Consider the following 72089-nt stretch of genomic DNA (forward strand, 5'->3'; position numbering starts at 1 on the left):
CGACTTTTGTATGTTAATAATGGTCCAACTTTTGTTGTGAAGCATGATCCGACTTTCTTACATAAACATGGTCCGACTTTCATACATTAAACATGGTCCGACTTTTACAAGGTTATGAGGGGGATCCGAATTTGTGAAGGAGTTAAAGGGGTCCGAGTTTAACAAGGAGTAATGGTCCGACTCTTTATAAGATGTTCATGATCCGAACTTTGTGAATGCTTGTTGGCCTGAATTTGTTAATTCAGTTAAGTGTGTTAACCCTGATTAAGTGTGTTATTTGATGTTTATATTAGAATAAACTGTGAAAGACTCTGATGTGAAGTATGAAAGACATGAAATTGATTAACTGCTTGTACGATACATGAGATTAACTGTCAAGCACTTTGTGACATAGAATGTATGTGAAACTTAACCAACATGAACTGACCGTGTGTCAATGCATTACCTTAGGCCTTGATTGATTGATTGATTGTTTACGAGCACATAGTTTAGCATACCGAGTGTTGGTCCCTGGTTGATTGGGATCTTCCTGTTAATGAATGTCACACTATGATTGCTGTGCGGAATCCAGCAAATCATATACAGATACAGAAAGACATATGATTTCCATGTTCAATAGTCTGCAATTCAATTGAAATATATGACAAGATACAAGTTCCAGTTGATCACAGACTTCAGCTCTCTAGGTTACAGACAGATTCAAAAGTCCTAAATGAGCTGACAGAACTTCTATTTATAGGCAAGTCAGAATAAGCTAAGTGCTGTCCGATCGGTTAGGCTAACCGATCGGTTGGGCCACCCGATCGAACAGCTGTTCGATCGGTTAGGCTGTTCGATCGGCTAGGCCAGCCGATCGGCTTACAAAGCAGCACTTTTACAAAACAAACCCTGTATTCTGACGCCTTATACATTAAACTATACAACTTTAACAAAATAAAGACTTTAAGCTGACGGAAGCTACAGACGTTTATGTACTAACAGACTCCCCCTCGGATGAAGCTGTAGTCCCTTCCAGCAAAGTCTTGATTACCTCCTGTTGCGTCTTCTATCTCGTGCCTTTTGTTTTCTCTTCTCTTCTCGTTCAGCTAACATTTGTCTTCTCTTATGTCTTCCCTCTGTTATCCACCAATTTCTGTACACTGGATCTCCATCTCTTTTTCTGTCCCACTTAGGGATCTTGTTCTCTTCAGACTCTATGGGTGTCTGATCAGTAGGAGGTACAAATCCAAGATTTCGTCTTCCTCTTTCAACAGCTTTTCTCTGAATTTCCTTGGATCTTAAACTTCTCTTGTACATCTTTAGAAACTCATCAACCTCTAGTTCTCTCCATGAGGTTTTCCAGTTCTTACCAGAGTTGATTTCTTTAGCAAAACAGACATCAACTACACTCTGGTACTGCTGAGCAATGGCTTTGTCTTTCTTGTCATAGATTATCTTGTTGACAAACAAGCAATCTATGTCTTTCTTTGAGCAATTTACCAGCCACATCGGGTCTAGAATACAAATTTTCCTAGCTTCACCAGTGTCTTTATCGTACAAAGAGATCACAGCTTCAGCAGTAGAAGGATTATAGAGCCATGCTTGAAATAAATCATAGAAATCCTGCTCAATAGCCCTTAAAGGCATGCTCTTCAAACATTTTGGCGGTTTGACATCAAGAGTAACGTCCTTCTCACCTTTAGCTGTAAACTTCACAATTCTTTTAGGAAACTGTGGTTTCCAATCTGGATAATTGATCGTTGCTTGATACTTGATGTAATTCCACAGCTTCTGGTCTCTCTGTTTTACTTCAGGACCGTAGTAGAGTTGTTTAATATTCTTTGTAACCACCAATTCATCTACGTCCCACCAAGGTAAGGTAGCAAGATCAGAAATGCACCTGAAGTATTGAACACCTTGCTCTCTTCGAATTGCATAAACATTCAAGTCTTCCAGATACCCCCAAGAAAGAATATCACCCCAAGATAAGTCTTTATCATGAGTAAAATACTGTAGGGCTCTAAGAGGCTTTCTTTCCTTTGGCATTGATCTGAACCATTTCTTTCTCTCTTCAGCAGAAATTTCTCTTGGAACTGGTTCAGGCATATCAGCAGATGCAACTCTTTCTTCAATTTTTCTTTTCAATAATTCTGCATTCATGTCTTCAAATAACTCTGTGAATGTAGGAAATGCCATGTCTTCACCTTCATAGTGAAAATCTATTCTTTCTTCTTCCGAATCTGAATCAGTCTCTATGGTCACATTATCATAAAATTCTGCTTCAAGTGGAAATTGTGGTTCAAAGTTTTTAATCGGAGACTCTGGGATTTCATCTTCGATATCAAATTTAAACTTCCCATCTTCTAACCCCAACTCCTCAAGCATTTCAGCTCTTGTTCTAATAATATCTACTTCTCCTTGATGATATTCAGAAAGAGAAATAAAAGTAGATGTGAGTTGATGTACCTGATCACCGGATTGGTTTCCAGAAGATGACCCTTCACACTCTGCATCATCATTCTGTTCATTCACTTCATCATTCATGAGTTCATTTACTTTATCTTGAACAGATGGATCATTGATTAGCAAACCCGATGTGCCTTGATCATCATCATCATCATCAGGCTTATCATCATCATCGGATTTATCGTCTGCTTTATCATCTTTATCATCATCTTCATCTTCTTCCTCCCAAAAATCACTATCAGATTCTTCTTCCACTTCTCCTCTAGCTATCTTCCCTTGATCCTTTAATTCAAAAAATCTTAACAGCTTGGCAGATTCTTCTTCACTATAGGGCACTCTATAGGCTTTTCCAACTAATACAAACTTGTCGGTAGAGTACTCCAGTAGTAATACTTCTTTAGCCTTTTTCTTTCTTTGTATGATTTGAACGTCTCTCAAAACATTCTCCGGAATAATAGGCTCTACAGATTCACCAACCATAATAAACTCTGGTTCATGAACTGCTTCATTTTCTGCTTCCACCATTTCTTCATCATTTACTGTAACATCTTGAGCATCCACCATTTCAATTTCTGGTTGAGAAGATGATCCACCTACCTCAAGTTGATTTTGTGAAGATCCAACAACTTCAACTTCTTCTGCTATGCCTTTATTTTTCAGGTTAGCTTCTTCAGCAAGCTGTCTTTCTCTTTCTTTCCTTCTTTCATTTGCCTTGATAATGTCAACTTGTTCAAAAGCCTCGTGGATGTTCACCTTCAGATGTGCTTCAATCACAGCCGTAAGCATTTCTAGTTGCTTATCTTTCATCACCTTATCTGCTCTCATGGCTTCCATCTCTAGCTTCATTGCCTTCATTTCATTTGTCGAAGCTTCATTCATCTCATTTAAGAGTTGATTCAAAGTCTGATTGATATTCTGCAAGTCTTTGACTTTGGCGTTCAATGCAGCAATTTCATCAGTAAGTGCGCTAATAAGTTCTGCATTATCTTTTATATCTTCCTTCATTTCATTCAATTTCTCATCTTTTGTAAACACTGCATCCATTACGTCTTCGTGCCGTTTCTCCAACTCATCAATCATTTCCTTCAACTTTATTTGTACAGCTTCGTTTTCTTCCTTTTCCTTTTCCAAGGCTTTAACTTTTTCTTCCAATTCTTTCATCTTTTTATCATGAAATAAGTCTCCTTCACTCTCTGGCATATCTTTAAAGAAATCTCCAGTAGCACCACCAAGGCTATCAAAATCTAGGTTGAAATAATCTGTCTTTCGTTGTGATGATTCTGGAATATCATGACGATCAGATGTTTGTTTAGCAGATTTGACTCCGGTGATCTCCACATAATCATCATAAGAAGTTTGTGTTTCTATTGGAATTTCTGTTAAAGGAACTTCTTTTGGTATCTCAACTACAGGACTAGTTTCAGCAGTGTCCTGTTTCTTCTTTCCTTCCTTTTCTTTTTGTGATTTAGCATTCTGTTTCTTTGCTCTAACCACTCTTGGAATATCACCGGTGCGAGTAGCTTTTCTTTTCTTTCTGTTTTTCTGGGAATCCTCAGGATTGTACGGTGAATCTTCATCTTCAGAATTCTTTCTTTTCTTTAAAGGTCTTTTCTTCAGTTGTACCTTTCCTTTTCCCACTGTCTCTTTGACCAGTTCAGATTCAGATAAAGTTTCTTCTGAATCTTCATTACTGGAGTTCTTTTGAGCTTCCTCTTCTTGACCAACTTTCTTTTGAGCTTGTGCTTGTTCAGCCTCTTCATGCTTTTTAAAATAGCTTTCCAAAGTCTCTTCTAAACCAACACTTTGATCAATCACCTCCCTCGGTTCTATGACAGGTTCATCAATTAGCTTTCTTTGAGGTTCTTCAGAAGACCCTGCAAAAACAATTTTTAAAGCAAAATTAGTAACAATTTTCATAACATACTCTAAGAATCATATAGCTCCCCCTATCACTGTACCCTTTGCTGTTTCTTTAATTACTACCACAGGGGTCGACTTTGGTGTCCTCTTTCTCTTTCCATCTTTGATACACCACCATCTGGTTTTCTTTTCAATCAAATCATTCATCTTATTGTCTTCATTGTCTGAATCACTATTATCATGTCTCCATCTATCATTTTCAGGAGCTACGTATGCTTCATCCTTTAATGCACAGATCAACTCTTTTGTTTTAGCATCCTTCTCCTTTGTGATTCTCAGAATAGCAGTCTTATTCACTTCAGCCATTGCCATAATATCATCATTATTCTTTGGCAAATCCTTAACTTTGTCATCCAAGATCATCATAATGAATCTTGGGTACATAATGTATTTGTCTTTCCCGGCTAAGCAATTTTCTTTTAAAAATTCAAAAATCACTTGTGAAATATTGTATTTCCTGTTCAGCACAATACTAACAACAATGTTCATTATGTAGTCAGACACCTCATCATAGGCTCCCTTTCTGTGAGATAGGGAATGCACTAAGCAATGCATTAAGTATCTGTATTGTTTCGAGAAACTCCTTTTGAACATTTTTCCGTTGATGTGTGAAGAAAATCCCAATCTACACCATAGCCCTTTAGCAAGACGTTCTGACATGATCGTTGGATCATTGTCAGAATCTTGTAAATCAAGAACCCTTCTTATGTCCTCTACTCCAAACACTACTTCAACATCAATATCCTTGTTGTTTTCATCTTTCTTCTTGACTACTGCATGAATTTTATTATCCTTTTCTTCAAACCTTGCAGTGTCCCAGAATCTTCTAACATGAGATTCATAAACTATTGTTGTATCAGACAATGCCTTAGCAATTCTGCTTTTTCTTAAGCACTCAGCCATTTTTTCTGCTTCTGTTCCTTTTGTAGAGACCTCATCAATTGCAGATGGAACATTGTGTCCTTTGTTAGTGTCTTTTCCTCGTCCCTGTGAAAAATTTAAACATTAGATATAGAGACTTGAAACACTTGAAACATTTAGAGTGATAGAACAGTGAATCGAATGGCTTGTTCGATCGAATAGTATTTGCTGTTCGATCGAATAGGAATGATGTGTTGAAAGAACCTTTGCTGTTCGATCGATTGGTCTGATCGATCGAGTGGTCTACTCGATCGGCTAGCAAAATACTGTTCGATCGATTAGCAAAAGACTATGCAAGATATCTAAGGTCATCAAACAATGCAACTTGAACGATTAGAACAATGCTATTCGATTGATTAGCAAGTTGCTATTCGATCGGCTAACAAATCTCTGTTCGATCGGTTAGCAATGAAATATGCAAACGGTTAGCAAAATGCTGTTCGATCGGTTAGTAAAGTACTGTTCGATCGGCTAGCAGAATGCTGTTCGATCGGCTAGTAAAATACTGTTCGATCGGCTAGTAAAATGCTGTTCGATCGGTTAGTAAAATACTGTTCGATCGGCTAGCAGAATGCTGTTCGAACGACTAGCATTTTACTACTCGAAAGATTAACCAAGATAGTCATGCATATATGAGATAATGCAATGCTGTTCGATCGGCTAGCATTTGCTGTTCGATCGGCTAGACTAACCGATCGGCTAGCAAATGACTAAACAAGAACAACATACATCAGATTCACTCTAACAATGACAAAATATATCATGGCACACATTTCAAAGCAGAAAAACAAAAAAAATTTAAACATTATTCATAAATGAAAACATGATGCTGTTCGTTCGGCTGGTCTAGCCGATCGGCTAGCAACATCTTCATCATGAAGAACATTCAAATAATCATGAAGAACAAACTAACAGATATCTCAAAATTGAACACAGATTATTATTCTTCCTGATGTCGACATCAAAACCCTGTTTTCATTTTCTCTAAAAACAACCTAAAACCTGTTCAAATCTTCATCTAAAGTTCCGACTGACGTCACTTTCATTCTTAGATCTATCAAGCTTAATAAAGATTTTGCAAAAATTAAACCGGTAAACTTGTAGATCATGCAATTCCGATCAAAACCCTATTCTCAGAATCATCTAACTCTTTCTTAATCTTTCCTAATCTTGATTTTTCTAATCGACTCAATGAAGAACATCAAACAGTTAAGAACATGAATGAAATCACTGATTCAAAGATTGAATGACATACCTTTACCATTTGTGATGATGAGTGAGCCAACAACACAAATTTGAAATGAAAAAGGAATCAAGAATCTTCAAGAACAATGAATCGAGTAGCAGTCTGTTCGATCGGAAATGAAAAAGTTTTCTAGAAGCCTTGACTGCCTATTTATAGGTATGACCTAATCGATTGGCCTAACCGATCGGCTAGCCTAGCCGATCGGCTAGCTGTTCGATTCAAAGATCATGACCTCTTTACTCGAATAACTTTTTGACCCTTTTTCTGATTTTGAACCTTTTCATATTTTATCAGTGAATGAGAAATCCATTTAAGCATCTAGGTCCAAGTTAATGACCCTAGAAACTTAATTCGTCTACCAAGTTCAACTTAATGACCTTGGTTGACCTGAAGCAAAACACACTGATTGTTTTTCAAAGACTTTTCTTGAAAATTTACAAGTTACAAATTAATGAACTTGTATTTTGATATTCCAAAACTCTCTGTTTGTGATTAGCTCCCAACTCGCCTTTTCAGTACAGGATCAACTTTCTGCATTTGTATCAGACTGTGAATCTGATGATACGCTTTCTACCTTGGTTTGTCAAAAATAAAGTAGAAATGTAAAATATATTTTTGTATTTTCAATGCATGAAGTAGATCAAAAGAAGACTGAAATATTAACAGGAATGAAAGTAAATCTTATTTACAAACCTCTTTTTGACGAGCGTGTTAGGGAATCATATTAGTTTATCAGATCAGTTATCAGTACCGTTAAGCTTCATTTCATATTCAGACTTAAACATTTTACTTAGATAGATTTTAAATTTTTCAACACAATTTTCAAAGTATTCAGGATATGACTTAGATGTTTTAAGAACTTAGCAAAATCATGTGTCCCACCTCTTGAATATACTCCCGTATCCAGTATTCCAAAATTCCAATCTACAGATGAATATACTAAGATGATGTCTGTACATAATTTAGGGAATGCGAGAACTGAGGGATCCCAGGTCAGAACTTCCGTTCAGCAGAGAGATATCAGTTTCGACTTAGCAGTATGTCCCCTTTAGAGGATCTTTTTCAGCTACAACAGATGATTATCAATTTTATTGTCTAATCATTGAGGGCTAGAATGCTATGTTTCAAGCATTTACTGCAAAGCATTATCCAGGGACTAGGTCAGAACTACCGTTCAGCAGAAGTCCCGAAATAATACCCCAGACATCATTTTAGTAGAAACTCCTAGTATTCTAGAATATGAAATCTTTCAAACGAGATTTCAGGGGTTACCTATATATCCAAGTAGTGTTCCCCACAAATCTTTGCAAGTTTATATATTTATGTTTATATCCCGAATAAATTTACTAAATGTGTTTAAAATTTATCCTCATATCATCAGTGCTCTGTTTAAATCTTTATACTTTTCAAATCTTTAGCATACGATAACTGTCACACTAATGTACTATCATTTTCCCTTTATACACTAACTCTTTTTTTTTTTTTTTTTTATTTTCTACTGTTTTTGATATTTTTGAAAATTTTATCATGTTTTTGGCTTTTTGAATTTTTTACTGTTTTTGTCTTTTCTAAAACGATATATTTACAATATTTACAAATATTTCTATCTCCCCCTAAAGACCAAAACATGTAAAAAGACGACAAACCATTGCAGATTGTTTATCATCATCATCCACAGTGGTTTCTGCATCAACGCTAACAATTCCATCAACCACTGAAAAGAGCATCATACCATTTAGTTTTAAAAGATATTTAAAACGATTTCTGTCAAAAGCTTTGGTATGCAGATCAGCTTTTTGCTCATCAGTGTGGATTTTCTCAATTCGTATCAACTTTTTCTCGAAGCAGTCGCGAATAAAGTGATGACGAATTTCTATATGTTTTGTTTTAGCGTGATGAACCGGATTTTTAGTTATGTTAATTGCAGCCTCGTTATCAACAAAAATAGGAGTGTTAAGAAACTGCAAACCGTAATCGCGCATTTGTTGCTGTATCCACAGGATTTGAGAACAGCAGCTGCTTGCAGATACATATTCTGCTTCACATGTGGATAGCGCAACAGATGTTTGTTTCTTGCACTGCCAGGTGACCAAGCGAGGTCCAAAGAACTGGCATCCTGCAGTTGTTGATTTCGCATTTTGTTTGCAGCATCCGAAATCCGAGTCGGAATACCCCTCGAGTGTGAAATCGCCTTTTCTAGGATACCATAACCCCAATGATGGAGTTCCTTTCAGGTAGCGTAGTATCCTTTTCACAATGATTAAGTGCGATGCTCTAGGGTTAGATTGAAATCTTGCTGCGAGGCATGTTGGGTACATAATGTCAGGCCGAGAAGCAGTTAGATACATCAAGGAACCAATCATGGATCGATATAGTCGTTCGTCTGCCCTGTCTCCGGTGAGATCTGGGTGAATCCCATGATTTGTTGCTAGTGGGGTTGCAGCAGATGAAGAGTCTGACATTCCGAATTTCTCTAGAATATCATGGACGTACTTCGTCTGGTGTATGAAAATTCCTTCAGGAAGCTGATCAACTTGTAATCCTAAAAAGAATTTCATTTCCCCCATTGACGACATTTCGAATTTCTGCTTCATCACTTGCTCAAAATCTTTGCACAAGTTTTCGTTGGTTGACCCGAAAATTATGTCATCCACATAAATCTGAACTATCAGCAAGTGACCATCAACAATCTTTGTGAAAAGAGTAGCATCAATTGTTCCCCGGATGAAGTTATTGGCTAGCAAGTGCTGAGACAAAGTCTCATACCAGGCTCTCGGGGCCTGGTGCAAGCCATATAAAGCTTTATCCAAAAGATACACTTTGTTTGAGTGATGTGGATCGACAAACCCCGGCGGCTGTCCCACATATACTTCCTCTTTCACTTTGCCATATAGAAAGGCCGACTTTACATCAAGCTGATACACTTTGAAATTCTTCCATGATGCAAATGCTAGAAAGATCCTGATGGCTTCGAGTCTTGCTACAGGAGCGTATACCTCTGTAAAATCAATTCCCTCCTGTTGACTGAAACCTTGAACGACGAGCCGAGCTTTGTTTCTGACTACTACTCCTCTGTCGTCCCTCTTACACTTAAACACCCATTTGGTATTTATTTTCCGATGACCTTCAGGTAGATCCACCAGCTTCCAAACTTTCAACTTTTCAAATTGATTCAATTCTTCCTGCATCGCGTTGACCCAGGAATCCTCAGTAAGTGCCTCTTTGTATGTGCGAGGTTCTATCTGCGAAATAAAACAACACAGTGAGAATTCATCTTGTAAAGACTTTACTGAAGAATAAAAACTTGAAAGGCCCTGATCAAGTTGACGTCTGGTGCGAACTCCTGATTGCAAATCTCCTATAATCTGTTCCTCTGGATGATACGAAAGAGTTCGAGGCATCACTTCATCTGGAACATCTACATTTCCTTCTAGATTTGTAACAATCTGTTCAGCATCCGGCTCACTAACTTGGTTTGTTTGACTTAATACCTGGATTTGCTCCCCCTCAAGGTCTGAATCACTGTCATCAAACATTGGCATATTTTCAGTTTCTTGATTATCATTTACCACTGACTGATTTCCAGGAGCAACTTCATCCTCATGATCACCAGTATTGCTAGGACCTGCTTCATTGTCATTTGATGTTTCACTAGATCTTCTCGTATATTCTGCTGGAAATCTGAGCGATGATTCATATTCTCGAAAAACATCCAGCTCATCAAAGAAATCTTCTTCCTCTTCAGATTCTTTTCTCATGTCAAACGATCCCCAAAGTCTATCATAGTTATAACGCCATGAATCACCAGGATTTTGAGGTGGCATAGTATACCCCTGACATTCAACATTAGATGCTTCAATAATACGCTTCTCACTTGGAACAAAGACTCTCCGTGTAGGACCTGCGTAACCAACAAAGATTCCTTCAAAGCTCTTTGTACCAAACTTCCCATTAGGCTCTATAACCGTGCATGGTGACCCAAACGGTTCTAGATATTTCAAATTCGGCTTGCGTTTATTGATTAGCTCAAAACACGTCTTGTTGAACTTCTTCACAGTAAGAACTCTGTTGAGAGTATAGCATGCAGCAGAAACAGCTTCAGCCCAGAAATTGATTGGTAACTTGGAATCTGCAAGCATTGTTCTGGCTGTCTCGATTAGCGTCCGGTTCTTGCGTTCTGCAACTCCATTTTGCTGAGGAGTATACGGAGCACTAAACTCATGCAGTATACCTCTTTCATCACAGTATTCCTCCATCTTACTGTTTTTGAACTCAGTACCATTGTCACTTCGAATTCTACAAATCGGTCTCTGGTACAGATTCTCAATTTTCTTAAACAAAACCACCAAACTATCAAAGGTTTCGTCTTTCGTTTTCAAGAACATGACCCACGAAAATCTGGAGTAGTCATCAGTCACGACCAAACAGTAAGAATCTCCTGTTATACTTTTAACATTCACTGGACCGAACAAATCCATGTGAAGTCTTTCCAAAGGTCTCGAAACTGAATTGACTTGTTTTGTAGGGTGTGACTTTTTTTTCTGTTTACCTCTGACACAGCTTATGCACTCCCCTTCCAGATGAAAACCTTTAATATTTACTCCGGTGACCAAGTCGTTATGCACTAAGTGATTCATTTTCCTTAGGTGAATATGCCCCATCTTTCTGTGCCATAACCTTGACTCCTTTTCCGTTGCTCTGGACACAAAACAATGAGCCTGACCCGTGGTTGTAGTAGCAACGCTCATGTCCAACACGTACAGATCGTTGACTCTTGGTGCCCTCATGATGATCCACTCTTCAGGTATCACAAATCCCGGTTTCAAGATTAAACATTCTTTGTCGGTGAAATAAGTAGTATACATCCTGTCACAGATCTGGGAGATACTCAGCAAGTTGTTCTCCAGCTCAGCGATGTAGTTAACTCTCTCAAACGTGATAATACCATTTGATAATGTTCCTTCACCTATGATCCTGCCTCCTTGATTACCCGCAAAACCCACATAACCACCATTAATGTCATTCACATCATACAGCAATGCGGTCTTCCCTGTCATATGCCTTGAAGCTCCACTATCCATTATCCACCTGGATACAAGTTTTGGAAGATCCTGCACATAACAAATCATCATTTAAACAACTTTCAAGAAAGATACCGATTCATGCTTCGCAATCCAGGAAGCTCCGGCATTTCAAATTGTTTAGTCGAACATGTTGTCCACCCAGGCCTTATCAGCCTTAGGGACAACCGTGACTTTTGCAACCTGAATTTTGAAATTCTTTGAATTAAGAGGTGGAAAATTTGCATCATAATCAATTGTCATTGATTCTTCAGCATTTTTCACCTCAGGAATTGAGACCTTCTTCTCAATTTTTGTTACAACCTTTGGTTTCCAAACTTGTTGAGTTTCAGCACCCCGCTTATAAAATTTATCTTGTTTAGGTACCAACTTCTTCACGTGTTTAGATTTTTCTTTCAAGTTGTTAGTTTGAACAACTTTCTTCTCAACATACATCGGTGCTTTTCCCTTTTTGTCATCTTTTCTTTGTTGAACCTTCACAATTTCAGTCTTAGGTTTTACAACAGTACACTTTCGTGCAATATGACCCATTTGATTACATTTGAAGCAAGTACGAGTATCAACTACTTGACTTGTGCCTTCAGACTGAATTTGTGAAGCTTTCTTTTCAAAAAATTCTTTGTTAGATTTTGAAAAAATTTTCTGTTCTTCCTCAGCAAGTGAACTTGAGCTGTTCACAAATGTTTTCTTCTTGACATACCTTTTATTTTGATCAAATCTTTTCTGATATGATTTACCCCCCTGATAACCACCTGACCAATTTTTGTTGTTATTATTATAACCACGTGATGGATAGGCAGTTTTCCTGTTATGACCCTTTTCGACCTTTCGAGTGTTTACAGTTGACAACTCGACTTCAATCAATTTAAAAACTTTGGCCAATTTGTTCAGATTCACATTCTCTAATGGAAACTCGGAATCCGAAAACAACTTATCCGATCCTGACATCTTGTACATGACAAGATCAGATTCATCATGTAAGTTGCTTTTGGATTTCTGTTTCGGAATGTATTTGTCTAGAAAACAACCATCCTCCTCAGAAGTGTCACAATCTGGTTTAAGCACATTATCCACCACACTTTTCACCACATCATTTTGGACACCCTCGTTATTGGAAGACGTGAACGTGACATCAATACTCTCAGGGAATGTAACATCATTTTCTTCTTCAATTTCCACCAAACTAGACTGCTTTTTCGTGTAGTTGTCTAAGATTGGCGGTGGAACTTTGTGAAACCCTACACCTGTTCCATCCGAAAACACATCCTCACCAGCTTTGTTTTTCCCTATGGGTTTAGGAACTATGTGCTGCAAAACAAAGCTAGCTGAGCTATAGCTGTTTAATTTTAACTGGATTCTTTCATTTTCAATTTCACTTTCTTGAACCTTCAGTTTTAATTTTGCTATCTCATCCAGTTGTTTGTTGATTGTTTCCTCTTTTATTATCAAAACAGCTCTTAAATGCTCGTTTTCCTTAGTTGTTTTTCCATTTCTATCATCACTCTCTTTAACGACATTTTTCAATTTTTCAAATTTTTCAACAACATTTCTGCTTTCAAGAAGAATTTTGTCATGATCAGCTTTAATTTTCTGGTTTTCAGTTTTTAATTCTTTTATTTGTTCAGCTGATTCTTTTGACTCTTTGTCACAATCAAGAATTTGACTTTCAAGTTTTCTAACATTATTTGTCAGATTCTTGATTTTCTCCCCATTGAGATATGTGACTGTTGTACAAAAGTTGCATTGTTTATTACAACTTTTGCAATCAGCATTGCAATTGTTTTTGTTACCTGACTCAGTTGATGACTTAGTTTGACTGACCTGTTTCTTTGACTCAGAATTGGAAGTAGAATCTACCTCAAGTGCTTTGACAGCAAGCACTTTATCAGCCATTTCTCTCAAGTTTTCAGCTGTCATCTCCTGTGCAGTATTGATCAACCCGGTGTCAATTTTCATAGGTTCTTCTATCTTCTCCTTTTCTCTTCTTTCTTTCTCTCTTTCTTCCTCGATCATTTTCGATGTTGGTGTACCCCACCATTTGTGTTGCCAGTACTCATCCTCTTCTTTGTATTCTTGGATAATGGCTTCAATGTCTATCTTCTTGTAGTCGACAGCAATGTTACCATATTCATCCAAATAACACTCTCTATCTGGATCCCATCGGTTTGCACGTTTTGCTTCCTCATAAACACCTGAGAGTCGGATGATCTTTGCTTCAGCAACCATTTTTCGATATTCGTACTTTTGTTGTTCTGTACGATTATCCTTCCATTGAATTGGTTCATTATGACTCGCCATGAAAGCATAACCAATAGCATCATCTTCAGGTAATACTTCCTTACTCCAATCATATCCTTCATCATCGTAAATCACTGCCAAAGCTCTAGATTTTCCTTTGTTGTCTTCAGATTGCTTTATTCTTGGCGGTTCGGACTTATTCTGATGATAGATAGCTTTCTTGTAGTAGTCATCCTTGAATGGATTCTCAGATTCTTCAACATATGCATTTCGGCATTCTCGTTTGAAGTGGCCTTTCTGTTTGCACTTGAAACACTTCACCTTTGATTTATCAAATCCCAGCTTTGTTGAAGGACCACCGATTGTTTTTCTTCCCGTTATCTCCATAAAGCGTTGTGCACGTCGCACTGCACTCGCCATTGCCCATTGGATATCAATTAATTCCATCTCTTCGGGATCTATCTGATCATAGTCTTCTTTTGTCAGATTAGTATTCCCAATCTTTCCAGCAATCAGCCCCTCATATGATTCTAGCACAGATGCTAGAAACACCATCTGTTGTTTCACAGATTCTTCATCAAAGTTTTGTGCATTCTTCAGATCAACAGCAATATTACATGAGAACTTTGAATCAGAACGATTTGTCGAGGCAGTAGGAATAGAAGTAGACCCACTATGATATCCACTGTGACTTTCTTTGTTTGAGTTGCTTTGATTTTCTTTAGGAGCTGGAGATATGTTTTCGACAGAAAATGCAGTTTTCGGTGATGAGGCCTTGGGCATCAAACTTTTGGGATAGTATAGTTCTGGATTTTGTTGATATGAATGATTGACTTTGTACGTTTTCTTCAATTCTAGCTCATGGCTTTCCAGTCGTTCAATCACTACATCTGGTTTTAGTTCTTCTGGCGGAATGGTGTTTTTCAACATCAAAGCATAGTACCTCCAGTCCATTTCATCTGGTAAAGAATCGAACAGTTTATCAACTATCTCCTCATCAGGATATTTGATATCATGACGTGCAAGTTCCAATTTAAGATGACCAAAACGTTCGATCATCTTGCAGACTGACTCATTTTTGAAACAACTGAACATATCAAACTCCTTTTTTAGTAGTTTAGTTTTGTTCTTTAAGATTTCTTTACTTCCCAGACATTTCTTTCCCAGTTTATCCCACAAATCTTTGGCGTTGGTGTAGCTGATTAGTGAAATAATATCTTCCCTGACAGATTGAAATAGTAGTGCTACACATTTCTGTTCAGCAACGAATAGATCAATCTCTTCATTACTTCTCAATACTTCACCATTGTTTTTACCCGCAGCATACCCATTTTTCATGCTTTTCCAGCTGGGGAAAGCAAACGCCATCAGCCATTCTTCAAATTTTATTGCCCATCTTGTATAATCTTCAATAGCCATTAACTTTGGAGGACGATTAAAAGTTCCAAATGCGCTTTCTGATTCCCATGCTTCCTTCCTTTTCTCTTTGATTTGATTTGTGTTGGTATTGTTTGATGTAGAATCATCATTTTCTGGATTTCCTGATCCTCCTGAGCTTACAGTGAAACCATACATATCACTAAAAGGGTTTGTGAATATGTCATCCATTTTGAATGTTCCTGTAAAATCAGACAAACACTTAGAAAAATTTTGACTTTTTTAAAAACACTTAACACTAACACTTGGATCGAACAGGGTATTCGATCGAGTAGTGTGTTCGATCGAGTAGCTTAGCCGATCGGTTAGACAAATGCTGTTCGATCGATCAGCTGTTCGATCGAATAGGAATCTAGTAAACTTCAAACTTCCTTTTAACAACAATGCAGTCCGATCGATCAGCTGTTCGATCAGATTACCAAGATGATGTCAGCAATATCTTCTAAAATATCTTTGAACGATTATCTCTTTCAAATCGATGACATCAGCAAACGAATGAATATGCTAATCGATTCGACCAGCTGACATCAGCAAGTTCATGCAGTTTTTCATTGAAATTGTTCAATTTTAACACGAATTTGTTTGAATCTGATTATGAAACTTAGTAGGATTGTAAAATTTGAGATTCCGAACCGATTGATAGTAATTTTATCAAGTTTTATCCATTGAATCTGTTTTAATTTTGAGTTTTTCAAGTTTTATGATGAAAAAGATGAAGAACAGTAGAGAAATATGAGAAAGATAGAGTAGATCTGCAAGTTTTCCGGTGAAAACTATATCAGAAACAAATTTCCGATGAAATTTGTTCTTCACAATGCAATCTTCGCTTGAATTCAGTTGAATCTCTCTTCAAATCTACAAGAATTTGACTGAAATCGATGAACTATGTCTTCTGGTATCTTCAATCAACATCCACTGCTCTGATACCACTTGTTGGTCCCTGGTTGATCGGGATCTTCCTGTTAATGAATGTCACACTATGATTGCTGTGCGGAATCCAGCAAATCATATACAGATACAGAAAGACATATGATTTCCATGTTCAATAGTCTGCAATTCAATTGAAATATATGACAAGATACAAGTTCCAGTTGATCACAGACTTCAGCTCTCTAGGTTACAGACAGATTCAAAAGTCCTAAATGAGCTGACAGAACTTCTATTTATAGGCAAGTCAGAATAAGCTAAGTGCTGTCCGATCGGTTAGGCTAACCGATCGGTTGGGCCACCCGATCGAACAGCTGTTCGATCGGTTAGGCTGTTCGATCGGCTAGGCCAGCCGATCGGCTTACAAAGCAGCACTTTTACAAAACAAACCCTGTATTCTGACGCCTTATACATTAAACTATACAACTTTAACAAAATAAAGACTTTAAGCTGACGGAAGCTACAGACGTTTATGTACTAACACCGAGCAAACCAAGGTGAGTTCACACTCTTACCAAGGCATGGGATTCCCGGGGTTTGGGAATGGGATTGAAGGAATGAGATTGAATAGATTTGTACTTACACTGTTACTAGACTATCTACCATCGTCCTCGGTTGTGCAGGACACATACGTAAAACCTACGTATACTTGTACTCATCACTGTCCTCAGGTTGCGAAGGACACTCACGTAAAACCTACGTGAACTTATACTCACTGCTGCCTCGGTTGTGTCAGGCACTTACGTAAAACCTACGTAAACCCCCGCGTACCCCTGTCCTCGGTTGTGAAGGACACTTACTGTAACATTTGTGCTTGTAATCATTGTGAACAGTTCAGTTATCAATAAAACAATGTTATTTTATCCCAATGTTTGTTTGGTTGTGTTTTACATTTTTCATGTTTTGACTTTTGTTCAATTTCAAACTCTACATTGCTTTCTGGAGAGTTATACGCTAACTGGTGCTTAAACATGCTCAGTTTAATGCGACAAATACTCCGGAACATTAACATATACTCAACATACCTTAAATAACCTTACATAACTTAGAAATAAGTTTTGAAGGCTTTGGTATGGCAAAAACAAGTTAATTCGCTTACAGGGACTAAAATTGACAAACTGCGAAAGTATGCCAATTCGAACTATAACGAACATTCCAGAACATGTCCATAAGTTAAACATACCATAAATATCCTTTACATAGCTTAGAAATAGGCTTTGAGGGGTTTGGTATGCTAAAACAAACTTTTGGATCATTCAGGGGCTAAAAGTGTCAAAAAGTGCACAAGTTTGCACTTTCGCGCATAACTTACGTTCTGAATACATCCGGACAACCAAAAATTTATGTAAGCATCCTTATATTATGCCTTAGTGTTTGGCATGAGAAAAATCCATTCGTCGCACAATTTGGATCGTCTTTCGCGCTTATGCGCATTCCGTCGTAATTAACCGAACATCGCGACCGTACGGCCAAACGAACCGACATCCGGGATATTTTTGAGCACATTTTAAGTTCCCTATACTTTAACATCATTTTAGAGCTTTGAAATGGGGTTAACGGGGCTTAAACGTGTCAAAAATGCATCAAATACCAAGTTTTGGAGCTGCAGGGACCAAAACTGTAAATCTGCCAAACTAAGGGCTTACGGACCGTAAGCCAAAACCCATACGGTCCGTAAGTAGTCCCCAGTATAGCAGATTCATTGAATCCACTTGCAGTTGGCCTTTCGTTCGTTCAAGGGGCAATGCCCTTTCACCCAATCAAGAGCCAAGGGCCATTTTCAGTAACCACAACATTTTGACAAGTGGACGCTTAGGATCATGGCACGAAAATCAAGAAACGATCCTAACGGCTCTACTTTTCCTATAAATACCCCCCCTCCTTTTTGCTAAAAACTCACACAGTCTGATCAAAATGCTCTAAGTTGATGCCATTGCTTCATACCTGAGCTCTTTGATCTAGATTAGCATTCGGGGACCCTCCGTAAGTGTTCTTTCGTTCTTTTATTCGCTTTTCGAGTCCGAAAGTCAACGTTTTGTTGACTTTCTGCATTGACCAGCCTATGGTCAACCCGAAGTTCATGGAACTTCATAACGTGAGTGTGATCACGATGGTTATAGTCCGTAGTGACTATACCTACTGATTACCACGTTATCTAGGCTCAGTGACGAGTCGTAGTTTCGGCCAAAATGTGCATTCTTGCATATTTTGTAACCAAACTACTCGTGAGCATCAAAGCATCGCTTATACTTTCGAACCCGACCCATTTGGTCGATCATTAGGATCCGACCAAACACATTAGGTGACCATAGCTATAACCTCCCGAGGTTATGCCTTGTGGTCACGTTGTTAGGCGTTCCAAACGCGTTCTACGCGAACGACGCGTTAAGGTAGCATAAGCTACCTAAACGGGTCGTGATGGGTCGCAAGCACTTAGGTTAGGTTTCATTTTAGTATGTAGGCTTTGTTAAACCATGTTACACGAGTCTCCATGCTCGTTTGGTTTACGAACCCCCATACTATCCGATCCTTCCGATTTGGTCCGGTATATTAACATAGCTACCTATTAGGTGCCGTTTGATATTCCGTGATCTCTAGCATTATTTGGTTATTATACAAGAACTCCAAAGCAATCTCAGGTGAGTACATAGAACCCCCATCTTTTACCTGTTTTCGAGGAGTCAATGTGAGTACATTGAACCCCTCTTTTACTGTTTTCTAAACTGTTTTGGGGTGAAACACATGTGCCTATCTGTTACATTCATGCTTTCCATGTTTTCACATCATATGCCTGCTATGTTGTTAGTACATTATAGTACACGATTTCATTACATTTCATGCTATGTATGCCCATTGTGTGCGTACTTAGTACATTGATTTATATTACATTCCTGTTGCATATGTTTACTCAACATATAGACACATTGATTTACATGAACATTTCTGTTGCATATGTTTACTCAGCATATGGACACATTGATTTACATGAACATTTCTGTTGCATATGTTTACTCAGCATATGGGCACATTGATTTACATGAACATTTCTGTTGCATATGTTTACTCAGCATATGGACACATTGATTTACATGAACATTTCTGTTGCATATGTTTACTCAGCATATGGACACATTGATTTACATGAACATTTCTGTTGCATATGTTTACTCAGCATATGGACACATTGATTTACATAAACATTTCTGCTTCGTATGTTTACTTAGCATACTTAGTACAATTGTTTACATCACATGCCTTCATTTTGTTATGACATTTGGTTTGTTTAACATGGGACAATACATTCATTAACATTGATCACGTTGTTCGTTAGTAGGTAGTGGTACCATAGGAATTGACAACTCCCGTTCCTGAAATCCTGGGTTTGATAGGATTGTAAGGAATGACCGAATTCGATATACATAACTTAGATAAACCTTTAATTTGTTTAAGGGTTTATCGCCACAGTCTCAAGGCTTGGATGTATGCATATTTCACAATACCGCATAAATGTTAATATCAATAGAGCATGCATTTTTCCACAGAACATAACGTTGATTTAAACCACGTTTTACTTCAACGACTTGTTTTGTGCATTTTACATATAGTTTAAGTTGATACATTTCGCTTACCGTACACGATACATTTTGGGATGCACATTACATGATTTACATTGAACATAAACACATTGACATTGACATACACATTTGGTGGTTTACATTGAACATAGACATTTGACATGATTTACACAATAACACTTGACAATTGAGTTATACAAGAACAATCTTACATGGTGGATGGTTTGGGTAAATGGTTTGAGTAACGTGGAGTATGTAATATGATGCAAACATGGTGGATACGCCGCTGGTACTTCCTATATATAAATGTTTGTATAATATTACATATCTTAGCGTTATCTAAATCATTTCTGTTTAGACATATAACATTTTATACAAATAACATACCTTTCATAAAACATTGTCTTACAAAACAACTTATCTTATTCAACTCATTTTACTAGGTTATTCATTTAACCTTACGTTCATCTATACATATCATCTGATATTATCATTTTTCAAATGGTTTACAAAGCGAGACAAATTACAAGGTTCATGACTGACTGTTATTAAACATTTCTTTAAAACTCAAGTCATGAATCCCACTTTCACAAAACCTATGTATCTCACAGGCATTTTTTTATGCTGACGTATCTACTTTCACATGTGTTTTCAGGAGCTGTTCCATAAGATGTTGATCACGATACTAGGGCGGACCTGTGCCTTAGAGACAAAAAAAAATGAAGATAGAACTAGTATAACTATGTTTTGAATTCTGTACTTCCTTTTAAGACAATGTAACACCCGTGTTTGATAAATAAAATGTAACTTTAATTTCCATGGTCGTATAACAATTAATTCTGTCCACAACACTCCCCGGCGTTTTCCGCCGCGGTTGCATGTTACACGCGGTCGGGGTGTGACACTTACGTAAAACCTACGTAAACTTTGTACGTATTACTGTTCTCGGGTTAAGGAGAACACTTATGGTTACAAATAGTCTAGTGTATATGCAACATGGGAAGCCCCCACCAATAGAACATAATATCGGCCCAGTAGAGCCACACGTTACAAACGAACTTACTATTACGCACTTACTTTCTGTGAACTCTCTCAACTAGTTGTTGACTCTCTGTTACATACCTTGCAGGTCGTTAGGTATACATGGAGCTTGCACAGGGAGGCGCGGTCGTTGTGGACAAGGATCGTGAATGCTTGATTTAAACATTATGACATTACATACTTTATTCATAATGGGCTTTCACACATTTGCTTCCGCTATACGTTGAATTTATACTTATGTTTTTAACACCTTTCATATGGAATGGTTTGGTTTAATTACATTTACTTTTACTATTTACATTGTTCAATATGATTGGTGGCTTGATCCTGGTCAGTCACGCTCCCAAGCGGTGATACTCTGCAGGTGGATTTTGGGGGTGTGACATTATACCTTATGGTCACTTCGTTTAAGTAGTCGTATGATAAGTAGTATATATGCCTTAGGAAAACTTTTTACGCATAAATTCATTTTAAGCATATGTAACCTAAATTCCCTGTTTAGTTTTCTTTCTCTGACCAGCATTCTTCATCTATTCTTGCTTCTTTGCAAGGAACTCTCTGTTTGATTGTCTCCAAAATGCTTTCTTTTCTTCTTCTTCTGATGATGTACCTGAAACAAATGTCATTTTTGATTTAAAATTACGAACATATTTTTCATTTTTCTGTTTTTCTGTTGGAGTAAAACCCAACCTTTTCTTTTTGAAATTACCATGGTTAGGTTTCTTTTGAAAACCAGAACCAGAATCATAACCTTTTTTCTTGTTTTGTCTTTGCTTAACTCTTGAGGTGTATTTTTTAGGTTTATCAGTAAGATTTAATTCTTTTATTTCAGAAATATTAATTTCTGTTAGTTTGAAAACCTTGTTTATCATTTCAGTTTTGACACCTCTTATTGGAAATTCCTCATCATAATATAATTTGTCCGAATCATTTAAAGTATATGCAACTTTAAATGTCTCATCATCCAAATAAGATTTTGATAACAAGAATTCATTACTACAAACTCTTTTGCCCTGTTTTTCATTTTGACCCGGAGTGCTGGACTCGGACTTTGACTCCGACATGGACTCCGACTTTGACTCCTCAGTTTAATCATTATCTAACACATGATCCACCACTTTATTCATCAAGTGAGATTGTTGATCAGTGCCAGACGATGTAAACGTGACATCTATGTTTTCTGGCAAATTGACTGTAGACTCAGACTCCCACTGTAAGTTTGTAGCCTTTTGGACTCTTTCAGAATTTGGATTTCTGGGCAAATATCCATTTTCCAGTGAGGGTGGACACTTGTTGTAATTGACACCTTGTTTCTTACCAGAATTTTTCTTGTCAGCCTTTTTCTTAGTGTCTTTCTTCTTCTCAGTCATTTTCTCTGGAGTCTTTTCTTCAGAAACTTTTTCAGCATTCTTTTCTTCAGTTACTTCATCATCTTCAAATGCCTTCATGCCTTCAACAGTAGGATAGATCCTGTCAATGACATAAGAAGTACATGAGTAACTTTTCAACAAACGGTTTACTCTTTCTGTTTCAATTCTTTGTAACTCTAGCTTTTGTTCCAGAGCAGCACACTTCTTGATGTAGTTGTTCACAACTTTCTGTTTGATCATGAACGCTCCTTGAAGTGTCTTCATTGCGGTAGCCTGTTCTTCACTTGTGTTATTGTACATGTTCATTGCTTTGTTCAGCACATCATAAGATTCCTTCAAACGGTTCATATTGTGAATCAAGGAACTGTTTTGTTTCTTCATTTCTTCAGAGTTTTCACACATTACCGGACACTTTTTTTGCAATAGCTTGTTCATCAATTTTAAACTTTGGAACTTCTTTCACTCTTTGTCTCACTACCGGTACAGTCTCATCGTCACTACTCACCGGTGTCTTTGCCTTTTTCTTTTTCTTCTTGGCTTTCTCGTCTTCACTATCACTTTCAGCCATCATCTTCAGATGTTGTGCCATTCTTTTGGCATAATACTCATTTACATCATCATCACTATCTTCTTCTATTCTAGCAACAAACGCTGAGTGAGCTTTTAACACTTCTTTGTCTGGACAATAGTCATCCCAGCTGAAGTTTTCCCAGGTAAAACCTTCAGGCATCTTCTCATCATCTTGATCTATTACCAATGCTTTGCCATCAGCTGAAATATACTTATCCCAATTGAAATTTGTTGATGACTTTTTCTCATCGTGATCCACCAAGCATGCTCTTTTTGAAGAATCTTCAATCACTTTCCTCCCATGAGCAACCTGTGGTTCTTGTTGACTTGATGATTGAGAAACTTGATGATAGATTGCTTTCCGATAGTAATCATTGTCATTGTTGAACGGATTTTGAGCTCCACTTGCTTCGTGGTTCTTGCACTCTCTTTTGAAGTGTCCTTTTTGTCTGCAACGAAAACAAGTAACTTTAGATTTATCAAACCCTAAAGTAGAAACACATGCATCACGGAAATCATCTCGTCCCGTGATCTGCTTGAATTTCTCAGCTCTTCTCAACACCCTAGCGAAACACCATTTTATATCCATTAATTCCATCTCTTCAGCATCGATCTGATCGTAATCCTCTTTAGTCAGCATTGGATTCCCTATCCAACCTGCAACAAAACATCCATATGATTCTAAAACAGCTCCTAACAGAGACATGTGGCTCTTTGCAACTTCTTCAGTATAATCTTGATCATTTTCAAGATTCAGAACAATGTTGCATTGTAGCTTTCTACCACTCTTTGTCACTGTCAAATTTGGATCAAATGAAGAATATGATGAGAAACTTGTTTTGCTGCTTGATCCTGTTGAAGAACTTCCGGATGAATTCTTTGCATTGTAAGCAGTTTCAACCTTTGAAGAAAAATTTGTGGTTTTGACATTTAATCCTGCTTTGTAGTAAAGCCCGATGTCTTGTTCACCATCGAAGTCTTTCATCCTGGAGATCTTTCTCTGTTCCATCTCCTGAGCTTCAATCTTTTCAATAAATTTGCTAAGTGTCAGATTACTGAACCCTTTCTTGTTCTTTAGCATCATGAGATAAGCGCCCCAAGTCTCGTGTGGCAACGCATCAGCAAGTTTTTCAGTCAATTCTTCATTATCTTTTTCAATGCTTAACCTCCTCATGTTGGCTAAAAGATTGCAATATCTTTCAATAATCTGCTTTGTGCTCTCATTTTTCAATCCTCGAAATAAATCAAACTCTTTCTTTAAAAGCGATTTCTTGTTTTTAATCATTTCCTGACTACCAACAAACTTTGATCTTAACGCTTTCCAAATTGAATAAGAACTTCCGTTATGTTGCAATAAGACCAAAATATCTTCCTTCACTGCTTGTTGTAGTAGACTTAGCATCATTTTCTCATCTTTATATTTCTTTCTGTTTTCAGCACTCAGATCTTTAATAGCAATCACCTCTTCATCATCATTTGTCGGTCTCACATACTTTGTCTCCACACATTCCCAAGCATCTAGATAATTTGCTTGTACCCAGTTCTCAAATCAACCTTCTCAACCCTTATACTCCTCGATATTCATTAGCTTAGGCGGCTTTTGCATAGTCCCTGTTTCGTTTTCCAACATCGTGTTCTGTGCAATAGTGATCGGGGTAACCGGGGTAGCGAATGCGTTATAAAAATCTTCGTCCATGTTCAGATTTCAAGAAATTTTCAAGACTGTCTTTCAAGCAAAATAACCACACTTCAAACAATAACTGTTCAAGCAAAATCACTAAACACTGGTTCAAGCGGAATCAGTCAACACTTGTTCAAACGGAAACACAATTTGAAGCGAAATCAAAAGTGTATTTCCAAGCGGAATCACCAAGTAACTTTCAAGCGGAACAACCGATTTGAGCGAAATCAACCCGAACTTTCAAGCAGAACACCCGATTTGAGCGGAATCAAGACAAAATCTCAAGCGGAATCACTATGACGTCATCATTCAATCGAACATTTTCAAGCAGAATTACTAAAAACTCATGTTTTAGATTGAATATTAACTTGAAACTTTTAAGGCTTTGTTAAAAAGCAATTCCGAGTACACTTTGAGAAAATCAGAACTTTTCGACCGTGAAAAGTTGTTCAATTTGAAAAGAAGGTGTAGAAAAACAGAAAATGCAGCTGAATTGGTATGAACTCTTCTTCCTGAGCTATGATACCACTTGTAGAATCGTTTTCAGACCCGAACGAGTCGATCAGAAGAGTTAATCTCAGTTTCAGAGGCGGAAACTAAGAAACTGAGTTCAGTTCAGCACGTATTACACTTTAAACTGTCGTTTGATTGATAATAATAACGTTTACAGCGATTCGACACTTCGGCAGCACTTTGTTGCAAACCGGAACCAAATGATACCTGATTTCGCTCGAGATAACCTATTTATAGCCGTAGTGATTTCGCTTAAACATCACTCAAGCGGAATCCTCATTAACATTCCAAGCGGAATCAGCCGACTACTCAAGCGGAATTAGACAATTTAGTGATTTCGCTTGAACATGACATACTTGTCATTTCAAGCGAAATCTCTCTAAATCACTATTTCTCGATTCTCGTGCCCTGATCTAGCATGTTCTATACAAGACTCGATACAAGACGTAGACGACAGACGGATGCACCAACAATTGGACTAGTTAAGCGGTCCGAACACGTTTTACGCGAACGACGTGTTAAAGTAGCATAAGCTACCTATACGAGTCGTAATGGGTCGTAAGCACTTAGGTTATGTTTCATTTTAGTATGAAGGCTTTGTTAAACCATATCATATGAGTTCCAATACTCATTTGGTTTACGAAACCTCATACTATCCGATCTCCTGATTTAGGTCCAGTTATTTATATAGTTATCTATATAGGGTGCCGTTTGATTTCGTGATCCCTCTAGCTTTGCTTGGTTGTTGTTCAAGACTTCTAAGCACCCTCAAGTGAGTACATAGACCCCTCTTTTACTATTTTTCAAACATTTTGGGGGTGAAACACATGTTACTTTCGTGTTTTCCTGTTTTTCACATCATATACTTGCTATGTTCACTAGTACGCATATAGTACATGATTTCATATATGTTTTGCTATGTATGTTAACTTAGCATGCTAGCACATTGATTTACATTACATTATTTTGCTATATATGTTTACTTGGCATATTAGCACATTGTTTTACATTACATTTTCTGCTATGTATGTTGACTGAGCATGCTAGCACATTGATTTACATGACTTTTCTTCTTTATATGTTAACTTAGCATACTTAGTACATTGTTTCATATAGCATGTTTACATTTGGTATAACATTTGGTTTTTACAAACGAGACTTAAATACATTCATTAACATTAGCTACGCCGCTCGGTAGTAAGTAATGGTACCATAGGACTTGACAAGTCCCGTTCCTGACATCCTAGGTTTGTTTGGATGAAAGGAATGACTGAATCCGAAAACATATCTTTTGATAACCTTTACTTAGGGTTATCCGTCTGTCTCAAGGCTTGAATGTATGCGCTTAACTTACCACATAAGTGTTTGTATCAATAAAACATGCATTTACTATGCAAAACACAACTTTTTGATATATTCAAAATACTTTGTTTTGTACATTCTTACATTTGGTTTAAGTGATTACACTTTACGTGCCATACATAACATTGTTACACATTACATGACTACATTTTAACTTTTAACATTGGACATGGTTTATACATGAACTTTTGACAATTGGTTTAAACATGGACTTTATACATTGGTGGTTTGTTTAAGTGACTTAAGTAACGAGACATGGGTAGTATGATACAAGCATGGTGGATACGCCGCTGGTACTTCCTATATATAAGTGTTTGTATTGTATTACATGTCGTAGCGTTATTTAAATCATTCAATTCGGACTTATACATTTTACACAAAAGACATATTTTTCACAAGACTTTGTTTTACAAAACAGTTTATTTTATACAACTCATTTTACTTGGTTATTCATTTAACCATACATTATTCTTTTATTTATACATATCATCTGATTTTATTGCTTTTCAAATGATTTACAAAACAAAACAATTTACAAGGTTCATGACTGAATTTTATTAAACATTTTCTTAAACTTAAGTCAAGAATCCTATTTTCACAAAACCTATGTATCTCACATGCATTTTTATGCTGACGTATTTATTTTCACATGTGTTTCAGGAGCTGTTGCTTAGGATGATGATCGTGACACTAGGGCGGACCTGTGCCTTAGAGGCTTAAAATAAAGATAGAACTAGTTTAATTATGTTATGTACTCTTTGGTTCTTGTTTTGAGACAATGTATTCCACCTTTGGTTGTTGAATGAAATGAAATTTTAATTATCATGGTTGTTTCTCCATTAAGAACGGATAACATTTATTCATCCCTTTAAGAACGGATAACATTTATTTGCTAAAGTATATACATTTTACCTATTGTATATATCAATTTAGGAAAATGATCATCTCAAGTCAAACAATTTTTTTTTTACTCTTAAATATAGTTTCTCCATTATTAATCTCTCAATATATAACAGGCTAATGACAATTGACATCTGTGGTGGCAGACTTATAAGTTATAACATGTAGATTTATATATGTAAATGATTGCTGATCGATATGTGCTTATACAGAGATGAACGAATCCACTCATATAACTCAAAGATAAACAGTTTAAGCTCTCGCATTTGACAGGTTTAACAAATGATCAAAATTAAGCCATTTATATGAGTCTTATCGGAGAACAAGAAAGAAAGAAAGAAAAAAGGTTCTAACTCATTCTACCATTAGCCAAGATTACTAGACTTCCATCTAGCCACCACAAGCCGCACCGCACCCTGCTACACACGCGCTACCACCACATGCTGAGGTGTTGGCAGCATCATCGGATTTGTCTCTTGGTTCTGCTCCTTGTGCACAAGAAAAGATTATGATCCCAAATACCACGAGTGCAAACATCATTACACTTGCCCAAAAACCAAGTATTGCACCAATCTCGTGGTCTCCATCCATAGCATTCCTAGACATCAATTAGTCTCCCGTGAGTTTGGTTTGCGGGCATGGCGTACAACCTCAGGTACGTGGAAGCTTCTTATAGTTCCAAAAGCCAATTTGTTTACCTCCCTTTTGGATTCCAAGGGCCAAATTGAGTTCAAAAGCCAAATAATCGGTTAGTTTATAAAAGGCTAGTTTGGAAACAATCAGATAACGTTGCTTTTTGAATGTGACATATTTCAAAGGCTACTTGCAACGAAGAAATGGTAGACTTTATTTCGGTAGCACAAAGACTATTGCAAGTAGAAGTTGCATCATTGTGCAACAAAATAGATGGTGGTTAATGAATCATGCCCACCAGTGGCGAAGGTTATTTAGTGCTCGGGGGTGCACCCGCCCACCCCAATGTTTCGGTTAAAAGTGTATAGGTTCCGATTTTTCGTTCGGAAATTTTAAAAATTATATATAGGATCGCCTCCCTCCAATTTTTTTCCTAAATATTTATACATACATATAAATTAAAGTAAAATTTCTTACCACTTTATATCCTAAATATTTATACAATATATAAATTAAAATAAAGTTTGTTATCATTTTGTATATAAGTGATGGGTAGTTTTGTAAATATATTTTAACTCTTATTTGTTTAACCCTAGATTATCCACCACACAATAAACTTAATCGCAAGTTTTTATTTGTAAGAACGATCCTTTGAATGAATGAAATTTCTTTGTTTTATTTGGAACTATTATTATTTGACCTGACTCGAATCGATAGCCGACCCAACCCGAAACATAACAATAGGAAAAAATTTTTTAGGTCCCATCACGCCCCCTCGAAACTTTTTGTCAAGCTCCGCCACTGATGCCCACTAGTTTACTTTTGTATATATGGCTTCTCTCCACGAAAAGGTGACTCGTGTCACACTAAGGCAAGCAATTTGCAGACATGTTTGGTTGACTGATCGTTTTGAGATCAATCATGACAATAATCTCGTTTTAATATCACGCAATCCAGTTTTATTTTCTATCGGGTTTGGTTCGTATTAGTTATTTTAGGTTAATTTCGTCTCATATTTCATGCAACCTACCTTTTCTTTTGTCGTCACATACACGCACAAACACAGGCACCCCCCATATATATATAGGAGAAGGATCCGTTATGAACCACCCTTTATTGCGAGAATCACGAGAACAGTGTGAACACATGGCAATTTTGTAATTATAATATGTTTAGTATAAAACACGTGCATTCCTTTTTTTTGTAACTGTTCTCCATTTTAGGGTTTCAAGGGGTTTCATCAGTTCACAGTTTTCACAAGTGGTAGAGAAGCATTCACGGTGGTTTCATGGCGGAGGAGAGGCGTTCACGGTGGTTTTCACGGCAGAGAGGTAGTCGGCGTTCACATATTTCACACTGGTGGCAGTCGGCACAGTGTTTATGGTGGCATGTAGCGTCTTCTGATTCATCGGGTATCGATCCTTATACATCTAATGATCCTCCTCATACATTGTTCCTCCTGTAACCCTCATCGTGTCATTCCTCCTACCATTGTTCCTCCTGGAACCCTAATTGTGCCACACTCCTCGATGATTCTGATCGTGTTTCATTAATTACGAATAGAATACTCGATTACGGTGTGGAATTGATGGGGGAATTAGGGTTTTGAAGGGTGGATCTTGAAGAAGGTTATAGTGTGGCGATTAAAGAAAGGGGCTCTTGTTCTAATTAGGGTTCATACGAGAAGGGGGAAGATGAATTCAAGATGGAGATATAATAATAAATAACATTTTAGCAACTTATATTCTAGGTCTGTTATATTTACATCAATGCTTTTCATTATTCAAAATCAAATTTAAAGATCATTATTCTTTTTTGTTTTCCTATTCTTTTACTATTCTAATATTGCTATATATTTTGTTATGATCGCAATGTGGACAAGTCAACATGTAGATCCAAGATTTTTGTATTGGTGTCACTATTCGATAACATTTAATGAAACAATGTCATTCAAATGGCGTCGGTACAGTCGTGAACTGGTAGTATTCAAACAGAGTGAACGCAACTATGAGATTTTGGAGAGATAAAAATTAGAGTGGGGGAAATTGGTTTTTTTGGTGAGGATTCATATAGGGGTAAAAGATGAAAAATTGAGAATGGAGGTAACATTGCAAACAACTAAACAGTTTTTAACCAAAGTTAATGCCATCCGTATTTTGTAGCTGATATACAACTCTTGAATCAATACACAATCTTAGCATATTTGTAAGATGCTTTATGGTTAGCCCATAAGATGTATCTGCTGATATAGAACTTGTTATTCGCTTATGTTGCCTTAGTAACTAGTCATATTTTTTATGTGAGACTATTAACCAATATTACGTTACGCTTATGATATTTCTTCAAACTTGTTGATGTGTGAATTCATTTATATAACCTTCAAGCAGTCCATGTTTTTACATGGACTATTCACTTTTCCTTGTAGAGATCCTCCTCATGTATTGTTCCTCATGTAACCCTAATCGTGTCATTCCTCCTACCATTATTCCTCCTGGAACCTAATTGTGCCACACTCCTCGATGATTCTGATCATGTTTCCCTAATTACGAATGGAATACTCGATTACCAATGGATGAAGAATATATGATATATGATTACGTTCTTACTGCAATAATACCGATTATCATACGAATTTTGGAGCACTACCCTCAATTATATGACGAATTTTGAAATGTCTGATGGTAAAATCGATATGACGAACGGGTTATGGTGTATGGTTATCGCTATGACAAAGACGAACTACTGATGTAATCGAGACGAAGACGAACTACAGAGAACTGCTAATGCTTGAGAACTGAGAACTGCTGATGCAATTCGAGTGTCAGACGTGATTTTTGTTTAAATACACCATCCTGCACATGTGCAGCACTTTACCATTACCCTATAACCATCACCAATAATCTATACATCCTGCACATGTGCAGCACGTTACCATTATCCTATAATCATCACCAATAATCTGTTTATCATTTATACAACATTTTTACACATAACATTTACCTTATTAAATATCACTTTTGACCATTTCTTTATTCACTTTTTAACATTCTTTCTATATTTTCAGGAACATTCATACACAATGAGGCTGCTACCATTGCTGCTGGAATTCCGTACCCTCTTAACGATGAAACCAATTCTTATTCCGATGATGATATGATACTGATGACCATACATATGATGATTCTGAAGACCCTGCACATATAAATGTACATGAACAACCCCTTAGACGTTTATCCAGACGTCATAATGCACCCAACCATCAAAAATTTGATTAAGTTCATCGTCAAAATATTGATCACTTTGTTTTATTATTTGTTTTACATTCAAGTTGCTCACCTACGTTGAAGTGTTGTTTACACTTAATTTCAAACGTCTGCGTTCAATTTGATTATGTTGAATTACTGTTTACATTTAATTTACTCTGTTTACATTCAATTTGACCTACACGTTTATGTTGAACTACTCGTTTACTTTGAACTACTCGATTAAACATCATTTACACTATGTATTCCCATATTATGATTACAAATTCCGATGTTTATGATTGCACTTGCACGGATGATACTTTTTTTTGTCACTCACATTGTTATTGTTTCTACCAATGAACATGTGCATACATAAATATTTTAACTACATATAATCCGTTTCCTATACATATACATCAACATATATAATGTGGTACCCCATACATAATAGGGTACCACATACATAATATCATATGAACAAATATACAATATCTTAAAATATACACATATTCATTACTACCATGTTTATTGTTTTTAATTAATACACAGGTGCATTACCAACATTAACACACTATCACACAACTTTTGCATAACAAATAAATATAACACCCTTATCATAAGGAATCACATAATCCGAACAACAATCGTTATTACACATATGCATCACCGGCATATACTATACTAAACAAAATATGACATCCTAAATTAACAAATGTTACCATTCGTAATACATTATACAATACCAATATGTATGTTATATCAAACTTTGTACATGTGCAATACCAACATTACCTCTACCAAACAACATAATACATCATATATTAACAGACATGATCATCCGTATTGCATGTCCACAAACTACCTACACATAACATTCGCTTTAGTTCACAATCTCACACCTTCTGCTCTTCTTTCCAATTTCTACGCATCTTCCAACACTCCTCATGTTTCAATGCCTCTTCGTTTATCTTTTTCTGATAATTTTTCATCCGTCAACCTATTAATCAAATATGTCCTTGTTGTCAATTCATGAGCAGTTTTGAATATTTTTTTCTTACATACATTACATATATTATATCAATTATTTCATGTATGCACATGTGCAGTAAACATATTACATACAATAAGTACAATGCTTATGTTTTAAGGTAATAATGCACGTTTGCATATGTCATAATACATTCATATTAACTTAATCTGACAATATATCCACATGTGCATAACTATGCACGTGTGCATTAACATGACTGACCTTATCAACAGGTTTGTTTCAATAAAAAAAATTAACCCTTACCAAATCAAAATTCGTATTACCACCATCATATTTAAAATCAATTAGTAACAAAACTATTATGACAAACTATGCACATGTGCGTAACTTTTTTTTTTTTTTTTGAAATGCAAATGTTATTCATAGAAGCTAACCTCAAAAACAAAGGCGGTCAAACCAACCACTATAGCAAATCGAAAAACCCCGAAAACGAGCAGCTACTTTATATCGAATCTGTAACACCCCGAAAATATAAATATTATATTGTAAACTAAACATCGGTAATAGTCAAGATAAAATAACTAGGAATAAATAACCTAGTTAGTTAGTGTCTTGACATAATAGAACAAATATGGTTAAAATACCCTTTACAAAACTTGAATAAGTAAAGGGGCTAATGTTGAACAAAAGTTAAAATGGGTTTTATTTATTAAAAACAAAACACCAAAACACACACTAAAGTGTGTGTTCTGGTCGTGTAAATCACAGGAGCCAAAAGAGCTCTCAAAAGCCTAAACCCTAGCTTACAAAATTGATCAAATCAAGAAGGCAAATCAAGTTCAAATCAAAAACCAAGCTCAAACTAGTGATCACTCAAGTGAGGAGATCACAAGGTATGTTGAATTTAGTCTTTTGGTTTCGTTTTGATTTCTTGATGAACACATGAAGTAGAAATCTGAACTTGCATGTTTGATTTTGGAATGAAGTTATGATAAATTCATGATTTAGAACAAACCGTAATCAATAATTTGATGCATTAGTGTCAATATATATGAGATTCATAATCATCCATTTATGTGTTAAATGGGTTTTGTAGAAAGATGATGAACACTAGAATTGTGTATTATTAATCTAGTGTTACTTGAGCTCCATGAAATAAGTCTAGGTGTTGATGTATAACTAGACATTTGAACATACGGACTTTTTAAAACCAAATACACAGTTAACAAAAACGTAGTTAATAAACTAAGATGTACTTCATTATAGCATTTAAGCGTAGTCAACTAACTAGATTAAAATATTCAATGTTTAGAAGTGTTTACAAAACAACATGGTTTAAACTAGATTAGATTATCGCGGAAGCATTCAAAACTTGTGTTCGGTTCTTGATTTCCTTGCTTGATCGACATCCACAACGAAACGAGCATTACCTAAGGTCAAAACCACATCAATTATTAGTTTTGACATCATAATATCAAATAAATTCAAGTTCTATTGCTAAACAACGAAAAACAAACAAAATCAAAATTTTATTTCAAACCGATCGTAGGTTACGGTTTGCCAAGCTCAAAACAGAACTGCTAGACTGTGAGCCATGGTTAAGAACCGTGACCTACGGTTTGCCCAGCTCAAAGCAGAACTGCCAGACTGTGAGCCACGGTTCAGAACCGTGGCCTACGGTTCGCCCAGCTCAGCCTTCTTTATTATTTTTTTCGCTTTATTCCTCATAACTTTTTATTTACATATCCGTTTTAGCCGATTCTTTTTCCTGTATGTCCGTATTAAGATTACGGATCTAACCATATAAATTTCACTTAACGAAACCCAGATTATGAACGAATGGCCCACAAAATCCTTGTTTCGATTATGAACGGATCTAACCATAGAAATTTGAACTTGATTTGCCTTCTTGATTTGATCAATTTTGTAAGCTAGGGTTTGGGTTTTTGAGAGCTCTTTTGGCTCCTGTGATTTACACGACTAGAACACACACTTTAGTGTGTGTTTTGGTGTTTTGTTTTTTTAATAAATAAAACCCATTTTAACTTTTGTTCAACATTAGCCCCTTTACTTATTCAAGTTTTGTAAAGGGATTTTAACCATGTTTGTTCTATTATGTCAAGACACTAACTAACTAGGTTATTTATTCCTAGTTATTTTATCTTGACTATTACCGATGTTTAGTTTACAATATAATATTTATATTTTTGGGGTGTCACAAGTCTCCCCCCTTAAAGAGGTTTCATCCTCGAAACCTTTATCACATAATTCAATGGGTTAAAGTTAATGAACCTGATTTTGGCGATTTACTTTGGGCATTGCTCGCGTTCACTAATCTTACTAGGGAATTATAGTAACGTCTTTTTGGTTTCTAAGCGTATGTGTCTTTTACGTGTAAGGCCTCATGGGTCGTTACCTTCGGCTCTTATCCTTTATCTTTATTGATTGCTCGTCTTGGCGGTTAGACTTATTAGTCACCGGTTACCTTATACCCCATCGCCCGGGTATATCCACTTTACCTTCTTAAGTCTTACAAACTTCTATTATCCCCAATTCATAGTCCACGCTATAACGTGATTATATTCCATATTACTTTTCCTAACCGTGATCGCTTCACGTCATGTTTAAGTTTATATAAAACTTTTCATTATCGAAAATCTTCATTTTTGTCAACCAGACCCTTCATGATCTCTTCATTTAAACTCATTTAATTAACTTAGCGAAACCCATCGCTTCTATACTAACCTTACCTCCCGTTATTATTTTACACGGGGAGTTACAACCAGTTTCCTTGCTTTACATTATTGACTCGTAGGCTCTCTTTTACTTAGCCTCATAGGCTATTTCCTTAGATTTCCACCTTTTTAAGGTGAGACTCAAACAGTTTGTTTCTTTCTATTTGTGACGCAAGGGTCTTTCTGGTCTCGTAGACCTTAACATTACTTATAATTCCTGAAGGTTGTGATGATCCCGTAGATTCATCTTTTACTCATCTCGTTCTAAAATATACTTTCGGTGTCAATGCACCCTTTTTAAGTTTAGAAATCATTCGTTTTTATTCTTGAATTCTATGGACCTTGACAGTAGTCTAAGGCTACATTTGTTTTCTTCCGAACTATCCTTCCAACTCTATGACTTCTAACGTCATTTACACGTCGGTTTGTGCTACGTTTACCGTTACTCAGTTCTTACCTATACTTACTTACGACCCATTACCCGGGTTCTTTATCTTAATGTTTTTAACATTCTTATTTTGCTAGTTTACGTTTTCCTTACTATTTCAAGCATTATTCCTTTCGCGCATCTCCTCAGTCATGAGGAATACCGTATTGTCGCCAACTATGGTTGACATCACTCCATTGTAACAATAACATAAATCAATTCATTTCATTTTATTCCATGTCGTTGTATGGAATTTGCCCACATCGTTTATCAATATAAACGATGTTCCTACACGTTTTATTTGGTTTGGCCAAGTCTATTGTCACACACCAACCGATGGCGGAATCATCGGGGCACGGCTGAGCGAAACAGATTGTTCAGAAGGTTCCACAACAACTAGTTATATAATCCAGTTAAAGATACGTCCCATACCGTATCCCGAATAAACAAACATGTCATTACAGATAATCATCCAAACAAGAAATTCCGTTCCGACAACTCAGATTCAAATATTATTACAGCAATTGTTTATCTGCTTCTAGACCCCTATTCTGTTGACTTTCTGGCTGTAATGCCAGAGGACAAGATCTACAGACAACTATGCCCCAGACGCTTGTTCTTGGCAGACAACTATTTGTTAGGGGCTTCTAGAAACTTATTCTAGCCTCGCTTTCCTATCAAATAAGCATCCTAAATACCTGTTACATACGTTAAAATAAAGTCAATACATAAAATGTAAAGGTGAGCATACAAGTTTGATAATAGCATATAGAGTTTGAATAGTTTACGCATAACCAGCACGTACACAGAGGAAAATGAAGCATGTTAATTATCGACATGGACCTATCGATACCAATGACTGCGGGTTGACCGTCCGAGACGGTTCGCAATACATGATTACCACCGTAATCCATGCAAGTAATTGTCCTTAACAACCCCTGTGTGAACGGGTGCTGAGTCCAAACTATAGTACTACGTCGTTAAGGCAGGTAGACAGCATTCCACGTGTAAACACAATCAACAAGCATTCATTAAGTCACGTAATGCATGCATATTGGTTAGCGTTCAATTAGTTTGAGTAGTGTGATCGTTTGTGTTTTGATATATGCAACGTATGTAACACCCAAAAGTGCTAAAAGCAAAAAGGGATCGAGTATACTCACAGTGATTGATTATGGATTGAAGGGAGCACTGAGAGTAGGGTTAGCCTGAATAGTTCGATAGCACAGCAATGAGTAACGTGGAAAGACATACAAGTGTGAATGGATCGAATAGGCTGGTCGATCGAATGGCAGGTTCGATCGAACAGGCTGTTCCATCGGCTGGTATGTCCGTTTGGATAGTCCTGTTCGATTGGCCGGTAGGCTCGATCGGCTGGGCCATTCAAGTGGATTGTTTCTTCCTCTGGTGTGTTTGTGTTTGAGGATTTGAACTTTTGAAGTTTTCGTTGTAGTATATGAGAACACTAAAATATCCTTACCTTTCAGGTCGATCGATCGAACGGTCCGTTCGATCGGCCGGCTTAACCGATCGGCTGGGAACTTTTGAAGTGATTCTCAACAGGGTGCCGCTCGATCGAACAGACTGTTCGATCTGCTGGCATTCTTTACTACGAACTAGTTGTAAAATCAATCAAGTGTTGAAGCATAGTATCTCATGATCCGAAGAGTAATTTTTACCAATCGAGTAGCATGCTCGATCGAACATCACTTCGTCAATAACATACTTCATAAAGTTTGAAAAGTGAGATGCCATGTGCTAGCATATCAGCTGGTATGTCCGATCGGCGGGGCTGTTCGATCGGCTGGACTGTTCGAACAGCCTAGCCGTTCGGCCAGCATTTCTGACCTGGTCGGCCTTTCGCCTAACACTTGGCTGTTTGATTACTTGTTGTCATATCGAGGTAGCTTGATAACGAGTTGAACTATGATATCCTCCGTTCCTACTCGTTTCTTCGGCTCGAACAGGAATCACCCAAGTCCGGCTGGTGAAAGGTTCGGAACGTCGGTTTAGAGTTTAACCCATCGTCGGTGAACCTTGTATATAGAATCCGAATCTTGAACCTCTTAACTGTTAGAATGATTAGTTAGCCGGTTCAAGCTCCGTTTCTACCGGTTTTAAGGTTTCGAGTGAAAAAGGTTGAAGAAAGTTGGAAATTATTCATAAAAATGTTAAGATTCTTACAAATCTTAGTTTGTTTATGTGGAAACCGGTCAGATCTAAGCTATTCATAGTTGAATGAGGCCAAAGTTTGGTGTTCTTGAAGAACACCATGATGACATCACCCAAGAACACTTAGATCTTGGTGATTTCACGGTTAGAAATCAAGTTTTGAAAGATAGAAAGGTGTAGAATCATGCAATGATCAAGAACGTACAAGAATTAGAGTAAAAACTTACCGGAGTTGAGAGAAATCTGAGAAAAGGTGAAGAAGAAGGCTGGTTCGGTCAGAGCTTTCCAAAAATAGAAAGTGTGACAATGACAGCCCTATTTATAGGCTCTAAAAGAGGAAAGTGGCAGCCGGTCGGCCAGGAGCTCCGATCGAATGGGCTGCTCGATCGGCTAGGAAGATGCTAGCCGATCGGCTGGCCTGTTCGACCAGGATGCCTCCTGTTCGATCCGCAACCCACTTTTGAGCGTTTCGCGACGATTTTCGATGTTTCGATTTCGATGGACGATGATACGAATACGATAGAGTTCCTAGTCAAATTACTTTCAGTCCCAACCACTATATCTAACATACAATCTTCTACAAGTCACGTTTCGATGTCGGTTTCGATTGAGTTTGATTGCTTTTCGAGTTTCAATTCGATTTTCGATTGATTCGCTTGAATACCACACCAAACATATAAGTAAACACGCGCAAGTAACACATAAAGCACACGCAAGTAATACAATACCAGGGTTCACATAATTCGAGTCTCGAGTTTGATTGATGAATCGATTAGCTTGATTATTGATTGATTAACTTTATCGCATTGTTACTTCCTACTATTCACAGTCGTAAATCGGTCGCATTGATTAAACATTCGATCATTCATTTAGACAACACTTACTCCATATAATACAAAAAGTAAAAAGAAACATTAACAATCAAAGAAGTCAAAGTTGACTTGCACGTTGACTTTGACTTTGACATTCGAAAACACGGGGTGTTACAGCCTCCCCTTGTTTAGGGAATTTCGTCCCGAAATCAGGTCGAAGGCTACACAACGCCGTGATTTACCAATTTGATGCTTCAGATCTATTTATTTAAACAACTGCGGGTACTTGGCCTTCATGTCGCTTTCAAGTTCCCAAGTGAACTCTGCGCCTCGTTTGCCTTCCCATCGGACCTTCACGATCGGGATGCGAGAACGCCTGAGTTGCTTGGTTTGGCGATCCATGATTTCGACAGGCTTTTCCACGAAGTGTAACGTTTCATTGACCTGAAGATCGTCGAGTGGTACGATTAGATCATGATCAGCAAGGCATTTTCGGAGGTTAGAGACGTGGAAAGTCGGGTGGACGTTACTGAGTTCCTCCGGTAGTTCGAGTCTGTAGGCGACTTTTCCGATCCTTTCCAGAATCCTAAAAGGTCCAACATATCGAGGCGCTAGTTTCCCTTTCTTGCCGAATCTGACTACACCCTTCCAAGGGGATACCTTTAGGAGTACGTAGTCACCAACTTCAAATTCAAGGGGCTTGCGTCTTTTATCGGCGTAACTTTTCTGTCTGTTCCGAGCTTTCACCAAGTTGTCTCGAATCTGGTGGATTTTGTCAGTCGTTTCTTGCAGAATCTCGGGACCGGTTAGTTGCGAGTGACCGATCTCGTGCCACACAATAGGCGATCGACATCTTCTACCATACAAAGCCTCGAAAGGTGCCATTTGGATGCTGGCATGATAGTTGTTGTTGTATGAGAATTCCACCAATGGCAGGTGTTTGTTCCAACTACCACCAAAATCTATGACACACGCTCGGAGCATGTCTTCAAGAGTACGGATCATTCTTTCAGTCTGTTCGTCGGTTTGAGTGTGAAATGCAGTACTCAGATTAAGCGACGTACCAAGGGCCGCTTGAAACGTTTCCCATAATCGCGAAGTGAACCGAGCGTCACGATCTGAAATGATGTCACGAGGCGTACCATGATTACAAATGATCTCGTCGGTGTAGATTTGGGCTAGTCGCTCCACTTTGTAGTCTTCTCGTATCGGCAAAAAGTGGGTTGATTTCGTTAGACGATCGACTATGACCCAAATACTGTCGTGACCTGATGGCGTGGGCGGGAGTTTTGTTATGAAATCCATAGCTATACTCTCCCACTTCCATATAGGTATCGGCGGTTGTTCGAGTAAGCCAAAAGGTCTTTGATGTTCAGCCTTGACTCTTGCGCAAGTTAGACAACTTCCAACGTAGAGGGCGATATCTCGTTTCATGCCCGGCCACCAGTACTTATAGCGTAGGTCCTGGTACATCTTATCTGCGCCGGGATGAATGGAATACCGGGATTTGTGGGCTTCATTCATGATAATCTTTCGCAATTCGGTCCGCTTAGGGATCTAAATTCGGTCCAGAAAATAGAATATGCCATCGGATTTGCTTACCAACTGAGCTCCATCGTGATAGATCCTCTCTTTCTTCAATGTACGCTCGTTAAAGCAAGCATGTTGAGCTTCACGAATAAGGGTCTCGAGATTGTGCTGGGCTTGGATGTTTCGGATACTGAGCACGTAACTCTTTCTGCTGAGCGCGTCAGCAACCACATTCGCCTTGCCTGGGTGATAACGAATCTCACAGTCGTAATCGTTGAGAAGTTCTACCCATCGGCGTTGACGCATATTAAGCTCTCTCTGATTAAAGATGTGTTGTAAACTCCTGTGATCAGTGTAGATTGTACACCTAGTGCCATACAGGTAGTGTCGCCAAATCTTCAATGCAAAGACAACCGCGCCTAGCTCGAGGTCATGGGTTGTATAGTTCTTCTCGTGGATTTTGAGCTGACGAGATGCGTAGGCTGTAACCTTGTCTCGCTGCATGAGGACACAGCCGAGACCCAGGTTAGAAGCATCACAGTAGACAATGAAGTTGTCGCTTCCGTCGGGCAGCGTAAGAATCGGAGCTTTGCACAGCATATGCTTGAGGGTTTGGAAGGCAGTCTCTTGTGCGTTTCCCCACACAAAAGGCTTGTCCTTATGAGTAAGAGCGGTAAGTGGCACAGCGATCTTGGAGAATCCTTCAATGAATCATTGATGATAGCCCGCTAGTCCGAGAAAAGAACGAACTTCTGACGGGTTCTTAGGCGTAATCCAGCTTTTGACGGCTTCAATCTTCGCGGGGTCGACATGGATGCCCTGACTATTCACGATGTGACCCAAAAACTGAACCTCCTCCAACCAGAATTCGCACTTGGAGAATTTAGCGTAGAGTCGGTTCCCCTTGAGTAACTCGAGAACCAAACGTAGATGCTGCGCGTGTTCGGCTTTCGTTTTGGAGTAAATCAAGACATCGTCGATGAACACGATGATGAAACGGTCAAGATAAGGCTTACACACGCGATTCATTAGATCCATAAAAACCGCGGGTGCGTTGGTTAGACCAAAGGGCATAACAACAAATTCGTAATGGCCATAACGGGTTCGAAAAGCGGTTTTAGGAATGTCTTCCTCCTGAATCCGTAGCTGATGATATCCTGAACGCAGATCGATCTTAGAGAAACATGATGCACCTTGTAGCTGATCAAACAAATCGTCGATTCGGGGCAAGGGGTATCGATTCTTGATGGTTAGCTTATTCAATTCCCGATAGTCTATGCACATCCGGAACGATCCGTCCTTCTTTTTGACGAAAAGGACTGGCGCGCCCCAAGGAGAGGTGCTTGGGCGAATAAAGCCTTTTTCGAGTAATTCCTGGAGTGGATTCGAGAGTTCCCTCATTTCGGATGGTGCGAGTCGGTAAGGGGCTTTGGCAACGGGGTTAGCTCCAGGAATGAGGTCGATGCGGAAGTCGATATCACGACTTGGTGGTAGTCCGGGAAGATCATCAGGGAACACCTGAGGAAATTCACGAACCACTGGGACGTCTTTGACTTCAACTTTCTTTTTCTTTTCCTTCTCCGCTACTACAATGTTGGCCAAGAAGGCTCGGTATTCCTTGCGAAGATACTTGCTAGCTTGGACGCATGACATAAGCTTGAGACCTTTCGACACTGTTTCACCGTACACACACAATAGATCACCATTCGCGAGCGAGAATCGTATCATCTTTTCAAAGCACACAACTTCAGTATGGTTTTCGCAAAGAAAGTCCATGCCTATTATGACATCAAAGCTTCCGAGTTGCATTGGAATAAGGTCGATTGGAAAGATGTGATTGTTGAGTTCAAGAGTACAATCACGGATTACAGAATTAACGGTAATAGTTCTTCCCGTAGCGACTTCGACTTCGAATGACGAGGACAGATAAGAGCGCTTACGACTAAGGTGCTTCTCGAATTCAAACGACACAAAGCAGTTATCAGCTCTAGTATCAAACAAACATGATGCATAAATACCATTCACAAGGAACGTACCATTAACCACGTTGTTATCCGCCTGAGCCTGACGGGCATTGATGTTGAAGGTTCGGGCATGGGCTGCTTGCTGCCGTTGCTGAGGCTGTTGTTGTGGCTGTTGCTGCTGGGGCTCTTGCTTAACCGCCCTGTTCGGGCATCTGTTTGCAAAGTGGTTAGGGTCACCACATGCAAAGCAGACTCGAGCATTGGCTGCTGGTGCTTGAGCTGCTTGTTGGCCTGGTGGGGCAGGGAGTAGAGCTTGGTTGACAGTGGCTTGAACTGGGGCTTGACGGGGACCATAGCGACAGTTCATAGTGAAATGACCGTAAAGGTTGCAGTGAGCGCAAAAACGATAGGCTAGACCCACCGGGTGATGATACGAACACGTTGGGCAGAGTGGGTGAGGGCCTGTGTATGCACGCTTTGCTGGCGGTGCATTGATCACTAGAGCTGAGCGGTGTTGTTGCTGCTGTTGAGCTGGTACAGCTTGTAGAGGAGCAGCAGTGGTTGCGGCAGCACAGCTCTTGTTGCTGGAGCTGTTGTTCTTCTTCCTTCTTCTTGAAGACTTGGAGGCTTGAGCAGTGGTGTTGTCGGTGGATGTTGTTGTAGCTTGGTGCAGAGACTTGGTTTGCTTATCCCAGAAACCGGCCTTTACCCGCTTGTCGTTAATCTCAGCGGCTAGCAGGTAGGTTTCCTCGATCGTTGCTGGCTTGGAGGCGTGTACAAAATCTGCTACACAGTCTGGCAGAGCTCGAATATACTTCTTGATGGTCATTTCTGGAGTCTTGACCTGATCGGGACATATGATACTGAGCTGCTTGAAGCGAGCGGTGAGAGCAGCGTTGTCTCCGTCCTTCTGCTTAATGACCCAAAATTCATCCTCCAGCTTTTGGCGTTCATGAGGAGAGCAGAATTCGTCGATCATGATTGCCTTCAGTTCCTCCCATGTCAGCTCGTAAGCTGCATCATTCCCACGCTTGTTTCGTTCAGCAGTCCACCAGTCTAGAGCACGGGACTGGAACACACCAGTAGCATTGAGAGTGCGGAGATTTTCGGGGCATCCGCTTTGTCGCAGGGTGACTTCGACCGAGTCAAACCAATGAAACATTGCAGTAGGGCCATCCTCACCGGTGAACTCCTTCGGTCGGCATGCTTTAAACTGCTTGAAGCTAAAAGCAGTCTTGCTGGAATCTTTAGGGGTATCAGCATGAGATCCTTCAAACGACTTGCTAGCATTTTCATACACCTCACTCACAGCTTTCGTCACGGATTTGGAGATGATAGCAGCGAGACGCCTGTCTCTCTTTTCTTGGCGAGTTAGATGGTGTCGGGATCCGGACGACGACATGGTCTGCAATAGACATCGTCACAGGACTCAACACAACGTAATCGAATCTCACCTCACACGTCTAGATTGCTAAAGCTTAGGAACACGTCGAAACACATATCACGTAATCTTATAGAGACAAAAGCACAGAATCCACATAACCACAGAAGCACATAAGCAAGTAGAGCATAGAAGCACATAGTCACGAAAGGCACATACGCACTTAATCACAGAGGCAGTCAGAAAACAGAAACCTATCCTTCAAAGCTCGCGTGTCGTTCGTATAGCATATCGAATAACATCGTATAGTATAGCCTAACTTAGTCGTATAGCATAACTGGATGTCGAATTGAGATAGAATAGCAAATGCGAGTCGTGTGTGTTGATCGAAATGGCAGCAAAATCGAATAATATCCAAAATATAAACACGTAAACAGATAAAGCACACAAAAACACATAAAATCAACGAGTCATCAGAGTACGCGGCTGCGGTTCTCAGAATTGAAACACATAAAAATCGAGAGGTAGATTGTCTACGGCTACTAAACATCGACTACCCAAGGCAACTCGACTATTTACAGTAGACTTGTCATCATTTTCGACTCTAGAGGTCGTGTTTCTGCCTCGATTCTTGGGCATTCCACACGTGTTCCCTAGGTCATACTTGTGAGTTCAGGTCGTTGGAGTCCATCGAGGCCTTGGTGAGATAAATAAAGTCCAGAACAAATTGCCAAGGTCAGGGTTTCACCCCTTGGCTTAGCAATTTCTTCCTTGTTTTAAGAAAAATTAAGGAGAATTTTCATCAAAATGGGGATTTCACTCCTGATTTGGTATAATTCTCCTCGTATGTTATTGAAAACATCAGGATAAGCATGAGGAAAGGATAAAACCACCATAAGTCAGTCAATTTAGTCGGGAGTTTGCGGTTTTCACACCTATTCCTGACTGAATCGCCTGACTTTAATTGAAAATTTCGAGTGCAGTGATAGTGAAGAATTGCAGAATAAGGCACATAAAATGGGTCTGTTGGTTCCTAACTATAGTCTAGGTCTCTAAGACAGCGACCCGGACTAGGTCGTGTCTAACCTAATTCCCTATAGTTATGGCTCTGATACCAATCTGTCACACCCCAACCGATGGCGGAATCATCGGGGTGCGGCACTGAGCGAAACAGATTGTTCAGAAGTTTTCATAACAACTATTTATATAATCCAGTTAAAGATACGTCCCATACCGTATCCCGAATAAACAAACATGTCATTACAGATAATCATCCAAACAAGAAATTCCGTTCCGACAACTCAGATTCAAATATTAGTACAGCAATTGTTTATCTGCTTCTAGACCCCTATTCTGTTGACTTTCTGGCTGTAATGCCAGAGGACAAGATCTGCAGACAACTATGCCCCAGATGCTTGTTCTTGGCAGACAACTATTTGTTGGGGGCTTCTAGAAACTTATTCTAGCCTCGCTTTCCTAGCAAATAAGCATCCTAAATACATGTCACATACGTTAAAATAAAGTCAATACATAATATGTAAAGGTGAGCATACAAGTTTGATAATAGCATATAGAGTTTGAATAGTTTACGCATAACCAGCACGTACACAGAGGAAAACGAAGCATGTTAATTATCAACATGGACTTATCGATACCAATGACTGCGGGTTGATCGTCCGAGACGGTTCGCAATACATGATTACCACCATAATCGATGCAAGTAATTGTCCTTAACAACCCCCGTGTGAACGGGTGCTGAGTCCAAACTATAGTACTACGTCGTTAAGGCAGGTAGACAGCATTCCACGTGTAAACACAATCAACAAGCATTCTTTAAGTCACGTAACACATGCATATTGATTAGCGTTCAATTAGTTTGAGTAGTGTGATCGTTTGTGTTTTGATATAAGCAACGTATGTAACACCCAAAAGTGCTAAAAGCAAAAAGGGATCGAGTATACTCACAGTGATTGATTATGGATTGAAGGGAGCGCTGAGAGTAGGGTTAGCCTGAATAGTTCGATAGCACAACAATGAGTAACGTGGAAAGACAGACAAGTGTGAATGGATCGAATAGGCTGGTCGATCGAACGACAGGTTCGATCGAACAGGGTGTTCGATCGGCTGGTATGTCCGTTTGGATAGTCCTGTTCGATCGGTCGGTAGGCTCGATCGGCTGGGCCATTCGAGTGGATTGTTTCTTCCTTTGGCGTGTTTGTGTTTGAGGATTTGAAGTTTTGAAGTTTTCGTTGTAGTATATGAGAACCCTAAAATGTCCTTACCTTTCAGGTCGATCGATCGAACGGTCCGTTCGATCGGCCGGATTAACCGATCGACTGGGAACTTTTGAAGTGATTCTCAACAGGGTGTCGCTCGATTGAACAGACTGTTCGATCGGCTGGCATTCTTTACTACGAACGAGTTGTAAAATCAATCAGGTGTTGAAGCATAGTATCTCATGATCTGAAGAGTAATGTTTACCAATCGAGTAGCATGCTCGATCGAACATCACTTCGTCAATAACATACTTCATAAAGTTTGAAAAGTGAGACGCCATGTGCTAGCCGATCGGCTGGTATGTCCGATCGGCTGGGCTGTTCGATCAGCTGGGCTGTTCGAACAGCCTAGCCGTTCGGCCAACATTTCTGACCTGGTCGGCCTTTCGTCTAACACTTGGCTGTTTGATTACTTGTTGTCATATCGAGGTAGCTTGATAACGAGTTGAACTATGATATCCTCCGTTCCTACTCGTTTCTTCGGCTCGGACAGGAATCACCCAAGTCCGGCTGGTGAAAGGTTCGGAACGTCGGTTTAGAGTTTAACCCATCGTCGGTGAACCTTGTATATAGAATCCGAATCTTGAACCTCTTAACTGTTAGAATGATTAGTTAGCCGGTTCAAGCTCCGTTTCTACCGGTTTTAAGGTTTCGAGTGAAAAAGGTTGAAGAAAGTTGGAAATTATTCATAAAAATGTTAAGATTCTTACAAATCTTAGTTTGTTTATGTGGAAACCGGTCAGATCTAAGCTATTCATAGTTGAATGAGGCCAAAGTTTGGTGTTCTTGAAGAACACCATGATGACATCACCCAAGAACACTTAGATCTTGGTGATTTCACGGTTAGAAATCAAGTTTTGAAAGATAGAAAGGTGTAGAATCATGCAATGATCAAGAACGTACAAGAATTAGAGTAAAAACTTACCGGAGTTGAGAGAAATCTGAGAAAAGGTGAAGAAGAAGGCTGGTTCGGTCAGAGCTTTCCAAAAATAGAAAGTGTGACAATGACAGCCCTATTTATAGGCTCCAAAAGAGGAAAGTGGCAGCCGGTCGGCCAGGAGCTCCGATCGAATGGGCTGCTCGATCGGCTAGGAAGATGCTAGCCGATCGGCTGGCCTGTTCGACCAGGATGCCTCCTGTTTGATCCGCGACCCACTTTTGAGCGTTTCGCGACGAGTTTCGATGTTTCGATTTCGATGGACGATGATACGAATACGATAGAGTTCCTAGTCAAATTACTTTCAGTCCCAACCACTATATCTAACATACAATCTTCTACAAGTCACGTTTCGATGTCGGTTTCGATTGAGTTTGATTGCTTTTCGAGTTTCGATTCGATTTTCGATTGATTCGCTTGAATACCACACCAAACATATAAGTAAACACGCGCAAGTAACACATAAGGCACACACACGTAATACAATACCAGGGTTCACATAATTCGAGTCTCGAGTTTGATTGATGAATCGATTAGCTTGATTATTGATTGATTAACTTTATCGCATTGTTATTTCCTACTATTCACAGTCGTAAATCGGTCGCATTGATTAAACATTCGATCATTCATTTAGACAACACTTACTCCACATAATACAAAAAGTAAAAAGAAACATTAACAGTCAAAGAAGTCAAAGTTGACTTGGACTTTGACTTTGACTTTGACATTCGAAAACACGGGGTGTTACATCTATAACCTTGTCTTCGCCATTTACTACTATTACAAATTCCGGGTTCGGGTGTAATTACACTACTTCCCAACACAACATTTATTCACTTCATTAAGTTCCCGGGTTCGAGTGTACATGCACTCCTTCCCATTGCAATATTTATCGAGATTACTTTTACCTCGGTTTCACATACTCGTCATTATTTATTTATTTATTTATTTATTTATATATACTTATGTATATATATATATATATATATATATATATATATATTTTTACATAATTCATTCATTTGAATAATTATATATGCTCATATGCAACTATCGTTCATTATGTGAATTATTGCATACGTGTATCTGATTGATATTCGCCCTGATGTACTCTGTTGTCTCAAGTCATCGCTTGATTTGAGTTCTTTGCTAGCATGTTCTTTGTCATGCTTCCGAACCTTCCTTCATTTAGATTATTTATCTACCGTCATCTTCAGTTGCGGTTATCATATCATTCATTCGAACATTTCCAATTTATTATTAATCTTTCTATTCAGTGTTGCCCGTCTTATTATACGAGGCATTTAAATATACTTATTTCATAAGTACTTATTTCATAGTCAATCTATGGTTAGGGTTTATACTACCTAATCATCTTTTATCAACACTAGACATCTCGAATCCGTAATGTTTATGTCACTATTAAACATTTTGTTTTATAACATATGCATCATTCGCTTTGGTTTAGCCAAGTTTACCACTTGCTTAAACCATTCATGTTTACTGCACTTTCCGGGTTTGTGTGTGTTAACACGCTCCTCCCGTGCATGTCAAATCAATTTCCTTTTTCTAATATTCAAATAAAATTTACTAAATGACTAATTCTTACCGAATGTTTGATCAAGCTTGAACCAAACACACTTTGTTGACAACCTGGAGCTCTCATACCAACTTGTAACACTCTTCATATAATTCTATTGTTTAATGATAAAATACGGACTTTTTAAAACCAAATACATAGTTAACAAAAACTTAGTTAATAAACTAAGATGTACTTCATTATAGCATTTGAACATAGTCAACTAACTAGATTAAAATATTCAACGTTTAGAAGTGTTTACAAAACAACATGGTTTGAACTAGATTAGATTATCGCGGAAGCATTCAAAACTTGTGTTCAGTTCTTGATTTCCTTGCTTGATCGACATCCACAATGAAACGAGCATTACCTAAGGTCAAAACCACATCAATTATTAGTTTTGACATCATAATATCAAATAAATTCAAGTTCTATTGCTAAACAACGAAAAACAAACAAAATCAAAATTTTATTTCAAACCGACCGTAGGTTACGGTTTGCCAAGCTCAAAACAGAACTGACAGGCTGTGAGCCATGGTTCAGAACCGTGACCTACGGTTCGCCCAGCTCAAAGCAGAACTGCCAGACTGTGAGCCACGGTTCAGAACCGTGGCCTACGGTTCGCCCAGCTCAGCCTTCTTTATTATTTTTTTCGCTTTATTCCTCATAACTTTTTATTTACATATCCGTTTTAGCCGATTCTTTTTCCTATATGTCCGTATTAAGATTACGGATCTAACCATATAAATTTCACTTAACAAACCCGGATTATGAACGAATGGCCCACAAAATTCTTGTTTCGATTATTCGACCCGTTAACTATGTGTGCAAATTGTTCGCCAATTTATTCTTTGGCATTCTAATCTTATTTACCCATTCCCCGGGCTTGAAATTCTTGGCGTATCCGTACCATTACATGGCTTAATGCTCGTATTCGAATTTCATGCTTGTTTTCTATAAATTCAAGCATTGCCACTTTATGCAATTCTTACAACTAGTTTCTACCATTCGACCCGATAACACGGATTCATAACCTTAACTTAGTATAACCATTCATTACTAAAACTGCTATCTAACACCAGCGCAATATGAGGCTTTCAAATCTTTACGCGCAAGAATCAATATATGGACATAGTTTTTGACCTGTTTGGTTGACGAGTGAAAATCCTCACTTTAATGTCAAGCCAAACTATTTCTAACCAATATTTGACCCGTTCTCTATGATACACCGAACGATTCTAACCGTTCATTTCAACCCGTATGGTTTATTCCCACCATACTTTAACCATTTACTTTGACCCATTTGGTTTGCCAAGTGAACTTCGTCACTTCCACCGCTTACCAAATATACTCTAATCATTAAATTTGACCCGTTTGATCTATCGAGTGAACTTCGTCACTTCAATGACACATCAAACGTGCATATCACACCATGATACTATTAACAAGCTATAACTAAATATTCTTGCATAACGTAACGAAACTAATAGTTATGTACCTTTAGTGCTTTTCCTTCAAGCGCGCATCAACTCCGGCTCGTCCGCTTGAAGATTCAATTCCTTTGCCTATAGAGTTCAATCAATGACTTGTTTAGAACTCTTATTATTTCATATAACGCATAATTCACCATAACATTCAAAATGCGTTTTTACTCAATATTTCAACATCTATTTTTCTTTTATGCATTTCAACAAACACCTAAAGGGCATAATTTTGCTAAATCAATAACCAAGTTTCATGACTAGTTATTTAGCCAATTTTGAGCATTTTTTCACAAATTCAAATGTCTAGTTATACATCAACACCTAGACTTATTTCATGGAGCTCAAGTAACACTAGATTAATAATCATAATTCTAGTGTTCATCATCTTTCTACAAAACCCATTTAACACATAAATGGATGATTATGAATCTCATATCTATTGACACTAATGCATCAAATTATTGACTAGGGTTTGTTCTAAATCATGAATTTATCATAACTTCATTCCAAAATCAAACATGCAAGTTCAGATTTCTACTTCATGTGTTCATCAAGAAATCAAAACGAAACCAAAAGACTAAATTCAACATACCTTGTGATCCCCTCACTTGAGTGATCACTAGTTTGAACTTGGTTTTTTATTTGAACTTGATTTGCCTTCTTGATTTAATCAATTTTGTAAGCTAGGTTTTGGGTTTTTGAGAGCTCTTTTGGCTCCTGTGATTTACACGACCAGAACACACACTATAGTGTGTCTTTTGGTGTTTTGTTTTTTTAATAAATAAAACCCATTTTAACCTTTTGTTCAACATTAGCCCCTTTACTTATTCAAGTTTTGTAAAGGGTATTTTAACCATGTTTGTTCTATTATGTCAAGACACTAACTAACTAGGTTATTTATTCCTAGTTATTTTATCTTGACTATTACCGATGTTTAGTTTATAATATAATATTTATATTTTCGGGGTGTTACAGAACCTACACCATTTTTCCCAACTCACGGACCTATTTTTGGACCGATCCTTATACCATAAAAAACTGACGGACTTAATATTACGGATAATCTCTCCGGGAAACTTTTATTGTTCCTGGCTAACCATATACACCAATTTGTCACGAACATAATGCCATGTAAAGCTTCTTTCACTTCTCTATCCAGATTGCAAAGCTCAGATGCAATTACGATATCTTTAGCTGAAAACAGAATAAAAGGACTCACCTTGCACCACTGAATGATGTGATACCAGATAGTTTACGCTACCCTGCATGAACAAAGAAGGTGTTCAGTTGTTTCATCGCCATCTTCACACAGACAACATTTCACGTCTCCGCCCCAACAGTTCTGATCCCAGAGTGAAGTCAGCGTCGGAATACGATCTAAAACCGCCCTCCAAAACAAAAATATTGCATTTTTTGGGACCTATTACGACCATTTCACAACGTGCCTGCTGCTGAAATCGGAGCTGCTATACAGGAAGTTCTTGACAGCATTGACTGAAAAATTAGAGTCATTACCTCCCAACCGTTCCCTACCATCTTTGCCATCGGACAAAGTGACATTATCGAGGAGCCCAATCAACTCATGCCATTACAGTAATTATTCGGCAGAGCTTGGGTTTCTCGACAAATTCCAAACCCCCATAAAGTTTATATTATCCTGATTGTACTAGTCCGCCACCAGTCATCATTTCTCTTGTTCCATTCTAAATATATTTGGGAAACGGGTTTTGTGCATAATTATGCACATGTGCATTAACATGACTGGCCTTGTTAGCATATTATGGCAAACTATGCACATGTACATCAACATGAATGACCTTATTAACCTATTCTATAAAATTATGCACATGTGCATAACTGTATATCACCTAATGCTACCTTATTATCATATTCAACCATGAGTTACAGGTTCATATAACTTCAGAATATAATTGATTACATAATAATATAACTGCATAACTGTTTGTCATAACAAAAAACAACACCAAAATAACAATACATACAAATTATATATCATATATGAATAAATAATTGAGATTAGTATTCAAATTAATGTGCATATTAACCAACTATGACAATTTATGCATACGTGCATAACTATATAAACAAAAAATCACCTTATTATATTGATTAATTAAGTGAATCCTATTCAAATTATTGAACATGTTAACATACAATTACGTTTTATGCACATGTGCATAACTATGTATGTAGGATCGTGTTTTGACCCGAACGAGTCTATCATGTGACATTTGTGCTTGTAATCATTGTAAACAGTTCGGTTATCAATGAAATAAAGTTATTTGATCCCAATGTTTGTTTATTCATGTTTGATGTTTTTCATGTTTTGGCCTTATTCGATTTCAAAGTCTATATCGCTTTCTGGAGAATTATATGCAAACTGGTGCGTAAGCGTAATCAGTTGAATGCGACAAATACTCCGGAACATCATTTTATGCTTAACATACCTTAAATAGCCTTTACATAACTTAGAAATAAGTTTCGAAGGCTTTGGTATGGCAAAATTCAGTTAATTCGCTTACAGGGACTAAAATTGACAAACTGCGAAAGTATGCCGATTTGAACTGTAACGAACATTCCGGAACATGATCATAAGTTAAACACACCTTAAATATCCTTTACATAGCTTAGAAATAGGCTTTGAGGGGTTCGGTGTGCTAAAATAAACTTTATGCTCATTCAGGGACTAGAAATGTCAAAAAGTGCATAAGTTTGCACTTTCGCGCATATCTTACGTTCTGAATGCTTCCGGACATCCAAAAATTTATGTAAGCATTAAAATATTATGTTTTAATGTTTGGCATGAGAAAAATCCATTCGTCGCGCAATTTGGATCGTTTTTCGCGCTTATGCGCATTCTATCGTAATTAAGCGAACATCGCGATCGTACGACCAAACGAACTGACATCCGAGATATTTTTGAGCATGTTTTGAGTCCCCTATACTTTAACTTCATTTTAGAGCCTTGAAATGAGGTTAACGGGGCTTAAACGTGTCAAAAATGGGCCAAAACGCATGTTTCTAAGCTGCAGGGACCAAAACTGACAAATCTGTCAAAGTTTGCTCAGGCGGGGCGCGTAAGGATTCCCCCAAACTTTAGGCGGGCCGCGTGAGGTCCCCAGATACGAAAAATTGTTGAAAACAGCTATATGCAGCTGTCTTGCACCTCTAAACCCATTGCAAATGGTATTTTCAAATCAGGGGACTGAAATAATGGGCTCAAATGGTTTTTAAAAACTATGGGTACACATGGATGGCCAAGATCGAAGCACGCTTTGCGAGAAACGATCTTAACGGTTCACCAAATCCTATATATACCCCTCCATGTCTTGCCCATTTCCCTCACACTTGAATTCAGAGGTTGCTCTCTAAGTTGGGGTGCTTTGACACTTCATACCTGAGAGTACTCGGAATTCAATCTTGCGGGGACCCGTTGTAAGTATTCTTTCGTTCTTTTATTGCTTTTCGAGTCCGAAAGTCAAACTTTGTTTGACTTTCTGCATTGACCAGTTTATGGTCAATGCGAAGTTCGTTTGAACTTCATAACGTGAGCGTAATCACGTTGGTTATAGTCCCTAGCGACTATACCTACTGATTACCACGTTATCTAGGCTTAGTGACGAGTCGTAGTTTCGGTCAAAATGCGTTTTCTTGCGCATTTTGTAACCAAACTACTTTAGGGTATTAAAACCGTTTGTTTTAATACCAAACCTGTTTTCTAAACATGTTCTAACATGTTTAGCTCGTCGCTTTTAGTTTTGTGCTTGTTTAGGGTCGTAAGGGTAAGCGATCTAATCAATCGCTTATACTTAAGAACCCGACCCATTTGGTCGATCATTAGGATCCGACCAAACATATTAGGTGACCATAGTGTATAGGGAATAACCTTTCAAGGTTATACCTTATGGTCACGCCATTTGAGTAGTTGTATGACAAGTGGCTCTTATGCTTTAGGTAAATTACCAAAATGCCCTTTTTACACTAAAATTCATTTTAAACTTATGTAACATAAATTTTGACACCTAAACTGATTTAGCAACAATATTAAGTGTGTTAAGGCATATCTTGCTTGTCATAGGGCTAGTTAGGCGTTTCAAGCGCGTTTTACGCAAACGACGCGTTAAAGTAGCATAAGCTACCTAAGCGGGTCGTAATGGGTCAAAATCACTTAGGTTAGGTTTCGTTTTGGTATGAAGGCTTTGTCAAACCATATTACATAAGTTCCCACACTTATTTGGTTTACGAACCCTCATACTACCCGATCCTCCGTTAGGTCCGGTTATTAATGTAGGTGCCTTTATAGGTGCTGTTTGATTCCGTGATCTTCTAACATTGCTTGGTGGTTGTTCTACGACTTCTAAGCAATCTCAAGTGAGTACATAGTCCCCTCTTTTACTGTTTTCCAAACATTTTGGGGTGAAACACATGTGCCTACTTGTTACTTTCATTCTTTTCATGCTTTCATATCATATACTTGCTATGTTCATTAATACATTTGTTTTACATGACATTTTCACGCTATGTATGTTCATCATACTTAGTGCATTTGTTTTACATGACATTTTCATGCTTACATTTTGGGTATGACATTTGGTTTGTTTAAGTGGGACAATATACATTCATTAACATTGATCACGCCGCTCGTTAGTAGGTAATGGTACCATAGGAATTGACAACTCCCATTCCTGAAATCCTGGGTATGTTTGGATTGGAAGGAATGACCGAATTCGATTAAAACATTTAGACAGATAGACCTTTAATTTGTTTAAAGGTTTATCACCACAGTTGCAAGGCTTGAATGTATGCATTTTCACAATACCGCATAAATGTTTGTATTCATTATAGCATGCATTTTCCACAAAACATAGCGTTGATTTAAACCATGTTTTATTTCAATACACTGTTTTGTGCATTTTTCCTATGGTTTAGTTGATACATATTTCACTAACCATACATTGACATTTTGATTACACATTACATGATTGATATTTGACATAGACAATGTTGATATTGATATATATACATTTTGACATGGTTTTCACAATAACATTGGGCAAATGGTTTAGACATGGGCAACTTTCATTGGGTGGGTTATTTAAGTCATTCAACTTGGACTTAATCATTTTTTCTTACAAATAACACATTTTTCATAAGACATTGTTTTACAACACTGTTCGATAAATATATATACAAACTCATTTTACTTAGTTATTCATTTAACCTTACATTACTTTTTCACATATCATCTACTTTATCATCGCTTTTCAAATAATTTATAAAACAAAACATGTTACAAGGATCATGACTGACTTTGTTAAACAACCCTTTTCTAAAACCTAAGTCATGAATCCTATTTTCACAAAACCTATGTTACTCACTGGCATTTTTATGCTAACGTACTTTATTTTCACATGTGTTTCAGGAGCAAATGCGTAGGATGATCGTGACACGCTAGGGTGGACTTGGGCCTTAGTGACATAAAACAAAACTAGACGTAGTTTAATTTCGTCATGTGCTCTTTATTTCTGTAGTTTTAAGACAATGTGGCTTGTTGGTTCTTGTTTGAACAATGAATTCCACCCTCGGGTGATGAATAAGATAATACTTTAAATGCCATGGTTGTGAAACAATAATTCTGTTACAACACTCCCCGACGTTTCCGCCACGATTTGATGTTTTACGTGGTCGGGGTGTGACAGAAGAGTTGGTATCAGAGCCAATGGTTATAGGGAATTAGGTTATTAGTAATGCTTTGACCTAGACTATAACCTTTCTAGGACCCCAACACAAGTTGTCTTGTGTTTAGATTTTAAAACATGCACTTCACCTATCCTTAGGTGATCAACAAAACAAGAACCCAGATTTCTAAAACGATTTCTGAAAAACAATCCTCTGTTTTTTTTTTCAAATGATCTATTTTATTGTTTTGAACCCTTCTGACTTTTCAAATTGATTTTGGAAATTTATCATTTGCTTTAATGATTCTTTTGGCCTTGTGCCTTTCGAGTTTTCAAAATCTCGTCAAAGTTTGGGTCTAAATGATGTGAACACGTGCAAACTGGAAGGGTGAATGCCTGTACCCTGAGTTTTCTGTCTAAGGCTAGAGTGTTCGTACAAATCCACATAATCGGACCAGTCACTCTTACCTGGGAACTCTTGGGGTGAGTGTTCACTTATAGGCGAGCATGTCTTCGTTAAGCATTGTTTATGGATCCATTTACTTTGATTAGTCACTGTGCGTCATTTGTTTGCTTTGTGATACGGACAAATGACCACCATCCTTGCTTTGTTGATTTTGTTTCATCTCATTCTTTTCATCTAATCATCTCACTCGTTTCCTCTCGTGTTTTCCTCTTTTCTTTAGCATGCCTCCTCGACGCGAAAATCAGCTACCCAATGCCGAACTGGCGGAAATCATCGCACAACATATGGCTGCGGCGTTCCCGAATCTTATTGCTCAGTTTAACTAAGCAAACGTCAATCAGAACGCTCCTTGTAACTTTAAGAGTTTCAATTCGGCTAAACCACTCAAGTTCAGTGGTACCGAAGGAGCAACTGGGCTTCTTCAATGGTTTGAGAGCATTGAGAATACTTTTCGTCATGTTCAGTGTCCTGATAATCGCAAGGTCGAGTTTGCTTCAAGTGTCTTTCAGAAGAGGGCGTTGACATGGTGGAACGGGATTATGAGAGATCGTGGTGCTGAAGTCGCTTTAGCACAAACGTGGGCTGAGTTAAGGACTCTCATGATGAGTGAGTTCTGTCCTCGTCATGAATTGCGAAAGTTGGAAAGGGAGTTTGACGATCTGAAACAGGTTAGTGGTGAGCACCGGGCGTACACTGATAGATATGAAGAGTTGAGTTTGCTATGCCCAACAATGGTCACCCCACTTGACAAAGCTATCGAAAGATACATCGATGGTCTACCTGATTCTGTGCAAGACATTGTTACCGGGAGTAAACCTACCACTGTCCGTCAGGCCATTGAGTTAGCTGCGACATTGACAGAATCGCAGGTCAGAAAGGGTAAATTGCATATGAAGGGTGACAAGGGTAAGAAGCAGGATTCTGACAAGAAGGATAGCAAGAAAGGTAAGAAGGGGAAGGATTCTGGCTCATCAAGGGGCTCTAGGAAGCGAAAGGCTTCCCAAAATTTTGCCATCACTGCCCAACAGAACCAGGCAGCTCCCAATCAGCCAGCGCAGCCTCCCGCGAAGAAACGATATGAAGGGAATGCACCTTTGTGCAATAGGTGCAATAGTCATCATCAGCAACAACTCCCGTGTCGTTTCTGTACCAACTGTGGGAAGTCAGGTCATCTTGCAGAAGTTTGTCGTTTTGCTCGAAATCAGGTAGCTCAACCACCTGTTCAACAGCAAGCTGCACGACCTCACTACCCTCCCGGCTCATGCTTTAATTGTGGAGACCTGACTCATTATCGAAACCAGTGTCCAAGGCTGGTTAATGCAAATCCAGTTCAGGCTCAGGCTCGTGGACGAGCTTTCAATATGAATGCTGTTGAGGCGCAGGCAGACAACGAGGTGGTGAACGGTACGTTCTTAGTTAATAATCAACCTGCGTCTATTCTTTTTGATTCAGGGGCCGATAAAAGTTTTGTGTCTTTATCTTTCGAACCATTGCTTCGCGTGTCTAGAACAAAACTAGGTAAGCCTTTAACTGTTGAAGTTGCGAATGGTGAACCCATTGTTCTTAATTCCATTCTTCGCAACTGTCAATTAAACCTTAGCAACCATCTTTTTCCTATTGACCTCACGCCTATGCGTCTTGGAAGTTTCGACATTATTGTGGGTATGGATTGGTTAGCCAAGCATCGCGCAGAAGTGGTTTGTTTCGAGAAGATCGTTCGTGTGCCGCTCCCGTCAGGTGAGATCCTACAGGTTCGTGGTGACAAACCTGTTAGTAGCCTCAAGCTTATGTCTTGTTCTCAAGCTCGAAAGTATCTGCGAAAGAACTATGTGGCCTTCTTGGCACATGTTACGGCAGATAAAGACCAAGGTAAGTCTATTCAAGATATCCCTGTTGTTCGGGATTATCCGGAGCTGTTTCCTGAAGAATTGCCTGGTCTACCCCCAGCACGCCAAGTCGAGTTCCATATCGATCTCGTACCTGGTGCAAATCCTATTGCTAGAGCTCCGTATCGCCTTGCACCATCTGAGATGCAAGAGCTATCTAAGCAGCTTCAAGAGCTTTCTGACAAAGGTTTTATCCGTCCTAGCTTTTCTCCTTGGGGTGCTCCCGTTCTCTTTGTCAAGAAGAAGGATGGATCCTTCCGAATGTGTATCGATTATCGTGAGCTGAATAAGCTTACCATCAAGAATCGATATCCCCTACCTCGCATTGATGATCTCTTTGACCAATTACAGGGTGCTACTTGCTTTTCGAAGATTGATCTTCGTTCTGGGTATCATCAACTTCGTGTGCATGAAGAGGATATTCCCAAAACAGCATTCCGCACTCGATATGGGCATTATGAGTTCACAGTCATGCCATTCGGTTTGACCAATGCTCCTGCTGTTTTCATGGACTTGATGAATAGGGTCTGCAAGCCTTATTTAGATAAGTTCATCATCGTTTTCATTGATGATATCTTGATTTATTCTAAGACGCGAGCTGATCACGAGCAACATCTTCGTCTTACTCTGGAACTCCTAAAGAAAGAACAACTTTTTGCCAAATTCTCCAAGTGCGAATTTTGGCTTAAGGAAGTTCAATTTTTGGGACATATTATCAACGAACAAGGTATTCATGTAGATCCCTCCAAGATCAGTGCGATTAAGGATTGGGATACGCCAACTACTCCTACTGAGGTTCGTTCTTTTCTTGGTCTTGCGGGTTACTACCGCCGCTTCATTAAAAACTTCTCGAAGATTGCAGTTCCCCTAACTGCTCTAACTCAGAAGAACAAACCCTTTGAATGGGGTTCTAAGCAAGAAGAAGCGTTTCAGACCTTGAAGCAGAAGCTTTGTGATGCACCTATTCTAACTCTGCCTGAGGGCAACGATGATTCCGTTGTCTACTGTGATGCATCGAAATTGGGTCTTGGCTGTGTTCTAATGCAAAGGAACAAAGTCATAGCCTACGCATCTAGACAATTGAAAGTACATGAGAGAAACTACACCACGCATGATCTTGAGTTAGGTGCAGTTGTTTTCGCTCTCAAAATCTGGAGACATTATTTATACGGTACAAAATGCGTGGTTTTCACTGACCACAAAAGTCTCCAGCACATCTTCAATCAAAAAGAACTCAACATGAGGCAAAGACGTTGGGTCGAACTCCTAAACGACTATGATTGCGAAATTCGCTACCATCCTGGTAAAGCGAATGTCGTGGCTGACGCATTAAGTCGTAAGGAACGTACTATGCTTCATTGTATTCGTGATCAAACTGCTATCCAAGCTCGATCCGATATTCAAGCCCGCATTTCTCAGGCTCAGCATGTTTGTGTTTCACAAGACTTGATGGGTAAGGAATTACCCTATCACATTAAGCCTGATCTTGTTCTGAAGGAAGATGGGTCGTATTATTTCATGGACCGTTTGTGGGTCCCAAGCCAAGATGATCTTCGTACTTTGCTTATGGATGAGGCCCATAAATCTCGTTATTCTATCCATCCTGGCTCAGACAAAATGTATAAGGATCTTCGTACTCAGTATTGGTGGCCTGGTATGAAGAAAGACATTGCCTTATACGTTTCAAAATGCCTTACTTGTCTTAAGGTTAAGGCCGAACACCAGCATCCTTATGGTCTTTTGGAGCAACCAGAGATTCCAGTTTGGAAATGGGAAAACATCGCTATGGATCTCATTACTAAACTTCCGCGCACTAAGAAAGGTCACGATGCCATCTGGGTAATTGTGGACCGTCTTACTAAATCAGCGCATTTCTTGCCAATCCGTGAGGATTTTTCTGCTGATGATTTGGCTAAAATCTACGTGGATGAAATTGTATCTCGACATGGTGTTCCTTTGAACATTATTTCGGACAGGGATGCTCGTTTCTCTTCTCGATTTTGGAGAACCATGCAATCTGCTATGGGGACCCAACTCAATCTGAGCACAGCCTATCATCCACAAACTGATGGCCAAACTGAAAGAACAATCCAGACTTTGGAGGATATGCTTAGAGCTTGTGTGATCGACTTCGATGGTAGTTGGGATTCACATCTTCCATTGATTGAATTCTCCTACAACAACAGTTATCACTCCAGCATCAACATGGCTCCTTTCGAGGCTCTCTATGGTCGAAAATGTCGTTCACCAGTCTGCTGGAATGAGATAGGTGAGGCTCAGATTACTGGACCTGACCTCATTCTGGAGACAACTGACAAGGTTAAGAAAGTTCGTGATAACTTACAGGCAGCTCGAAGCCGTCAAAAGTGTTACGCGGACCTAAAACGCAAGCCCTTGGATTTTCAAGTCGGTGATCGAGTATTACTTAAGGTCTCACCTTGGAAAGGTGTGATCAGATTTGGAAAGAAAGGAAAACTTGCACCTAGATACGTTGGACCATTCCGGATCGTTGAAAGAATCGGTAAGGTAGCCTACAGACTTCAATTGCCTCCTGAACTTGGAAATGTTCATCCAACCTTTCACGTATCCAACCTCAAAAGGTGTTTAGCTGATGAGAACCTCCACATACCACTTGACGAAATTCGTGTTGATAAAACACTACATTTTGTTGAGAAACCTGTGGAAATTATGGATCGTGAAGTCAAATGGCTTAAACGCAAGCGCATTCCGTTGGTTAAAGTTCGCTGGGAATCTAAACGTGGACCTGAGTTTACTTGGGAACGTGAAGATCAAATGAAGGCGAAGTATCCACATCTATTCCCACGAGTTTCCTCTAAACGAATTTCGGGACGAAATTCCCACAAGTAGGGGAGACTGTGACATTTGTGCTTGTAATCATTGTAAACAGTTCGGTTATCAATGAAATAAAGTTATTTGATCCCAATGTTTGTTTATTCATGTTTGATGTTTTTCATGTTTTGGCCTTATTCGATTTCAAACTCTATATCGCTTTCTGGAGAATTATATGCAAACTGGTGCGTAAGCGTAATCAGTTGAATGCGACAAATACTCCGGAACATCATTTTATGCTTAACATACCTTAAATAGCCTTTACATAACTTAGAAATAAGTTTCGAAGGCTTTGGTATGGCAAAATTCAGTTAATTCGCTTACAGGGACTAAAATTGACAAACTGCGAAAGTATGCCGATTTGAACTGTAACGAACATTCCGGAACATGATCATAAGTTAAACACACCTTAAATATCCTTTACATAGCTTAGAAATAGGCTTTGAGGGGTTCGGTGTGCTAAAATAAACTTTATGCTCATTCAGGGACTAGAAATGTCAAAAAGTGCATAAGTTTGCACTTTCGCGCATATCTTACGTTCTGAATGCTTCCGGACATCCAAAAATTTATGTAAGCATTAAAATATTATGTTTTAATGTTTGGCATGAGAAAAATCCATTCGTCGCGCAATTTGGATCGTTTTTCGCGCTTATGCGCATTCCATCGTAATTAAGCGAACATCGCGATCGTACGACCAAACGAACTGACATCCGAGATATTTTTGAGCATGTTTTGAGTCCCCTATACTTTAACTTCATTTTAGAGCCTTGAAATGAGGTTAACGGGGCTTAAACGTGTCAAAAATGGGCCAAAACGCATGTTTCTAAGCTGCAGGGACCAAAACTGACAAATCTGTCAAAGTTTGCTCAGGTGGGGCGCGTAAGGATTCCCCCAAACTTTAGGCGGGCCGCGTGAGGTCCCCAGATACGAAAAATTGTTGAAAACAGCTATATGCAGCTGTCTTGCACCTCTAAACCCATTGCAAATGGTATTTTCAAATCAGGGGACTGAAATAATGGGCTCAAATGGTTTTTAAAAACTATGGGTACACATGGATGGCCAAGATCGAAGCACGCTTTGCGAGAAACGATCTTAACGGTTCACCAAATCCTATATATACCCCTCCATGTCTTGCCCATTTCCCTCACACTTGAATTCAGAGGTTGCTCTCTAAGTTGGGGTGCTTTGACACTTCATACCTGAGAGTACTCGGAATTCAATCTTGCGGGGACCCGTTGTAAGTATTCTTTCGTTCTTTTATTGCTTTTCGAGTCCGAAAGTCAAACTTTGTTTGACTTTCTGCATTGACCAGTTTATGGTCAATGCGAAGTTCGTTTGAACTTCATAACGTGAGCGTAATCACGTTGGTTATAGTCCCTAGCGACTATACCTACTGATTACCACGTTATCTAGGCTTAGTGACGAGTCGTAGTTTCGGTCAAAATGCGTTTTCTTGCGCATTTTGTAACCAAACTACTTTAGGGTATTAAAACCGTTTGTTTTAATACCAAACCTGTTTTCTAAACATGTTCTAACATGTTTAGCTCGTCGCTTTTAGTTTTGTGCTTGTTTAGGGTCGTAAGGGTAAGCGATCTAATCAATCGCTTATACTTAAGAACCCGACCCATTTGGTCGATCATTAGGATCCGACCAAACACATTAGGTGACCATAGTGTATAGGGAATAACCTTTCAAGGTTATACCTTATGGTCACGCCATTTGAGTAGTTGTATGACAAGTGGCTCTTATGCTTTAGGTAAATTACCAAAATGCCCTTTTTACACTAAAATTCATTTTAAACTTATGTAACATAAATTTTGACACCTAAACTGATTTAGCAACAATATTAAGTGTGTTAAGGCATATCTTGCTTGTCATAGGGCTAGTTAGGCGTTTCAAGCGCGTTTTACGCAAACGACGCGTTAAAGTAGCATAAGCTACCTAAGCGGGTCGTAATGGGTCAAAATCACTTAGGTTAGGTTTCGTTTTGGTATGAAGGCTTTGTCAAACCATATTACATAAGTTCCCACACTTATTTGGTTTACGAACCCTCATACTACCCGATCCTCCGTTAGGTCCGGTTATTAATGTAGGTGCCTTTATAGGTGCTGTTTGATTCCGTGATCTTCTAACATTGCTTGGTGGTTGTTCTACGACTTCTAAGCAATCTCAAGTGAGTACATAGTCCCCTCTTTTACTGTTTTCCAAACATTTTGGGGTGAAACACATGTGCCTACTTGTTACTTTCATTCTTTTCATGCTTTCATATCATATACTTGCTATGTTCATTAATACATTTGTTTTACATGACATTTTCACGCTATGTATGTTCATCATACTTAGTGCATTTGTTTTACATGACATTTTCATGCTTACATTTTGGGTATGACATTTGGTTTGTTTAAGTGGGACAATATACATTCATTAACATTGATCACGCCGCTCGTTAGTAGGTAATGGTACCATAGGAATTGACAACTCCCATTCCTGAAATCCTGGGTATGTTTGGATTGGAAGGAATGACCGAATTCGATTAAAACATTTAGACAGATAGACCTTTAATTTGTTTAAAGGTTTATCACCACAGTTGCAAGGCTTGAATGTATGCATTTTCACAATACCGCATAAATGTTTGTATTCATTATAGCATGCATTTTCCACAAAACATAGCGTTGATTTAAACCATGTTTTATTTCAATACATTGTTTTGTGCATTTTTCCTATGGTTTAGTTGATACATATTTCACTAACCATACATTGACATTTTGATTACACATTACATGATTGATATTTGACATAGACAATGTTGATATTGATATATATACATTTTGACATGGTTTTCACAATAACATTGGGCAAATGGTTTAGACATGGGCAACTTTCATTGGGTGGGTTATTTAAGTCATTCAACTTGGACTTAATCATTTTTTCTTACAAATAACACATTTTTCATAAGACATTGTTTTACAACACTGTTCGATAAATATATATACAAACTCATTTTACTTAGTTATTCATTTAACCTTACATTACTTTTTCACATATCATCTACTTTATCATCGCTTTTCAAATAATTTATAAAACAAAACATGTTACAAGGATCATGACTGACTTTGTTAAACAACCCTTTTCTAAAACCTAAGTCATGAATCCTATTTTCACAAAACCTATGTTACTCACTGGCATTTTTATGCTAACGTACTTTATTTTCACATGTGTTTCAGGAGCAAATGCGTAGGATGATCGTGACACGCTAGGGTGGACTTGGGCCTTAGTGACATAAAACAAAACTAGACGTAGTTTAATTTCGTCATGTGCTCTTTATTTCTGTAGTTTTAAGACAATGTGGCTTGTTGGTTCTTGTTTGAACAATGAATTCCACCCTCGGGTGATGAATAAGATAATACTTTAAATGCCATGGTTGTGAAACAATAATTCTGTTACAACACTCCCCGACGTTTCCGCCACGATTTGATGTTTTACGTGGTCGGGGTGTGACATATCAGAGGAGTTTTGATCAGATACAGGTGCGGAAAACAAGTACCTGACGTAGAAACAGCTAGATATTCACTTAAATCACTTTGTTGATTGATATAACAGCTTTTACAATCAATTCTCACACCGGCAGCACCTCGGTACGGAAAATCAGAACGTTACAAATGAGATTCGCTTATGGGTATATATAGTGTTGGTAGGTCCCCACATACGGACATGTCCGTATAAGCGGACCTGACACAAAAGCGGACCTACTATGTCCGTATAAGCGGACCTGACACATAAGCGGACCTCCTACGTCCGTATAAGCGGACCTGACACATAAGCGGACCTACTATGTCCGTATAAGCGGACCTACTCTCTAAAACACATATACTCTCCAGTTTTCTCGTAAAACGCGCCCTAATCTATACAATACAATGTGTAACATGATCCAAGACGAAAGCAACAGATGTAGTGCACCAACAGACTCCCCCTCAGATCTTGATGGAGTCGACTATCGAGTCACAACAATGTTGTGTCTTCACATCTTCAGTCTTGATCAGTCTCTGGGCTTTTCTCTATCTCTGTTCACGCAAGTCTTCAGACTCCCCCTTGCTATGTGCTGGCATTTCTTTAGTTCATCAGCATCATCAGCATTAGGATCGTTATCTGGCTTATAACAGATTCAAGCAACACAACCTGGATCACCTGCAACTGGATCACCTGCAAATTCTCTACCCAAAACATAAGTTTCACTCACATACATATTTCAAACATAAACACATGTACTACTTCAGAATCACTTCTCAGAAAACAAACACAGATTTTGATGAACCACTTGAAAGGTTAGATTATGAAAACATTTAATTCCAAACATACACTCCCCCTCAAATATTGCTCATCATGTTTAGCACTCGGAATTTTGAAAATCAGCTTTCCAATATCAGTTGTCAAAAATCTTTTTGAGTTTTTGAAACTTTATGCTAAAACACACTAAAATCTTTTTGAATTTTAAAAAGAAACATGTAATGCAGTAAAGAAATATTTACAGACAATATTTTTGTGAGTTCGTGTAAGAGGATCATATCAGTTTTTGAGACTAGTCACCAACACCGTTAAGCTTCATTTCATTTTAAGTTTTAAACAATTCACCTAGATTGTCAGTATATTTGTCCACTTAAATTTTCACACAAAGTTCAATTGATCCGAGATACGATATTAATGTCTTAAGAACTTAAACTTATTCGTGTGTCCCACTATTTGAATATACTCCCGTATCCAGATCCCAATATTCAGTCTTACAGGTGAATATACCACAGATGATATCTGTAAGGGGTTAGGTGCGAAACCGTGAGAGCTCAGGTCAGAACTTCCGTTCAGCAGAGAGATGACGGCTCGACTTTTGGTGGGTCCCCTTTAGAGGATCTTTTTTACAACAGCAATGACTATCAATTTTATTGTTTCATCGATTTGCTGAGGGCGGCGCTTTTTCAAGCATTTGCAGAAAGTATTATCCGGGGACTAGGTCAGTTCTTCCATACAGCAGAAGTCCCGGGATAATACCCCAGATATCACTGAGCATAAAGACCTAGTATCTCAGAATAAGGGACCTTTCAAACAAGATTTCAGGGGTTACCTATATATCCAAGCAGTTTTGTTAACCCACTGGTACGTGCGTGACTACACATATTTTTACAATGAAATTACACACGAATTGGTTTTAAATTTATAAAAGTGATTATTACTTTTACATCAAAACACACACGAAAGGGCAAGTGTACCCCGTCATATATGTAGTAAAGTATCGGTAAGAACCAAGTATCGATCCATGGAAATGGGCGGAGAAATAATACTAGACCTTTGTCACTAAATTACCGGTAAAAACATAAGTTGTATTGGTTTTAAATTAAACTAAAGTAAGCATAAATAAAAACTTATAAAACATAGTAAATTATATATAAATAGCCTTTCTTAATACAAAACCAAAGCATGTCAACTAAGTCAGTTTTGGCACTGGAAGCATTCGGTCAATTTTCCATTTCGAGACAATTAGTATCCCTTTCGGGAATCCTAACATGACAATCATTCGGAAAGTTAAAACGATAAACACACTTTAACCACCTAAAATTGTTCTTTAACGTGCAATTGATAAATGTCTATGAAAATCTCCTAAAAATAAGTTAGTCATCCGTTAGGAGTTTTCTAACCTCACTTAATCAAGGAAAGCGACATCGATAAACACAATGCAACCACCGAGACAAGCATAAACTAGATTAAATCACAACCGAGTTCATTTTACAAATCTTACGCATAAATTCACCAAGATAGCAATTTTGGCCGAAACTACTAACTAAGCTAACAAATCATGGCAAGAATTCATAACAACACCATCTAACCCGTTAGAGTCCTTCCGTGAACGCAAGCTTTCTTGATTAACAATAATTACATTTTATTAAACCACTAACCCGTTAGAGTATCATGGTGCCCACATTTTAACCAAGTTAAGCTAGTTAACCAAATTAAAAGTTTACTAATACATGATTAAATAAGCTTCATTTTTCAACTATCTTACCTAACCAAGCACCAATCATCCAACACAATTACTTATAATCAAGAAATCAATATCAATAACAAGGTTGCAAACTAATCATCAAAGATAATCATAGAAAACACTTCCAAATTTCATTACAAACATAGATTAACATACTAATGGTTATAATCAAGCAAGGGATTGTTGTGTTTTTGCCCAAAGGCTACAATAATACATAAATATTAATCTAAATGCTTGAAACATTAACAAAAATATGGAAAGATTAGAAAACCCAACCATAAACAAGCATAAGATTAAGAATCCGGATAGTAAACGAGCAAAACCGGGCAATGTGGCATGAATCCGGGTGAAAGCAGAAGCCTTCGGAGCCTCAAAATCGCCTGCAAAGCTCTCCAAAATTCCAGAGTTACTAATAGAATGGTTCTGTTCTGTTTTTATGCTTTTTCGAAGTTGCACGGTCGTTCTTGGTTTGGCACGGCCGTGCACTTTAAGCAATTATTGGTGGTGGTCCACCATACCGCATGACGTCATCAGATCGTTGACTAGATTCGAAATCGCACGACCGTTCTTTGGATGGAACGGTCGTTCAGTTCCGGGTTGTTGTTGCACGCCGAGTCGCACTGACCGTTCATCACCGAGACTCTGTTGGTTCATCGGATACGCACGGTCGTTCTTCATATGGAACGACCGTTCTTCGCCGAGCCGCCTTGTTTTCCTAGAACGCCCAGTCGCACCTCTCGTTCATTGCCGGGTTGATCAACTTTGTCGGAGATGCACCACCGTGCATCAGGTGGAACGGTCGTTCCACAGGCCCAGTTCAGAATCCTTAACAGAATGTCCGCAGCTTTGTCGTTTTGTCCAGAAAGTCCTTGTTTTCGCTATCATCTTGTCTGGTATGCTGTTTTAGGCCTGTAAACAAAAAATGTAGATAATTAAGTATCCGAATGACGGTTTTACGGCCGAAAACGCATAAAATAGGGGTAAAACGGGGGACTAAAATATGTGTAAATTAGCGAATATCAAATCTCCCCACACTTGAACCTTGCTTGTCCTCAAGCAAGCTGAACTAAAAAGCAATAAAAGACGGAAACAAACAAGAACGATAATTTACACACTATTTTATTGAAAACTACTATAAACGGTTAGCCGGTTTGTCGAAAGACAACATCAAAAGACTCAAACCCAACAAGCATATGCAATTATAAAGCGACAACCAAAAAGCCGTGACTTCACATTTAATCGACTCAATATGTTAATCTTCACGTGACTCACAATGTTCACACACACTCGGTTTTATTTATGAAACATACATATAATGTGTATGTGCAAACACTCAATGCCTCGTCAATGAAACATGCAATATCATAAGCTTGTCATAAGATCTCGTCTCCACCAACTAACATGCAAATAAGTGTAAATCAAGAGGTCTTTACGGGTTGTAACGTTAGGCTTGGGTGAAGGGTATGGAAGTAGACATATAAAGTGGCGAAAATGGTTAAAACTCGGTAGTAGCGTTTAACTAGCAGCAACGTATACAACTATACATACAAATGCCTTAAAAAGGCGACTATTGCGCAATCGAGCTTATCAACGAAATTTTAACATTTAAGTGTTCAAAATTGCTCGGTTTTATCAACTTCACCCTATTTTAGGGTGTTTTTTTTAAGCAAACTATACAATAAACTGAAACAAACGCTAGTTAAACGACTATTTTGTCCGAGTTTCAACACTAAAAAGGGTTTAAAACATACAAAGGCTAAATTTGGCTAAGTGGGCGATAATGTGGGTAAACAAAGGTAAACGGGAAGGCTCGACATGGTTAATCCTAAAGGGTAATATAAGGTGAACGGGGAGCACAACACAAAGAACAAGGTTTACAACAAAGGGGTAATCTACGTGCCTCTATCACTTTTACACAAATCCACAAGTTCATGGTTTTAACAAGCATACTAGTGACAAGTTCTATATTACACATAACATCCGGCTCACTCCTATATCCGAAATGACCAAATATATAACAATAGGCTCAAATATGCTCACGTAACGGATGGAATGGGTAAAAGTGTGAAAACTATCATGTAAGTCTTTCTTTGTTTGTCACTGTTGGTGCAGTCATCTGTCGACTACGTCTAATGTCGAGTCTCGGTCTTGTTGCAGATCCGGTCAGACATGACATCACATGTGACATCATCTTGATGACATCACATGTGATGTCATCACATGCTTTCTACATATCAAAATACAAGTAAACGACAAATGCATATATGAATTGAAAGTGAATGGTGACCGATCAATGTTATTGGACCAAATGGAGGTCCAATAAGAGTTCACCAAACAAAGGGCCAATGATATGAGAGTTCACTAAAGACAAAAGTATATTGAATGGTTAAATTGTTGGAATCGGTTTTGAAGGTCAAGAGAGTGGAACCGCTTTTACGGCAAGCATGTGGAATCGCCTTTTCGGCATCTGTTGGAACCGCCTTTGTGGCATGTCTCTATGGGCGGTTCCCAACTACTATATATAGGTTCATTTGTCATTTCATTTGTAACGTTGTTCAGATTTGCTACCGAGGTGCTGCCGGTATTTCCTTGTACTGTAAACATTGTAAAATCAATATACAAGAGGATTAAAGTGTGAATCTAGCTGTGTATACGTCCGTTTCTTTGTTTCCGCCGCTGAAACGGATTTGAGCTCTTCCGAATGACTCGTTTAGGTCGAAGTCCGATCCTACAATTGGTATCAGAGCCAAGGAGGAGGAGATCTCGCATATACAGCTCGTTGTTCATCATTTTTCTGCTTCTACACCTTTCTTTTCCGAAAAACGCAAATTTTTACGGTCAAAATTGCTTCAAATTTACATATTGTGTGCGGAATCATGTTTTAACAAAGCCTGGAAATTTTCAGACCTTAATTCGGCTTAAATTTGGTTAAAATTGAATTTTCGCTCTAAAAGCGGTTCGTGTTTGCTGACGTCATTTCTGGAACCGCTCGAAAATATAGTCTGGAACCGCTCGAAACACCGTCTGGAACCGCTCGAAATACATTGACATAAAAGCGGTTTGACATTCTGACCATATAAGCGAACTGACAAGATGTTGAAAAAGCGATCCCACCGTTTGTGAACCGCTCATAGGAATAACTTGAACCGCTCATTGGGTAACAAATTGAGAACCACTTATTTGATATTTGAGAACCGCTCATTAGACCTACCTGGATCGCTCATAGGATTGCTTCATGTGACTCGCTTTTATGACATCCACATATATACTGCTCCATCATTAAATGCACCGTTCCACAATTGTTTGTCACTAAACATCATCCAATTAAAAATCATAGCCGCCCACTTTAAAACATCACCTTTTTATTGGCCCAATCCACTTATTCCTACCGCCCATTTCCCATTACAGTCCATAAAACATATTGGCCCCTTGCACCGCCTATAAACATCATCCATCATTCAACATCTAGCATCACCTATTTGCATGTGAACCATCGGATATATAAAAAATTAAAAAGGTTGCCGTCCACTCCACAAGCCCATGCTTTAGTCACCGCCCACAAGCCCATGTTTTTTTAACAGATTGTCACCGTCCCATGTGCATCTTTAATCCACCGCCCATTTTTTTTGTTTAGTAGATCAAAATTGCATATGTTGTGTTAGTGATATTGTTTTTTTTGTGGTGATAAGTAAGTATCCAGGTTGCATGAGTTGTTAGGTCATACCAAAAATTGTTCAGTACACATCAAAGTAAGGTCAAAAGGTTTAAAGTTCAGTCGATTCAACGGTTCGATCAGTCATTTTGTCAGTCAAGTCGCGTGGTTTGAGTTTTTGGTGTCTATCAGTTCACACAAAAGGCAATTCAAGTTTGCACGGATTGATCAAGATTGTTTGAACAGTCAGTTTGTTTAGTGTGGTCAGTTAGAGTGAAATTGTCAGTTTGTACGATTTGGAGTTCAAAAATTGTTCACGTTGTCCGAAAGTTCATCAGTTCGCTCATACCGAGTTTGTTTGTTGAAAATTGATCCGAGTCAAAGCAGTCCGCTCAGTGTGTCATTCAGTCCGCACAGTTGGTCAACGTTTAGTTCACTCAGCTTGTCAACTTTCAAATCCGCACAGAATTGATCATCAGTTCGAGTACCAGTTCGTTTCTATTAATTGATAATACCGTAAACTGATTGTGTTGTTTGTTTGTCTTTCAGGTATTTTCCCGAAGCATTACCGTATTGCTCGAAGTAGTATCTGATTCTTGAAGCATGAGTTCTGAATTCTTCAACGCATTTGCTACACCGAGTACTCCAGCCGCGATTGCTCAAGCCATGAATCTTGAAAATGAGACGGGAACCACCCAGAAACCCCCGAAACTTATGAGTATTGAAGAATACTACGGGTGGAAAGATCGTTTTGAAAACTGGGTTCAGGCAAATCATCTCAGATCGTGGGAATGCATTTTGAAGAAGTATTCGTTACCGAGAACAGAGATGAATGTTGTAAAAGAAATATCCGAATTCTCAGATCAAGAACGTGCAATGTACAGAGCAGAAAAAATGATGATCAGTTTGTTACAGCAGGCGATTAAAGAAGATATATTCATTCTGTTAGAACATGACAAAACTGCTAAGTCAATATGGGATGCTCTTCAGGTCAAGTTCGAGGGTAGTGCGAGCATGGTTAAAAGCAAAAAGGCATTACTCAAGAAAGAGTTCGATCTTTTTAGCAGTTTACCAGGAGAGGATACTAAGGCGCTAATTGAACGATATTGTCACTTAGTGAGATCATTAACAATGATTGGTGTTGATAAACAACGTGAAGAGTATGTGGATAAATTGGCTGACGCGTTACCTCAGAAAGAGTGGGGAACGTATTTGATGATATTGAAGAACACGGGTGTTTATGACGGACTGACAATTGGGCAATTTATTGAAAAATTAGAAGCTCAGAATCTTGAACAGCAAAAGATCGCTAGGATGAATAATCCTAGTGGTCAACAGGATGTTAAAATGTACTATAAAGGTAGTGTTCCAGTTTCTGAAGCTGAAAGAAGTCCAAAGATTCAAACCGCCTTCAGTGCTGGAGATTCATCAGAAAAGGCTGATCAGAGTTCAAACAAGATTAGCAGCGGGTTTTCATCGTTTCCGAGTGTGAATCCGAAAGAGACTAACACAAGCTTTCAGTCTCAGAGTACGAAAACCGGAAATGGATATATAATTCAGTGTAACATAGCTCTCAACCTTCCAGAAGGTCAAAGCTTCTCTGAAGACACTGCTAAAGACCACATGGCACTGCTGGGTTCAGTTCTGTTATCTTATGAAGGTCTAGTTGCTGGTCGGATCGGAAATCCTATGCTCACCAAAGAGGATTACGACCAAATAGACGCCGAGGAAATGGAACTTATGGATATCAAATGGTGTCTAGCGAGTGTTCTTCGTCGGGCTGAGAAATTCAAAACCATTACCAGGAGAAATGACTTTCTTGATGCACATGTTTCTACTTTAGGTTTTGATAAATCTAAAGTTACTTGTTTTCGATGCAGGGAGAAGGGCCATTTCAAGCGGGAGTGCAAAGGAAGAGAAGCTAGCGGAGCACAGAATCCATTCGGGAAAGATGACTATTACCGCAAAGCTATCTATCAGCAAGTTGGTCAATCCCAGGAACCTCAGACAGCTCACGGAAGAAAAATTGAAGATTCCAAAAGAGCATGTGTTGTAGATTTTAGCTGGAATGATTATATACCATCCGAAGCCACAGCAGCACGCATTATCGATCAA

General features: G+C 38.5%; 1 protein-coding gene and 1 long non-coding RNA gene across 2 annotated transcripts; both read right to left on the reverse strand.

Moving 5' to 3' along the window:
* Positions 1–547: 547 nt before the first annotated feature.
* LOC118488872 lies at positions 548–23945 on the reverse strand. The gene is made up of 9 exons (XM_035986284.1): positions 23555–23945; positions 22760–23113; positions 14389–15470; positions 13404–14148; positions 8179–8246; positions 4839–5352; positions 4404–4781; positions 1031–4319; positions 548–620 (listed from the first exon to the last, which is right to left on the reverse strand). Exons 1-9 carry the CDS (start codon positions 23943–23945, stop codon positions 548–550), a joined length of 6894 nt encoding a protein of 2297 aa, XP_035842177.1.
* Positions 23946–48071: 24126 nt separating this feature from the next.
* Positions 48072–49474, reverse strand: LOC110926345. The gene is made up of 2 exons (XR_002585158.1): positions 49408–49474; positions 48072–48279 (listed from the first exon to the last, which is right to left on the reverse strand). It is a non-coding gene; the product is annotated as an uncharacterized LOC110926345 (long non-coding RNA).
* Between the last annotated feature and the right edge of the window lie 22615 nt (positions 49475–72089).

Source organism: Helianthus annuus, chromosome 17 (assembly GCF_002127325.2).
Source record: "Helianthus annuus cultivar XRQ/B chromosome 17, HanXRQr2.0-SUNRISE, whole genome shotgun sequence".
Lineage (NCBI taxonomy): Eukaryota > Viridiplantae > Streptophyta > Magnoliopsida > Asterales > Asteraceae > Helianthus > Helianthus annuus.

What these genes read in the sequence shown, in the direction of transcription:
- LOC118488872 (XM_035986284.1), bottom strand. Translation starts at nt 23,945, where the DNA reads ATGAGGAGGTTAAGCATTGAAAAAGATAATGAAGAATTGACTGAAAAA. An exon ending in AATTAAAGAAACAGCAAAGG is followed by an intron (nt 4,320 to 4,403) that starts GTACAGTGATAG and finishes TTGTTTTTGCAG; the next exon opens with GGTCTTCTGAAGAACCTCAA. An exon ending in GATAGAAGACGCAACAGGAG is followed by an intron (nt 621 to 1,030) that starts GTAATCAAGACT and finishes ATTGAATTGCAG; the next exon opens with ACTATTGAACATGGAAATCA.